Source organism: Gouania willdenowi, chromosome 16, assembly GCF_900634775.1.
Source record: "Gouania willdenowi chromosome 16, fGouWil2.1, whole genome shotgun sequence".
NCBI classification, from domain to species: Eukaryota; Metazoa; Chordata; class Actinopteri; order Blenniiformes; family Gobiesocidae; genus Gouania; species Gouania willdenowi.
In genome coordinates, this window is record NC_041059.1 from 12,600,459 (window position 1) to 12,664,719 (window position 64,261).

At 38.6% G+C, this 64,261-nt stretch overlaps 3 protein-coding genes across 6 annotated transcripts in view; 2 read left to right on the plus strand and 1 right to left on the minus strand.

The window, feature by feature from the left end:
• Positions 1-5,372, plus strand: part of cacng7b (calcium channel, voltage-dependent, gamma subunit 7b) — a 15,016-nt gene extending 9,644 nt beyond the window's left edge. Inside the window, exons 5-6 of the mRNA XM_028470594.1 lie at positions 2,297-2,442; positions 3,449-5,372. Of these exons, the coding sequence (XP_028326395.1) occupies positions 2,297-2,442; positions 3,449-3,904 (602 nt within the window). The 3' untranslated portion in view covers positions 3,905-5,372. The remainder of the gene's footprint in view (positions 1-2,296; positions 2,443-3,448) is intronic.
• A 4,613-nt stretch (positions 5,373-9,985) lies between these two features.
• Positions 9,986-37,251, plus strand: cacng8b (calcium channel, voltage-dependent, gamma subunit 8b). 3 transcript variants are annotated; one of them, XM_028470592.1, is made up of 7 exons: positions 9,986-10,514; positions 11,278-11,348; positions 26,244-26,527; positions 27,128-27,352; positions 33,434-33,517; positions 35,145-35,285; positions 35,505-37,251. In XM_028470592.1, the coding sequence occupies exons 4-7, from the start codon at positions 27,130-27,132 to the stop codon at positions 36,299-36,301; spliced, it is 1,245 nt and encodes a 414-aa protein (XP_028326393.1). In that variant the 5' UTR covers positions 9,986-10,514; positions 11,278-11,348; positions 26,244-26,527; positions 27,128-27,129; the 3' UTR covers positions 36,302-37,251. The 3 variants fall into 3 exon arrangements, with proteins under 3 accessions (XP_028326393.1, XP_028326392.1, XP_028326394.1); XM_028470591.1 differs by lacking the exon at positions 11,278-11,348; XM_028470593.1 differs by lacking the exons at positions 9,986-10,514; positions 11,278-11,348; positions 26,244-26,527; positions 27,128-27,352 and adding an exon at positions 32,708-33,231.
• Positions 37,252-40,051: 2,800 nt separating this feature from the next.
• cacng6b (calcium channel, voltage-dependent, gamma subunit 6b) lies at positions 40,052-54,570 on the minus strand. Of its 2 annotated transcripts, XM_028469653.1 has the most exons (5): positions 54,332-54,554; positions 49,854-50,503; positions 43,760-43,834; positions 41,826-41,963; positions 40,052-41,659 (listed from the first exon to the last, which is right to left on the minus strand). In XM_028469653.1, the coding sequence occupies exons 2-5, from the start codon at positions 50,215-50,217 to the stop codon at positions 41,439-41,441; spliced, it is 798 nt and encodes a 265-aa protein (XP_028325454.1). In that variant the 5' UTR covers positions 50,218-50,503; positions 54,332-54,554; the 3' UTR covers positions 40,052-41,438. The 2 variants fall into 2 exon arrangements, with proteins under 2 accessions (XP_028325454.1, XP_028325455.1); XM_028469654.1 differs by lacking the exon at positions 43,760-43,834 and having other exon boundaries at positions 54,332-54,570.
• Between the last annotated feature and the right edge of the window lie 9,691 nt (positions 54,571-64,261).

Here is a 64,261-nt window from a genome sequence, read left to right on the forward strand (position 1 = left end):
ATGCAATTATGCATGTGCACTTTCAGCATTTACTTCCACTTTTGGTTCTTGTCTTACACGCATTTCTTCTTTTTAGTTTACCTAACATCTGCTCCCACTGAGCACGTGCATGAATTTTTATGCCCTCACTTAGATAAAGATGTAGTTCTCCTGAAGGATTGACAGCAGCACAGTTTATGCATTTTCCACACTTTACAATTTTAAATTTACAACAAACCCCATAAGATAGCCTTTTATGTGAAGGGCGTGACCACTTGACAGCCCTGCAGTGCATTTGAATCTTGCAGAGGAAGCTAAAAATATTCATATTCAGTGCTTACACCATGCAGCGTTCTTTGAATATTGATTCTTCGGTGGTGGCCATATGTTGTCTCTCATGAATTTAACATTTGTAGGGCTTTGTGGAAAGCGTATAAGTGTTCCTAGAAAAAGACAGCTTTAAATGATGAATTCTTAGCATCTGGAGGTTAAAGTTATTCTTCCTGCTGTTAAAGTTCCTTCTGTCTTGCTAAAAATCTTAAGCATCAAATATACATCATAAAACTCTGAACCAGATATATATTAACTGATCATTTTTCTCTCCATGATCCTATCGCTGATCATACAGTAATACATTATTTTTTTCCTGTTTAAAGAGATATACAACATGAATACATGAATGCACGTATAAGTCTAAACCTGAAAAAATCAAACTTTATAAACAATTTGTGTAAGAAATAACAATAAAAAGTCACTAAACCCCAAAACCAGTTTCTTCAACTGAAAACAAATGTATTTGGGTATGAAATAGTGTTGTTTATTGATTCTTGTCCAACTCTTTAGTCGTCTTTAGTCAAAATATTTCAGATTGGCATATTTTGTTGTGAAAATGTAAGAACGGCTGCCCTCTATGGGTGAACCCCAACCGTAACAGTTGAATTTTGCTATTAGCTGAGAATTGTGGTTTTTGACATTTTAGTTGCTTCTTATATCACGAACCACCACTGTTAAGGTGCGTTCACATTGTATGCGACTGAAGCGACTGAAGCAACTAGATCAGACAACAAGACATTCAAAATCAATGTGAATGATGCGATCTCAAGCGACCTCTCTTCCAGCGAACCAATTTGCGCAATTCCAGCAACTACGTCCCGCGAGACCTCGTCGCTCAAAGTTGAAAAATTAGAATTTTTCAAGCGACTTCAAGCGACAACTCCCCCAGCCGTCACTGTCTGTAGGGCCGAGACCGCAGCCCCTCCCTCCCGCTACAGTAAGACGGCTGCTGCTGAGGGCTGTACTCTTCCTTAACTTACCAGGGCAACATTAAAGCGGTTAACTCATTCAATTAGCCTACATTCTGACTTAACTCATCAATTTCCTATCAAACGATAGCCAAAACTTCTGAGTGTAGTTATTCTTTAAAGTGATTTAATACAAATGTTTATGTTTAGACTTCAAACACACAAAATATCCCTTTACATGGGAATTGCCATTTTTGGAAATTTCAGCCAATCAGCATTCATGTATCATTTTGTCATCAGGTCAGGCTAACTCTTCGTATTTTGGACGGATTTTGACATTCCACTTACCAGGAAAGGAAAATTTCAGACTTTGAAAATGCCGAGTGGTGCAACATTTAAATGCCACTTTCAGCCATCTCTCTACAGACCCATGCATGCCTTCCAGCTGAACAAGGAAAACACCTGAAGACGGACATGGGAACCATTGGATACCATGGGAACCATTGGATGCCTTTAACCTCATTAAACCTGTTGGAGTTACGTGAATGGAGCGCTCCCTCGAGTTATCGCAACATCACATTTTGTCAAAGATGTCGACCTCCACAAGTGTGCGTTTAAAGTGCTTTTTATTGCATATACAGCTTCTAAATCACCTCTTGTTCAACATTACATGTCATAGTATTTCAGTTATGCCGTCTATGTAATTTGGGTTAGTATCAACAAGAGGAGAATTAAAGACAGAACAGCCTTTACACAAATGTTCACACATAAAATTATGTCTTATCAATAAAGTTGATGAATGTCAGAAACATTGATTGAATTGTGTATTTATTTTTCTTATGTGCAGGCATTTGGAATTCATAAAAACCTTGAATTAGAACTGGACAAAATAGCATGAATACATTCAACTGTGTAAACGTAAGTGATATTAAAGCTGACATGAATGTGTAATCTCTTCCTTCCTCAGGCGTCTCTCTAAAGACCCGTTTGGTCAGCATGGACTCATGCTCTTTTAAATTTGACAGCTTTTCTTTTTGTCTTTCTCTCTGTGTGTTTTTGAAACACGCTGAGTACAGGCCTCAGTCTGGTGGTGGGACTCGTGCTCTACATCTCAAGTATTAATGATGAGGTAATGAACCGGCCCAGGGAGCCCGAGCAGTTCTTCAATTACCACTACGGCTGGTCGTTTGCCTTTGCCGCCTCTTCATTCTTACTGAAAGAGGTCAGTCTGACACGTACATGAGCTTTTGCAGCCCATCCTTATTTATATAGACTTATTACAGAGTCCACTCATGTATTTAATGAACAGGATGTGGATTTTGGTCTAAGGGTGTGAAAAAGTGAGTGTGCATGTTAGCAGAAGACCTTTCATTGTGTGTTTGTGGCATTGTTTCAGTAATTTCTATCAGTATCCACATGATGATATTTAGTTGTTCTTGGATGTCTTCAAACATATATAATACAATACAAAGAATAAAAATTAAATTTAACAACCAAAAAATGGAATGGGCTGAAGCAGTCACTGCCTATCAGAGCCCATCTTCAAACAGTATTATATAAAAAACACAATAGAAACAACTCAATAACAGCATTATTCATCAGCTAATAAACGTATGTTTCAATAGGTGCAAAACCTTTAGTTTTTAAAAAGTTTAAACACAAGTGACCTCATTAACTTAAAGTGATCCTCAAGATCATTCCAAACGTTAGCACCGTAAACACAAACGCATCTTCTTCTAACATTTGTTCTAAACTTACTGTGTTGAAAAACATAAACCCCTCTTAAATTATTCTTTCCTTCTCTTAGTTTAAAAAGTGATATAATACCCAAAGGATGATGCTGGGTGTACATGTGTTTTCTTCTCATTCTATACGAATGAAGAATATTTGTGTAGATCTTTTCATGTGGAGATTTCTGTTGATTCGTCCTCCCTCTCCATTCATTCTTCATTTCCCTTCCTGTTTTTGTGTGTTAATAATATTGCAGTGAATGATTTAATGTAATATAGCTGTCTTTTTGCAATTTCTTCTCTTTTTAAAACATCTTCACACTCTTCCAACACCCTCTTTTATAGTCTTTTAAGTCTAGTTTTGACTGCATATTCTAACTTTGTCTTTGACTCTTGTACTTGTATTTAAACTCAGTTTATTTATGTAACAAAATCCCTAGACCTTGTCACATATAATCGTCTTCCATATCTCTCCCCTCTGGTTGTGTGTCCTCTCAGGGAGCTGGTGTGATGTCAGTCTATCTTTTCATGAAGCGTTACGCAGAAGAAGAGATGTACCGCCCCCACCCTGCCCTCTACCACCCTCGCCTATCCGAGAGCAGCAACTACAGCGGCCAGTTCCTCCACCCAGAGTCCTCCTGGCCTCCACCAAAGCGAGGACGCAGTACATCAGAGGCTTCCAGTGACATCTCCATCCAGCTCAACCAGACGCCGCCTGCACCGTCGAAAAGCAACCTCCAGACAGTGGGCCAAGGCAGCCCCCCCTCCGGTTCCTCCTCTGCAGGAAGCTACCAAGTACCCCAGCAGTCTGCGGGCTACCCCACTACACACACTCTGCCCAGGTCACACTCCTCACACCCCCAGGGTCAAGCTCTTCCAAGGGCAATGCCTCCATCACCTGGACCCCCCCCCCACTTTCACACACACGTGCACATGAGTGCCTCCTCGTGTTAAGAAGAAGAAGCACCAGGAGGATCAGGAGAGGCAGTGACTCTTTAAAATCACTTTAACTGACTGTATATATGGAGGTGGACACCAGTAAAAGAGCTGGGGAAGAAACTCACACATGAGCCCAAAAACGTGGAGAGCGAGCTGACCAAGTTCTAAAGATGTAGCTCAATGAAATCAATAACAGAAGTGGGTTTTGAAAACTGTAAGAGGATTTTTCTTTATCACATTATTTTTTACTCTGATAAACTGACACATGCAAATAGAAGGGAAGATGGAAGGAAAACATCAGACTTTCTATCCCGTGTGATGAAAATGTGGGAGAAGATGTTTCCCAGAGAGACTTTAGAGGTTGGGGTTGTGTGATGGAGGAGATGCAGCGAGGTGAGAGAAAGCCAGGGTGGGCGAGGAATTGCTGCAGCATAATTTGGAGACACTGCAATGCTGCAGGAGTTCTGATTGCACTCAGAAATGATCCTCAATGCAATACTCGGAACTCATTGGCTGAGAATGCACAGAAGCTTTTTATACATGCATATTTAACGCCAAAACATGAACATGAAGTCTTTTCTTTTGCCAAATACCAAACGTAGTTTAGGTCCAATCTTGTCTAATTAATTACATCATCCATTCAGCTACACAGCACAAAAAGACAAGATTGTATTATCATTAATAATGACTACATTTAGATAGAGTGTATTTCTGAGATGAGGGCACTGTATATGAATGTTGCTCAGCTTTATTAAAAAAAAAAAAAAAAATCCCAAAGTGGATGCTGTGATGAAATATCATGAGAAGAAAAAAATCTTTGTTTTATGTTTCTGTTTAGAATGTAAATGTGTAACTTTCTCTACTTACGTGCACGAAAAACATCTGATATGAATTGTGAATGAATCTTTTTCACACATCAGACTCTGAAATGTCTGAGTCATTGCATTTTCAATAAAGACTTTAACAGTTTGCAGTGCACCATCACATCTTAAGTCCCGCCCAGTAGAAGCTGCACGCTGTTTGCAGAGGAAACTACTCAGGAGTTTGGCGCCCTCTGCTGGCCACTGTCTGTCCTTCACTGACAGTGGCTCAGCCCTGGCTCCATCTTCACTGACCTGCACTGTAGGGTCAGTGCCTGGGGCTGCACAGATGGTTGAAGCCGTTGTTCATGTAGAGCTGGAGTGAGTTCATGGTGAATGCATCAAATGTCATTTGCAGATCTAGTTCAGCATAAATCCTTCACACAGTGATTTGATATATTTTCAAAGCTTTGTAGCAGAGCAACTTAAATACATTAAAATACATTTGCACATGATAAGGGTGTCTACTAATTGTCCATAGATTGCATGTGGTCGGAAACGCTTGCAGTATTTGTGCAACTGGTGGCTTTGGTTGGAGTCGTGCTCTACAGGTTTCATTCTTTTGTGTGTTCTAGATCAGGGGTTCTCAACTGGTTTTACCTTGAGACTTACTTTTTTTTATTTTTCTTCCAAATTAGCTGTTACACAACCGGCCAAATGTTTTAGAAAACCACGCTTTTTCCAGTTTTTAACTGAAAATTATTCAGTTTATTGTCATTGCACTCTGAAATGAAAGCATAGAAAAAATAAGCAATTTCAGTTGAAAAAGAAATGATGGAATCCATGAACAATACTGTTCACCTGATGCTCACGAGGGTCTGGTACCACAGTGTGTTCCAACACTGCTTTTATGCAGACAGAGGTGGTTGTATTAAGTAACCAAGAAAAGTTGGAACATCTGAAGGAATTAGTAGCACCAGCTTTCAAGGCTGATTCAACCTTCATTGCTACAGAACTGCACCCACTTTGTGTTTTTTTTAACCTCTGGCTGTTCAGTACTTACCTTTGTACCATTTCAAGCCATTAATTGGTCTTGCACGACTTGACTTGCAATAAATAACTGGAAAAATTAGGGTGTTCTAAAACTTTTGACCGGTAGTGTATTTATAATATTTTTTTTAAACCTAATAAAGTTTCCTGTGCAACATGCATTTCAAAGCATGCCTATCAAAAGAAAAGTTTCCTTCAAAATAAAAGACAAGTCCAACATGAAAGACATCAAGTATTTATTTTTGACCAGCTGTCCATGACCCACTTTTAGGTCCCGACCCACCAGTTGAGAATCACTATACTAGAGTTTATGGTGCATTCACTTTATTCACAGGAGTGTATGTAGGTGTAAAAGTATATTTCAGATGCTCCCCAATTGTCCAAATATATGTATGGAATATATCAAAATATTCTGTGCAAACATTAAGTGTAAAACTTTTAGTAATGACCCAACCAAACACTATATACAGTAAGTGTGTAACTATTGGTACTGCTAACTGAGCATTGTTTGGTGCCTGTATTAATTCATTCATTATTCATCTTCTGAGGGGGTCTGTTAGATCTTATCGCCAGTTCTCAACTCGTGCTACAGGCACTAGTCAATTACAGGGCAAACACAAACAGACACGCACTCACACTCTGATCAACCTAACCTAACATGTTCTGCCTGGCAAGCACAGGGACAACATGCAAACTCCAGAATATATTTAATCCATTGTTATATATAGGCAGTGGCTGTCTGTATGGTTGCTTTATCAATATATCGGCATTCTATCCGTACGCAGCGCCCCTCATTGGCCAGTTTAGGTCATGTGATAGGTCAGTCATTGGCTAGTTTAGGTCACGTGACAAAGACTAAACCTAACCGTAAACCTTTACCTAACCCTAAAATTGTGTAACCCTAACCCTAAGACACTACGTACGTGTACATCAGTGAACGTACCAATAGCACCGGGAGTTGTCCGTACGGCAACCGTACGAATAGACACTTGGCAGTGGCTGTCCGTACGGTTGCCGTATCAATATACCGACATTCTATCCGTACGCAGCGCCCCTCATTGGCCAGTTTAGGTCGCGTGACTAAGACTAAACCTTACCCTAAACCTAACCCTAACCTTAACCCTAAAAGTTGTTACGATATAGGGTTATAACCTAACCCTAACCCTAAGACGTGTACTTTGGTAACCGTACCAATAGTACCTGGGATTGTCCGTACGGCAACCGTACAAATAGACACTTTCTTAAATATGTGTCCAAATGGGACTCTTCAGAGGGTCCAGTTTGGCTTGTGGGGAGACTCCAAAAAAAGTCAAACATGCTATAAACTGGCTATTAGTTAATGTTATATTCTGCTTTGGATAGTGGTAGTAATCCTTCTGACCCTGTGCAGAACAATGTTGTAAACGATGAATGATTGAATGATGAAATAATTACAAAAGCCACTTGTTTTGTTTGATATGAGATTTAAGATTTCCATAAAAATCAAATCTTTCGCCCTAAACACTGTTCTATATGATACAGTCCTAATGTTTTGTTTTTATTAATCACATGAACGATCTGACCACTGGAACATATCCTGTCTTTCTTTTTTTTTTAAGGCATTATAATAATTGTTTTACAAACTTTATGGCTGTTTATGATTAGTATTTAGATCTATTTGTTACTTTAACACAGTATAAAGAGGAAAATGCTTTGACATTTTGTAGAAATAACCCTCTGGGAGATGGTGTTCAGGCTGTTTTTACTGTTAAATATCACTGTGATCTTAAGGAAAGAGAAGTCTCACTCTTGGAATGAAACACAGAGGTTTACAGAGAAAAGCATGTGCTCAAAAATGTATTTATTATTTATATGCAAGTATATGAACGCTCATATTTTTGTTGGTATTCAGTAGCACAAACTCAGATGAAGCCAATACAACAACAATGGCCTTCCTGCTCCTGATAAAGTTCTACCAGTCTTGGTGGTGGTGGCTGCCATTAAATCTGAACCAATTCATTACCGTCTACATTGTGTGGATGAGCTGATGACATCTTCTTTCAACATGACCATCTTTCATCCTTTGTTATTAATTTCATTTCCTGAAAACAAATAAGAAAGATAGAGAAAAATAACTAGGGATGGACTCAGCAGAAATACGATCACTGTATATCAAGAAATCTTTATCAATAAATTGTTACATTGTTTTCTCCTGTTTTGTTTTTTTTATTAGTAGTAAAACATTTTAAGGTGGAAAATGTACTTCATTTATATATATATATATATATATATATATATATATATATATACACATATCCCTAATTACATTGTCATATCATCAGAAAGATCAATATTTGTTTGGCAGAGCTATAGACTGTTGACCTGTTGCACAATGACTCCATCAAGCTTTCAGTATAATCTAGTGTTTAATATGGATGTAAATGTCTAATCTTTGTACAGTATACTATGTCCTGATGGCTGAAGGATAAAAACATGGTGAATGTTTAGAAACGCTGCCTCCTGAGCTGCTGTCACAGCAATCCACCACAAGTTTTACGAGTGCACAAGGCCACATCTGTAAATGTGTTTGTACTTTACGAAGAGGTTATATTATAGCACATAAAGGGTTGAAATTATTTGTTAAATTGAATATTTCATTTGTCCGGTTGATGGATTTTGAAATATAATGTTGTTCTGAAAATGGCATCTGTTTTAATGTATATGATGGTGTTGGTTAAGAGAGAGTAAAAGGGTTTGAGAGTTAAATGTTTTTAATAAATGAATATACAATGACTAGCATCAATATTTTTGAAAAAAAAAAAACAAATAAACAAAATCATACTTCACACCACTGCAATACAAGAAACCTGAACATTATTTATTGATGTAAATAAAAGAAAACCAACAAACTATAACCAAAATACAGCAACTAGCCTGAGCATATATTGGATACTTGGTTGCTTTCTGGTGACGCGCATATAGCAACAAACGTCTCTGTCAATCACTCAATGAATCAATGAATCAATCAAGCTTCATTTAAACGTTGAACACAAATGGTTTTTCATAAGAAATATTACAATGAATAAAATATGGGCAGTAAAAATAACGTCCTATTCTCATTAGTCTGCTCATCTGCTGTCCTTTTCCACGTGCACAAACACATTCACCATTACAAAAGTAATCTGCAATAATGAAATAAACACATAAATAAGTCAAGAATAAAATTGTCTGCAATGTCATGATTATAAGAGGAATAATACAGTGGAAGGGCATGGAGGCACCAGTGGAAAGAGGTTTAGAAGTGAGAAAAATCTACTTTTTTACGCTTGTGCTGCCATAGCAGATGCTTTTGTGACTAAAACTTGATGACTACGTGTGAACATCATCTAATCAAAGTGTTCACAGTACATATGACACATTATTATGGAAACAAAATACGTCTATGCATAGCTATCACTGAGAGTAGGTGTGTTTGTGTGTGGAGGGGGCACTAGTGTCTGTGCTTATTCTAGGCTACTACTACTTTATATGTGTGCAGGCGAGCGTCTATGTGTGTGTGTGTGTGTGTGTGTGTGTGTAGGTCTCTCTTTTCACCATCACCATTACTGCATGAAAGACCTGTCACTCTGTATTAGCTCTCTCTCTCTCTCTCTACGTGTCTGTGTTCATTGGAGGGGGGGGGGGGGGGGGGGGTGCAGTTGTAAAGCCATTTTAAAGCTATTAAAGGTCACTGTCTACTTAGACTACTTTTATCTGTGATTGTTCCAGTATAGATCTGTGGTTGTCCATATTATAAAACCATTAGATTTTCCTCTTGGGGGACATTAAAATAAATCATCATGAAAATTATTATAGTTAATTACAGCGAATATTACACAATACCTGGTGGACTTTTGACTTTTGTCTGTATTGATATTAATATTGACTGATATTGACCTGTAGATACTCAATTGCGTGACTCTCTCTCTCTCTCTCCTCTTTTATCTCTAGCTCTCTCACTCTCTGCAGATCTTCATCAGCAGCAGAACCATCATCATCCTCATTATCATCACTACAGAGAATAAAGTGTCCCAGTGACGACACAATTATCACACTAAACGCGTGTACATATTGACAGTCGTAACATCCGTGGAACCTGGTCACGGCAAATAGGCTACTTGGAAACACGGCGCGGCACATGCTCCAATAAGCACATCCACACCGATTCACTGCGTGCATACGAAGAGGGGAGGGGAGGGGGGGTAAGGGGGGGGGGGGGTCGCCTTTTGTCGTGATATTGTCTCACAGACGTGATTCTTTCCACATCCCGTCGTGTCTTCGTGGTCCACGTTAAAAGAGCGCGTTCGGCGGGATGCGACAAGTTGCGCGCTCAGTGTGTCAGAAATAGACAGAGGAGCAGTGCAGACACAGGCGAGCACGTTAACCAAGCCAGCGGACGGGAGGGAGGGGGGCGTGATCACCCCCCCGGTACACACACTCACATGAACACGCACACACACGCGCGCGCGCGCCGCATCCCGCACAGCCACCGTGAACAAATGCGCGCTCAGTGACGTGTCTGACATCAGGCTCTTATCTATAAGCTCGTTCCTGCCATCACACACTGACTTTCACGCATTGGAAGCTGAAAGTCCTTTATTTTATTTTCTAATTCTCACAAAATCTAGTCCCTCCCTTCTTTTTAATTATTTGTTTATTTATGTATTCATTTATTTATCCACTGGCTCCATAGAGACAGTCCACCCCTCCTCCATCTCTTCCATCGCGCTGTGGAGCTCTGAATTCAAACCCTGCAGGTAAGACCTCTGCTACATCCTTGACTTATACTGTAGCTTTGTTGGCTGTAGTTCTCTGTCATTTACAAAGCCACGTAGATTTGTTGCCCGTTTTCTGTAACTTAGCCCACTAGTGACTCATTAACTTGACTGCCAGAATGATGGCATTCTGAGGCCAGCTTTTCCCTTAAATGATGAAAGGGTCATTTTTCCCCATCTTTGTAGGACTGCACCGTCTATTATGTAAATGAAAGCCTTGTAACAGCTAATGCCCCCCCCCTGCATCCATCCATACCGTGCTGGGACCCTCATGTCTGTGCTGTTTGCTGAAATGGTTGCTGAGGATGAGGAGGGTGAACACACAGTGCGGGTGGATTTTCAATGTTCATCTCTGAGTTTTTTATTTATTTTTTACTCATTTATTTTACATATACCGGTGGTTTAATGCTCGGCGTCCATTTTCCACCATGTAGCCTATGCAGGGAACTATGTGAGGATGACAATGATGAAGATATGAATGTGTGTGTGTGTGTGTGTGTGTGTGTGTGTGTGTGTGTGTGTGTGTGTGTGTGTGTGTGTGTGTGTGTGTGTGTTGGATGCACCACATTCTGCATCACTATATAACACACAGCTCTCCTCAGCCTGTTTGAGTCTTGTCTGTTCAGCTCCTGCAGCAGCAGGACTTTCCTCAGTGCAGAGCCGACAACATGTCAACTCCGTGTTGAACCTCTGGCACATCATGCTATCTGATGATCTGCTCTGAGATTCAGTGTTTTTCATTCAGCAGTCAGCACACATGCAGTCTCCCTCCCCTCGCTGTCCAACCTGAGCTCTGACAGATCCACTAAGATCCAGGTAAAGGGCACCAAACATCTGGCAAACCCCATCAATCATTCACGTTTCAGCACAACTCACATCACATCTGGGTAAAGGTGACAGGAAATGTTTGGAACTGGAGATGCGATGGGAGTGAACACTGCAGCATTTAGGAATTACTGTTGCACTGTCAGCAAACAATGTCTAATGTTAGCTCTGAACCTTTTTACACTGATACTAATATGATCACCTGCAGACAAAGGCATTGTTTTATTCTTACATGATTTTTGGCAACTATTGCACTTGATTTAATTTTAGAGTGCTACATTTCTGCTGCATAGAAATTATATCTCAATTTAGGATTGTGAAGCTCAGATTAATAACAATCATTTGTTTAAAATTTTAATGTCGATTCACTTTTTCAGGGTTGTTACTTTTGAATCCATCCTCCAGCTTCCATCATTGTGCTACACATCAAATTGCACGTATATTAATTTAATGAATCCAACAACTAGGGCTGGGCGATATATCGAGTTTTCTATTTTGGCGATTGATATATATATATATATATATATATATATATATATATATATATATATATATATTATAGCTTATTTTGTTTAGGAGTCGCTGCTTTCGCTACTTCTCAGAACAGCCTGAGAAGCTCAGTTAGTTGGATTACTGAGTGCATAAACTTCCACACTAAATAACTCACTCACACGTGCTGTCCCTTATGGGAGAAAGAGCCCAAAATGGCACATTTTGTGCAAGTGTTTGTTAATAAATGTGCCTGTGTAGCATTTTGCATCAGCAAAGTACTGTAGATTGCTATTTTGAGAAGAAATGATGATACAAGTTTTGGTTCATATTGCCCAGCAATACCAACCATCTAACTCGGCTATTTTAAGACTGTGAGATGAAACCAGAAAGAAAAAAGCCACATTTTACAAGAGATCAGGTAAACTATCCCTCAAAATAAAGCATATCTAATATCGATGCTGAAATGTATACCTTTTAATGTTATTTATTTATATATTCTTTTGAGTCTCAAGTATACAGATGCTTGATTACTTTCCAATATGAATGAGTATTTTATTTTAAAATATATGGATGTAGAATACACCAAAGGGTCTATTTTAGTTTCAGAATTTATTACCTTTTTCTTTTTTACCACAATAATTAAGGGTTTTTCTTGGGTGGTGCGTCATTCTATTTCACTACAATAGATCAATCATCCATCCCTCTATCCACAATTGCTTTTTAGTTTGTCTAGACTACAATTCCATAATGCATTGCTGCTTCCAGGCAATGCACGTTTTATCCCTGAAACATCACCAGTCCTATACAGGGGCGTGATGTTGGGAAACAGACAGGCAAAAATGTATAGACACTGTTCAAAGAACAGATTCACAATCACCAATTAACCTGACATGTACACTCAGCCATAGCATTATAACCACTGACAGTTAAAGTGATTAACACTAATTACCTCTTTACCACAACACCTCCCAGTGGGTTGGATATAATGGGCTGTAAGCAAACATTTTGTTCTCAAAGTTATAGGATTGATGCAGAGAAAACAACCAACTGCACGGATCCAAGAAGTATGAATTGTGATGGCTTGATGACTTGGTTATTGGGTCTCTGGAGAGTCTAGCCAGGGGTGTTCCTTTCCCAAATTGGTCAGTATCATTCTACAGAAGTACAGTGAATGAGAAGAAAAGCAGTGAACCAGCAACATGGTCAGTTAAACCAATGAGTGCATTTGAAAAGTTAAGAAGCTAAGGCTGATTGATGGCTGTCAGTAAACACAGTGGTTAATTGTTGCATTCAGAGCTGAGAATGGGAGACATAATTTAATATTAGGCTTGAGGTGAGAATGATGCTGATTGATTGGATGTGTGTTATGTCCAGTGTTTGGAATAACAGCGTTTTTTTTGTCAGAAACGGGCTGTTACAACGCCGTTAATGTTACTGAATGTTAAATGCGGTGCGTTACATGCATTGATTGAATAAACTGTTATGCAAAAGCACCCCTGGCTTCATACGCAGCTGTAGTGAGGATTATGATTGGCTAAGGCGGCGCCATGTTTCATGGTAGCCAGTCAGAGCCAGTGTTTTTACACATGTGCCAGCACACGCGCCACACACACTACAGATTTGATGAAGCAGCAGAGATGGCGAGCGTGGAGCAGTCCGATGAAAAGTTGTCATTTTTAGGGTGGCGTTACAAACACTACTTTAAATTGATCGTGGTTCAAAGGCAAGAACGTGCATGTGAAGTGTTCATTACATCCAGGAGTGAAAACTGTCGACATCCGTTGTAAGCAACTCAAATTTAACGAAGCACCTCACAACGACACAAGCATCTAAAAAATCTGAATTCTTTGACATATAGAAACTTTTTCTTTTTTTTAACAGTAACGCAAATAGTTACTTTCCTTGTTAATGAGTTACTTTTATTATGGAGTAATTCAATTACTAACTTTTTTTTTCTTTTTGGATCAAGTAGTGAGTAAATATAACTAATTACTTTTTTAAAGTAATGTTCCTAACACTGGTTTTGTCCATTAGACATTTTAATGCCTTGAAACAATCCATGGAGCTAATTCTTCAGTGTTTTTTTGTAAAGGCCAGACCTTTAATCAGTAATCATCATGAGGACTATATCTGTCCCTCTTTGTCTCACCCCCTTTGCCCCTTTGATACACACTCAGGGCAGCGTGCGTATGCTCTTGGTGATCATCTATGAGGATATTGGATTTCTTTCACACTGCTCAGCTGGCTCTGAGATATAATGTTTAGATTGTAAGTTGACTCATTACAGTCTTTTTTTTTTTTTTACTGCCCTCTAAGGATTTACTTGTATTTCTACGGCTTTCAAATCACAATCATCAAAAGCTCAAATAATCCAGGGCAGTATAAAGTCAGTTCTCTAGCTTTCAAATTTTTTTTTGGCTCATTTTACCTTTCACTGTTTAACCCAAATTTTAACATCTTTTCAATAATCAGATTATTCCCGTAGAGGAGAGGCAATACTGAAAAGACCATCATGGGTCAAAGCAAAGTTCTTGGGATGCGCTTACTGCAGTTTTCTTTATGGTCAGTCTCTGAGCCACTAGCAATTGAACAATTGCTACAGATATTTCAAACTTGAGTGTATAGACACAATCATACTTTGTCGAGTGCAAAATAATACACCTTGAAATAATTACCCAAGTCTTTGGGTTGTTTTGGGGGTTTTTAAGACTTGTACTAGACACGATTTGTGACACACTGTCGACAAATCAGTCTGTGTGTAGGTGTGCAACATAGATCCATAGCATGCAAGCAACTTACGAGTTTGAAAGTCGTTTAAAGCAGATGAGGGGAAAAAAATGACTTAACGTTAGTTTCCCGATCCCGATAAGATCGTATTGGTTTTTGAAATTTAAAGATTAAATTGTGTTTAATTTTATTTCATTTATTTCAAGCGAATAGTGTGGCAAGAACAAAACAAAGTATAGGCTACACAATAATAATCACATACACTGTCGCTTGAAATGGAGTGGGGTGAAGAAAAACTTATTGAACCCCACCCTGATCTATCAAAGAATTAGTATAAACAAAATAGCTGCTTTCTATTCAATTTTCTCAAAAACTCTCTTTCAGAAACAGTATTATGGTTGCCCATGTGCAAAACCACACATACATACTGACACATATTATACAGATAATGGCACGGGTATCAATGATTTTCAAATACCAACAATGGTAATGGGATGAGAATACCACAAGGGTAAGTAACATCTAATCCAACTGTTCACACCACATGAATACAATCAAACCTCATTACCTTTGTATTGTGACTAGACATTTTGTTTGTAAAGACATTTGAAATAGAGAATGCTTTGACATTGCTTTAGTTCGATAATTTGTGTTTGACTATTTTTTAATCTAGGACGTATAAATAAAGCTAATGAAACACTGGGGGCATGGGGGACAGTGGTGTATAAGAGTCCATGGCTAAGCATCCTTGATTGATTTTAATGGATGTCTAGTGGTTTGCATGGCAGCTCTGTGGCTATTTGTTTGTGTGTGTGTGTGTGTGTGTGTGTGTGTGTGTGTGTGTGTGTGTGTGTGTGTGTGTGTGTTAGAGCGCTTGAATAGGTGACAAACTGTGAAACTGCTTGTGTATTCTAGTTTCACTATATATATATATATATATATATGTATAGGGGTAAGTGAAATGTGTAATGTGGGGTCTATTCCCATGTACTGTAATGTTGAAGGAAAATAACTCATTAGTAGACAAACAAAAGCCATTGGTTTGACAGCTTTGATGACTCACCCCTCAAATCAGCCATGACTAATGACAGGTGAGGTGAAAATCCTCGATGGGATATTGTTGGGACCAAATGAACTTTGGTCTAACAGTTGATGCAATGGTAAAACTGCAGGTCGTTGCAGAGAGGGTTTCTGGCATTAAAACCAATCAAGTCTAATAAAAAAATTGCAATGATTTTGTAGTAAGTAACAAAATAATCAAATAAAGCAAACAAATCTCATTATTTGATATTTGTTTCCAAAACCAAAATGAAAAAAAAACGGTCAAGCTCTTTTGCTACGGTACAGAAAACGAAAAACGAACACCTTTATCCTTTTCGCTTTAGCTGGTGTGGGGCACAGAACCTCTTAAGTGTTGCAGAACTAAAGATACCGCAGAATGTATAACGCTTCACTTCCGGGTCAAGTACTTCGGCCAATCAGTAATGGAGAAAACAAATAAAGGTGTCCGTGTTCCATTTTTTGTTTTCTGTACCAAAGCAAAAGATCTTGAATTTGAAAAACAAGGCATTTTCCGTTTTTTCATTTTGATTTAGGCAACAAATATCAAATAATGAGTGTTTTTTTCGTTTTTCAAGTTTTTGTTACATAATGAAATACGAATGAACGAATGATACACGGATTGTAGTGGTCCATGCAGTAATTAATGAATTCAATGCTAAGCCTACAGTTAAGATTCCAAACATTTATTGTGGGAAGGGCAGTGCGACAATGAAACCAGCTTCCATGATCTTCTCGTCTCCTATGTCAAGCTCTGGGTAAACTATCTCAGTGCCAAAGTGCCATGTCAAAATTAAGTTTGTTGGTTTACTTTAATAAATTGTTTTAATATTTTTTAAAAGAGACTAATTTCCACTTTAACGGGTACAAATTCATGCGCCACTCCCAGTGCCACACCCAGTCTCCCTTTACTGCTCCTACATATAACTTAAATACGGGACTGGTTGTGCCCCCTGCAGAATAATGGTTATCATTAACTGTCTGATAATATAGTGAAGTAATTACATATTGTCCCTTTGTGTCAAAGTATATATAATCACCTATAATCAGTTTTGAATAAGGAAACAATCTTAATTAAGGAGATGGATAACAATCATGGCATCCTCACTAATTATAGTAATAATCCAGAAATGGTGAATATAATAAGCTGAGTACACTCATACCATGTTGACCTTGTTTAAGGTAGAAGAACATATAATGTAACATTTCTTTCTTTCTATAAGACTAATATAAATACTTGCACAACCACAGCTATCAGGAACAAAAGCTGCTGAGGGGTTATTTGATTGAAACATGTCATAATACGGTGCCCAATGCACTGCAAAAGGAGACCATGTGTGATGGCCAGAAAACACCATTGATTATAGGATCACTGTCTTGACTTTAGGGTTGCTATCATTTTAACTGCGTTCTCTGCTCTAACCCAGTCATTTATTTCACCTCTGTTGCACTCACAGGACAGGATCAAACATGAACAATGGAGTCCTTTTAGTGGGAAAATATTTATAAATCCAATCGGCCATCTCACATTAGCTCCTCTGTCCAATGCTTGACTCCTAAGAATATGCAGGTCTTTATGTGTGCATGGTTGCACATATATCTAAGCGCTGGTTCATGTCTTCATGAGCATCGAGTCATTCAGAGTCACTTTATCTGGAGAGGCTCTTAGATCAAGGTGTTGCTGCCACAGGCACCTCAGGAAGCTCTGCTCTCACAGGCTTAGACTCAGTCACATGCAGTCTGAGGGACTTAATGGACTCTTCACGTAATGCTTAATGGCCCTTCACTTTTGCTTCTTGCTTTAAAGATGACCTGTTTTTATTTTTACTATCATCATTTTGACAGTTGTGGGCCTTTGAGGCCGCAGATTTATGTACATGCCAAAGGTTTGTTAGCAACTTCTTTTTTTCAGTGCACCTGTATGTCTCCTGCAGGTGTTGATGAATTCATGGGCATGGATGCAAACGTGTGTGTCTTATGTGTAGGCTTAGCAATGATCGCAGGGGTTCCACTTTTTCTCATGATTAAATCAATTCAATTCAGTTTTATCTATTTAGCACCTAATAACAACAAGGTCGTCTCGGGGCATTTATCATATGAAGAATGAAAAGATGTTTTAATTAAAAAAAAACAGTATTTTTACACGAGCAAGACTGGGTGACAATGCAGAGGAAAAATTCCCTTTTAACAGAACCAGACTCAGACAGGAATAGGAGAACAGAACAGGATAAAGAGAGAACCCCAGAGTATTTAAAGCTGAATGAACCCCAAATCAAAGATCAAAAACCATCAGCTCCAAAACCAGGACCTCTTGCATCATATACAGTATATGATCTTTTGATAGAGCTTGCAATTAAAATTCACTACAGGTATGCTTTAAGTCTACTACTGCTGTAAAAAACTCAAAATAGAACACACTTCTTGTATTTTTAGAGCAGCCGTCAGAAATATACCTTTTTTATATTATTTTTCAGCTCATGTCCTTCTCCATTACTACAGTCCTGGTTTTGCTGTTTTTGATCCCAGTTATATTCTACATGCTAAACAGCAAGTCATTGTGATTGCATTTTAATGTGTCGATGCAAAATTAGAAAATATTCTCTCCTTCCTACACAAAACCATCACCTCACGTGTTGAAAAACTTATTCAAGTTGCCATCATTTATTAAACAAGCCATTTAATGGTTGATTTATGCAATGAATAGCTAATGCAGCAGCTGCTACACAACTCAAAATTCCTGTGTGATTTATTGCTGCATTATTTGTACCATGACAATAAAGTGTGTGTTTATTGAGGGAAATGATACAATCATGAAATTAATCACACAGGTACATCTGAATTTATTCCTGAATTTTCTGAAAAATCAGGGCCTACCGCTGAAATGCCCCCTGCTGTTGATTCCTCTTAAAGCAAAGCCTTTGCTGAAGCTGCGCATCCCGCTGCAGATAATTGGCCTCTGGCTGGGCTGCAGTCCACAGAGGGTTGCAAACATACTATACAAGCATCACCGTGCGGGGTGAGTAATCTCTGGGATGCAACACGACAGCAAAAGGAGGAATGTGCTATTACTAGTCCCTAGCAATAATTAAATCTAACTGTTAAAGCATCTTTTCTAGGGTTTGCTTGTTAGGAAGGTGTTCTGTTGTCTGCCACTTATCCGGGTCGCGGAGGCAAAATCCTTAGCAGAGAAGCCCAGACAATCCTCTCCCCAGCCACTTTCATGAGCCCAGGGATCCCATGGTGTTCCCAGGCTAGCCGAGAGATATAGGGTGCGTTTACACCTACAGATGCATTTGCTTGGATAATCCACCTCGTTTGGGCGGTGTGAACATGAAAACAAAGTCTAAAGCGGATCAAACAGGCAAATTCCTGAGCAATTGTTTTTGCCAGTCTAGGAGCGTTTCCAATCGAAGCCTAGAGAGCGATTAGGAGCACCGTGAACACAACCACTCTCTGAGCAGATCAAACACAGGAAGTATCGTGATGATGTAGAGCTTGCAACATTTTGGGTGGTCAGAAGAGCAGGTGACGATGCAAAACAGGGTTTTAAAACCACCAAAAGTATGGCAACTTGTTGCTGTTCCATTGTTGAATGTTGAACAAACAAAGAAGGCGGAAGTTTCTGCGCACTAAGCGCTTGTTTTGACCCATTGTTGAGAGACTCTTCTTCAGGTTTCTGTTTGTCTGCCTAGAGAAGTCTCTACTCCAGTAACGGCCCCCTTAAGCGGTTAGCTCATGTAACTGCAGAAGAGGTGTGTTTTAAGCAGATCAGAAGTTGTGCTCTGAACGCAAACCGAGCTAAACCAAGGTGATAAAATTATTACCTATCCTCTGCCCATTCAGACCAAGTCCAGGACTAAACTGGTGTCAATGCACCCATAATCCCTCTAGCTTGTCCAGCCACCCTGCAGACAAAACTTGTTTCAGTCGCTTGCACACATAATCTCATTCTTTTGGTTATTATCCAAAGCCCATAACCTCATAGGTAAAGGTTGGCACAAAGATCAACCAGTAAACAGAGAGCATCACTTTCTAACTTAACTCTCTCTTCACTACGATGACTAGTTAAGGGTCTGCATCACTGCAGACGCAATGCCAATCCGGTAATCGATTTTCCACTCCATCCTACCCTCACTCATGAGCAAGATTCCAAGATTCTTGAACTCCTCCACCTGGAGCAAGACATCTCCCTTGACCTGGAGTTGGCAATCCACCATTTCCGACTGAGAACCATGGCCTCAGACTTGGAGGTGATGATCCTCTTCCCAGCTGCTTCACACTCAGCTGCAAACCGTTCCAGCAAAGTCTTTGAACGACGGGGCCAATAGGACAACATCACCTGCAAACAACATAGATGAAATCCTCTGACCCTCGAACTCAACTCATTCCAGAACCCAACCGCACCTGCATTCTGTCAATAAAAGGTGTGAACAGAACCTGTGACTGATAGACTCCAACCCTTCTTTTATTTAATTTATTTAATCTTATGCTTTTCTTTAGTGTGTAGATTTCCTATAATATATTTGAATGAAATAGACCACTATTTTTGTTCAATAAAAACTTTTTTCACTTAGCTATTGTGAATTTGGCTCACAAAACTTCTTTTATAGAGGATTTAAGGCTCCAAATCTGACAATTTTGTTCATGACATGGATATAACCAATTAATTGTCAACTGTTTACAAATTAAAAGCACTTCCTTTGCTTCTTATTGTTTTACTTTACATAAACCATATAGTTAAACTCTTCACCATCATCATCTTAGATTTTTTTTTAAATTTTTTTAGCAGACAACTGCTATACATGCATATTTAGAAGAGTTACTGCTGTATTTTGGTGTTTGTGCAGTCATACTAAAAAAAATTTCGAGATGAGATCATCTTAGAGAAAAATCTATAGATGTATCTTTGGAGAAAATGTAAACCCATTTTTCAAATGACTACTCTTCCATTAACGCTCTTTGAATCTGGCTGTAATTTGACATGAATATTCTATGAGCGAATGTCAAGAGCCTCTCAGAGACCTTTTTGAAAGGTGGAAACAAGTCATTTCAATGAATTTTTGGGAACATGGTACGTGCTATTTGGCGTGGAGACGTTCCGTGGGCTCGGCTGTAGTTCATCAGAACTTGTTTGTGCAGATGAGGCCAAGTTAGAGTAACTGTCACACAAACTTAAATGAAGAGAGGTTCATTTCTGGCCTTGCTTCGGCAAAAGTTGTTGTACATTGGTTTTAACAAACAGTAATGTGAACAACAATATTTATAGTTGTTCTGAAATTTACTACATTGATTGTATGTCGAAATAAAAATAAATTATGTAGCAACATGAGTGGCACTAGATCAATGACATACTGCAATGTGTTGCATATTATACTTTGAAAGTAACTTGAGAACATCTAGAGTAGGATAATATACTTTTTGTTTTGAGCAGTAATGTGATGTAGCTGTTAGCGTAGTGGCTCCGCCTCTCACCAAGGCAGGTCTGAATTGGAGTCTCGGGGTGTTCGTGGGATCTTTCTGTCTAAAATTTGCATTTTCTTCTTGTGCTTGCACAGATTTTCTTTATGGTTTCCTCCCACAGTTTAAAAACATGTGGGTTAGATCCAGTGGAGTCTCCAAATTGCTCGTAGGAGTAAATTGTGTATCAATGTGTTTGTCTCTGCGTGCTAACCAGGGTGTACTCAGGCTTTCACTACATATGAGCTGGGAGGCACCTCCGCAAAGCACTGTAAAATATTGTTCATTTAAGTCCCAATTTAAAGCTGCCTATTAAACTACTACATTTTGGTGTTTTTGTTTATGAACTATTGATGCAATTAGATAACCTATCATCTGCCAGTTTTGCAACTGCGCCAAAATCCCAACACGTTTCCCCAAGCAGTGAACAGATTGAACAGACCAAGCACAACTCTTGAGGTATCATTATGTCCCAAAGTTGACGAGTTTTTGTTTGTGTTCAAGGTCGTTTGGAAACCACATGAATGTTTTGTTTTTTTTAAAAGAAAGTCAATGTTTAGAGCAGAAGTAAACCAAAGGTTACAGATATGGCCTTGGGACTGGAAGAGTCAATACCCATAGTGGCAGGGGATTTGCATCACTTACCCACAACCTGATCACCACTGCAGGGCCCAAGCAGGACCTTTAACTCTGCATTTCTAAGGATAGTGAGCTGCTCTTTGGAGATCGGTCAAATGTAGAAAATATAGCCATTGTTTATAAGTAAAAATGTGTGTGACATTTTCAGAAAAATATTAATTTTAACAAATCCAATGCAGAGTATGTTCATGTATGAATTCATCAGTGAACTGCAATGAATGATACTCATAGAGATGAGTCATCTGATAGGAGTGAAGAGATGATGGGATTATACAGTATATGATAGAGACCTTACTCCTTTGTTCAAAAATAGCCTTTCCTTAGGGCCTCTGATTTTCTGTGACTGCGGAAAATGGACGAAAAAAAACGGAATTCACTTTTTGGAACAAAGAAAGCAACCTAACCCCCCGCCGTCCCCCCCCCCCCCCCCCCGCTCTTTATTTAAAATGGGGCATCAACATGACACGGAAATGCCTCACATGTATATTTTGGAAGAATATCACGCATTTACACATATTTTTTTCAGGTGAATGAATGTCTAGAAAATGTGACAAATATGTAATTTTCTGCCTTTATTAAGTTCAAGTTCTTGCACCACGTGTTATGTTTCGAGTAGTGACCATGCAATTCCGTCATTGAAAAAAAATGAATACAGGGCTTCATCGGAAGTGTGTTTTTAATGTGTTGTGATGAGCAAGCGGTTCAGATTATAATGAATGCATTCAAATCTGAAAAGGCACTGTTACAAAGACAGAATTGTTGGTGCATTGGTACAAAAGGTGATGAGTTCCTATGGTGACGTGTCAAAGTAGAAGCGTTGCACCTCCAATTACATGGCTGCGCTGGGTTTTGTGCAAAATGTGAGTGTGATTCACTGACTGGTGGTAATTAAAGGTTTCACGAACAATGTTTTGGGATCATGTCACACACTTCCATGGAATTTTTCCTGTTAAATGGGTGGCTGAGGGTCTAGTTTTGTGGGTAATGTCATTCGTAATGTCACCTGATTTTATCATATGTATCTAATAGCAACAGTAGTTGACTCTATTAACCCTATTTAGCAGGTTTGGTACGATTACAGAAGGTTTAGATAGCCAGTAAAGTTGTCTAAATGGGGAAAAATAATAAAACAGAAAAGTTTAAAGTAACGCAAATGTGACATGGAAATGGATATATCCTTAATAGAGATGAAAAAATCAGAGGCCCTGCTTCCTGTTTTTCAAAGATGGCCTCTTTCAAACTGCTCTCAAAACCATCTCCCATCTCTTGCCAGGAGTTGTACGTTGCCATCCTGTTTGTTTCAATGTCCTGTTTCTTTAGATGCAGATGAACGGCTGAGTCCTGACCTGAGGTGTGGGCTCTCCTGTGTTGGGTCATCCGTTGTAGTGCTTGTTTTGTTTCTAGAATGTACATGTCTGTGTACTCCTCATTGCATTGGACTGCATAGACTACATTGCTCTGTTTGTGATTGGAGTGTCTAGATTGTGTTGTTATCTGTGTCTCTGTATGTCAGGCCCGTCCTTGTCTTGTCAGAAACACTGACGCTGTCCAAAACCTATAAGAACGAGCTATCCCTGAATGTTACAGAGAGCTGTTATATATAAACTTTTAAAAGTGCAAACACTAGGCCCTTTTTTGGTAACTTACTGTATGTATGGTATAAATCCTGACCTTAAAGCAACATTTTATTTTTTGGCTCTGTTTCACATCTGAGCATTAGAATGACACAACTTTGGAAAAGATAAAAATCACCATTTAAAAAAAAAACATTATTATATACCATCCTTACACCACAATCAAAGCTTTGTGCTAAAGTGTTCCTTCCCTTTTCTGTTCTATTATAATTATTTTTATGCACACATTGCAATATAATCAGTAAAGTCTCACTTTTTCATTTACCTTCTCATCTCTTCTAGTCACATCGTACTTCATTCACTTTCCTTTGTTCCTTAATTTTAATTAATGATGGAAAATAGAAAAAATACTGATAATTAGGTGATAATTACGACCTCTTACACAGGGGAGCTTTTGCTAAGAGGAATTACAGAGAAGGGTATTGTTAAGGTCATGCAATAAATACTTTAGCCAAAGGCGACACGTACATGAACAGACACCCACAGCCTCTGTGTTTTAGGCCCTAAAGATTGTGTTCCCTTATGGAGATGAATTTTCCTCAGGGACATTTAAGAGGTTTATAGATTTTGAAGGTCATAGTACACACAGAGACAGAGACACACATATGTGTGTGTGTATGTGTATATGCAATGTACTGTATAATAATTTTTCCCTTGCTTTCTTCTAAGTATGCAGTCGTGTCAGTTGACAGGTCACATCAAAGGTCGACTCAATGCAGAGCTACAAGGCAATGTGTTAAACTGCAGGGAACTGAGGGGAACATTAATGGGAATTCAATAGGATGGACTCGACCCTATCTTAGATTCATTGAAGAGAGAATGTGTGCAGATACCCATAAAACAACACACAAGCTTGCTCGCACAGAACTGCACACCAGAATAGATCTCCTTCTATCTGAGTCAGCTTTTGCTTTTGGTCATACAATGCAAACAGCACGTAACCTATTTTGATCACAAAGCCATATTGCTGCATTAAATATTAACAGACTTGACAGTATTACATGTTATCTGTTAAATAATGGCTGTCCAACAATGAGACCTGTTTCATCTTGTCCTAAAATGTTTTTTCCAATGTTTACGAGACAACTTTGGCTACAATAATGGGTGTTTATTGGAACAATTGTGTATGCCTACTAACAAGCTTGTGTGTTCGTGCACGTCCATGCGTGTGCGTGTGTGTGTGTGTGAGAGAGAGAGCTGGAACATGTTGGTCATTCTGCAGGGTTTTTAGAGAACACTCGTCATTTCTTTCTTTTCTATCTTTCTGCTTTTCTCTTCCTTCCTGTGTCTCTCTCTCTCTCTATCTCCATCGCTCGCTGCCCCCCCCCCCCCCCCCCCCCCCCCCCCCAACCTCCCCCCGCCCTACTCTGTGCTGATCCAGACTTTGGAAGTCAATGTTGCTATGGTAACAATGTCGGGTTGGTCCACCCAACCTCCCCCCTCCTGCTACTCTTATTCAGGAGAGATGCAGCTCACTCGCTCTGAATTCATTCATTCTATACTCTCTAATACGGTCACTGCTTTAATTACACTTAATATTTCTGCTCCCTAACAATGCTTCTGACATGAAACATTTCTAGGTGTAATATGCTACTTTGCAGGCAGAAGTTGTCAAACGAGCAAACACATCGAGTGCTTCATGTAGGCCTTGGATGATGTAGTAAATGGCTGTTGTTAAAGAGTAACTAAACCCAAAAACCACCTTTTTTTCTGCAAAAAACAAATGTACTTGGGTATGAAGTATTGTTGTAATGTTGATTGATTCTTACCTAACACTTGACATTTTAGTCAAAGTATTTCAATTTGGCAAATTTTGTTGTAAGAGTGACTGCCCTCAATGGATTGAAAATCTGAGTGTTGCAATCAAATATTGCTACAGGCTGAGAATGGTGGTTTATGACATTTTAATGTCTTTTTATGTCCGTAATGTTGGCCCCGCCCCTTCTATAAAAACAAGTACCTGTCGGCTCTAAAATCTGTGGCCAGTAGATTAGTTTGACAGAATTGTGAATAGAGAGGTGTGATGAGTATTGAGTAGGTAGTTAGCATAGCATAGATTGTTATTTGGAGACTTTCTAGTATAGACTGGGTGTGTCTTAGCGGCTTCAGGAGCCCCGCCCATATTCAGGACATTTTTTGAATTGCCAGCCTAGATGCACATCAGCCAAAACCTTGGGGTTCAATTACTCTTAAAATTCTTTATGTCAGTTTATAATTGGAGCATGTGGCAAAAAAGTGATTCAACCTTAGAGCAACTGCTTTAGTGGTCTCTTTATGGGAAAGAAATAAAGTTTCTGACTACTTCAATGCAACAATGCACATGCTTTCTTATGCACAACCAATCAACCAAATCAACCTGTAAATCATATAATTTGCTCAGATCCAGAATTTCAAATGAAAGTAGATCATTTCAGATGATTATTTAAGCCATTCTGAGAGGCCACTTGGCATGTCCATCAGAAAGAAGTTCAACCCCATGGACCGTTTTTTCTGAGTGCAGCTGCACAGCAGAAAGCAAAGAGAGCTTGAGCGCGCTCTTTGATGGGAGTTGTCTCTTTTCATTCACCGCAAATAATCGGCTCATTAGTGAATGACACATCACTGTTACTCTGCCAGTGTGCCACTTAATATGCTAACAGTGGTATGCATGCCAGTGATGGCTGACTCAAGAAGGGTTTGGCCGTTTTGGGCTAAGTTTACCAAAAACACAACATTTAAATAATACGATGAATTTATCAGGAACAGGAAGAACATTGAGTCTTGTTTTTGTCATGTATACCCACTGTTGTCAATAATGATCCCTACTAGCTGGAATTTGCCTTTTTTAAATTAAAAAAAGCAATACTAATATGCTCGGTCATCTGTTTCCTGGCGTTAGGTGACCAATCACAATGGGTTTTCCTCTCCAAGTCGTCTGCTAACAGCAGAGAGCAGGACAACCGTCCACCACCTCAACCAGCACCAAGGTTTCAGGGAGATCATAAGTAAGGAAGAGAGAGAACGCAATCACAAGAAAACAGGAAGCACACGCACAAGAAGAAGAGAGGGAGCAGGTGAAGACAGTCGATGGATGCTGTCCGGATTGAGGGGGCAGCAAGTTCTTCACTGACGAGGAAAAGAAAGATTTCAAAATTGAGTCGAAGGATAGAAACACGCCATCAGGTAGGTCTTTGTCAAAACACACATGCCCCTTTATCCTTTTTTTGCTTGTGACTCTCTTTATTTGTATCAAATGGATGGAATGATATCAAAGCTTCCAGGAGTCCCGAGCCAACTGTAAAACTCCCACTGGGCTAGGTCATTGGGACAAGCTCTAAGTGAATTATGTAATTCTATTTGCTTGAAAGCCTACATAAATATGTTTATGTTAAAACTGCACCCACATTACCTAACAAATGTAAAGCTGTGCAAGGTGACCCTATGTTTGATCTACTGTGTGTATGTGTTTGTGGATTCGTTCCCCGTGCTGTTCATTGAACGAGGGAGAACCGTGTCAGCCTCATGAATATGGAGTTTGAGAGGGTGTGATCTGTTGTGCCTTACATCAATTCTGTCTTGTTAAGCAAAGTCAGCAGAGTCATCAAACTTTCCTCCAAGGACATATCATTGAGCCACTTAAGCACCTCCCACCTCTGCCTCCTGCAGGTGCCCCTCACGTCAAAGTGCCCTTTTTTTTTAATCTAACTGCACTCAGTTTTCCTTTGTTCTCTGATCTGCTCTCCTGTTGTTTGTCTTTACACCTGTTCTTGTTCTCTTTTGAAGGCATGGTGTGTGAGAAGGGGATCCAGATCCTTCTCACCACCGTGGGGGCATTTGCCTCCTTCGGCCTGATGACGGTAGCAATAGGGACGGACTACTGGCTGTATTCCCGTGCCCTCATCTGCAACAGCACAGCCAACGTCAGCCAGGATGACCCCCACAACAAAGATAAAAAGGACCCCGGGGCACTCACCCACTCTGGGCTGTGGAGAATATGCTGCCTGGAAGGTAAACATTGAGCTAGGGGAAAAATTTGTGACCCAAAGGTGTGACAGGAAATGTCCTCGTAATTTAGCAAATCACACCTTTAACTAGATGCCTTTAGAACTTTACGGGTTTGACGTTTAACACGCAAAGGAAGAAGCATAAACAAGATAGTGATCACGTTTTTAAGTGTTTTTTTGGCTCTTGTTCAAAAACGGAAGAATGAAGATGTAAAATGAAAGGCTCTGACTGTTGGATCATTTCCATGTAATCTTTTTAATGATATTTCTGTGTTAAGTCTCTGCTGTTATCATACATCGATGAGAAGGAAGACCAGCAAACCACTCTGACCAAAACTCAAGGGCCTAAACATGGAATGGATGATGCTGGCATATCACAGGAAACATTGAACAATGTTTGTTGGAGAAACCATGCTTGTTTTTGAAACTTTAGACGTTTTAAATGTAAGTTAAAGACAGCATGGTTTTTTAGATTATTCTTCTGCCTCCCTGGAGGAAAGCCTTTGGTTTGATTCGCTTGGGAATCTTTCTGTTTGGCTGTTCTATGCCTAGATTGGGAGCCTCGAAATTCCCAGTTGGAGTGAATGAATGTGTTAATGTGATGCTTATTGATATGTGTTGGCCCTGTGACAGGACAGACAGTGCTGATTTGGGTGTGCCCACATTGTGCCTGATGTAAGGTGGAGAGGCAGCAGGAGTGTCTAACTTGGGTACTAAAAGGTCACATTGATGTTTCCGTAATTTATTTAAATGTGATAAAGTTTCCATGCAGCTCTGCCGAGGGCCTTAGTTTGAAGTACCGTGAACTGGGGTTGAACAGGAATTGAACTGTTAAGGAAAGATTCCTTGATCCAGGGTCATAATTGCTCATTAACAAAAGGAATCACCATCATGAACCCAATTCATTAATGTTTGTTAGACCAAGCCATTTTGACAGGAAATCAAACTTTTATTATTTGAACATGAATTTATTACACTGAAGCATAACAATCCCTTTAAAACATATCATTAATCTTTTTTTATTATTCCTGCTTTGGTTCAATTGCGTCAAGTGTTAGGCAAACGCTTGTGATCATCAACTGAGTCTTCGTTTTTAATGGAAAAAGAGGCATAAACTGGCAGAATCCCACTCTCAATCCTCAGCTTGTCACTGCAACACAAGCTGCTAATTCATTATACATTGCTCTGCCTGGCTGACACTCAACAGTAAGGGCTGGGTAGGAGGTAATAGTGAAGCAGCTACTGCCAATGGGGCGATGTGAGGGAGCGATCTGAGCCTTTGCTCACATACAGTCAGAAGGAAGCTTTTCTGTCCCTGAGAAAACCTCTTGGCTCATTTTAAAAAGAATCTCCCTTCCTGGTTCACTCATTGTGCAAAGCTAATTTGCTGGTTTGTCCTCATCTCGTAGCTTCCTGATAGCAAAGCAGCCAATTAGAGATAAGCTTTAGCCCTTGCCGCTTTGCTGCATTGCACCCCCACCCACTTTTTTCTTCTGCCAGACTCTCTTGGTTTCACCTCTTGCCATCCCTTTGCTTCTCTTTACAAACATTAAATTGTGTCTTCTTTAGATTATCTGCATCATTTCCTCCTTTCTCTTCACTCATTTCTCTTAACTTTGAGGCAGAATAAAGCTGTCAGTGTCTTGGCATGGCTCAGAGGTCGAGCTTCCTTGATGTCTTGGGAGTATTGAGCCAATGTGGGTGCTCAGTAGTCATGCAGTGATGCAGTGAGGTGTAGCCAGACTAGAAATGCAGAACATGCTAGCTCTAAAAGATTGATGCCTGTGGAAGATGGGCACATTATGCTGTGGACAGAGACGTGTCTTTTCTGCCTTCTGCAGGTTTATTCTGGGTGGGCTCAGGTGGGAAGTATTGTACTTTTTCTGCTGTATCTTTTAAGAAAGTTACTCATGTGTTTGTTGGATCAGATTTGCCACTAAAAATGTCCTTTTTTCCCTGCTCTGCCCGAGGTATCTGTTTATTATAAAAATGTGATTGTCTGTTATGAGGGCATTCGTGTCAGCCTTTAGAATAATGACCAATCTGAGCATTAATGCAGGAAAGAACAAAATGTTTCCGTTGTTTTTTCCTTTTACCTCCGCAAAGAGGTATTATATTCACTTGCGGCTTCGTTGTTTGTTTCTCTGTTGGCACGATTATGTCAAAAGTACTTAACAGTTTTTTATAAAGTTTTTACCAAAGAAAAACCTTAGCCAATGGAAGATTAATTACATTTTGGAGGGGATCTGGATCAATATCCGGATTCTGGATCAGTTTCAAAGCTCCAAAAATCCCTGTCTCTCATTATTAACAAAACTTTAAAAAATCATATCTCAGTTAATAATCACCCAATCGTTTTGAAATTTGACTCAGCTATGTCGGGTTGGTTCTTCAATTACCCCAATGAGTTTCATCCAAATAACAATTTCACTCATGTTCTTTAGGTGAAGAAAGCTGTTTTTGTAGCTGATTTAATCGGACTGCTGAATGTCAGATCCGAGTAAATCAGAACACCAAGGTTTCACAGTTGTTCTTGTAGCTTTTAGAGACCAAGATTCAAGGTGCTTGCTGACAGCAGTCCTTTTTTCCCTGTTACCAAAGACAATAACCTCCATCTTGTCATGATTTACAGTAGTTGAAGGAAGTTTTCACTCATTCAGCAGTTTACCTTTTCTAAGCAGTCACACAACACCTCAATGGGACCATAGTCATCTGGGTTCAGTGATAGATTTAGTTGTGTGTCATCTGCATAGCTCTGATCATCAAACTTAAAGGGGACATATCATGCTAAATCCACTTTTTTAGCACTTAAATGCATTTTGTTGTATATTTAGAGTGTTTAGAAGTACAGAAAAAATCAAATTAGTCTCTTCAGGTGCTCCGTTGATATCTTTATATTATGTTTTGGTCACATTTTTCAATCTGTTTCGATTTTTCTATTCTCTATTACGTTTTTTGAACTATTACGTCACAGTATTTGCGGCGGAACTTCCAAATTAAGACATCGACTCCAGGCCCAACACTTCGAGCAATCCGCCATTTTTATTTCTCGCTGTGATTTTGTAGTCCAAGCTCAAGGATGTTGAAGTTACGAGAGGAGAAATCAAAAATGTTTGGTTGTTGGATGTAGTAACCCACACGCTTCATTACAATGTCTCCCAGCATCAGAACCTTTTCTAAGTGCCTGGTTGAGTTTTATTTTTCATGGAAATGGACCCACATCTGTGGGTAAGGTCATTTTTGTGTGCGCGAAGCACTTCAAGTATGACCGCTTCTGCAACCTCCGCCAGTATAAAGAAGGATTTGCCGAAAGACTTTGTCTGATTAAGGGGTCAATTCCTTCTATCTTTGGAGACGACGAACAGAGCACTTCGGTAAGCTGTAAATAACGCTAAAAAGTGTGATGATAAAACGTCCCTGTCATTGTTTTGCTAGCATTAACAGTTGCACCGTCTTCATATGTTAGCGCTGTGTGCTCGTTTTAGATCCTTGATGATATGGCCTACGTGATTTAATTTAAGTCTAAAGTTTTCATTAGTCATTTCATTTTGCCGTTTTTGTCTCCGAAAAGACTGTATTAAAATGTATTTTGTGACGTTAGCTTGGCGCTAGCTTTAACTCGGTGCTTGTGTTAGCTCACTTGTTAGGGTTCTGCAGGTTCATAATCTTTTTCATTTTCATCTCTCTCCGCCGGGTCAGACTCTGGCTGTAACATGTAAAGCTGGATGGACAAGTCTTCCATTGTTGACATTTTGTAAATAACCTCTGAATAAAAAGTTTATGCGCCGCTACATAGCCGTATCTCTTCTATCAAACTACAAAAATGTCCGAGCAGGGTGGAGTTGAACCGAGAGGGGGCGGGGTATGAAGTGTCTCATTTGCATTTAAAGAGACCGCACCAAAACAAGTTGCTCTCAGAAGCACATCAGAAAAGGGGTAGAAAAGGGGTCTGTGGAGCTATAATAATGAGGAATTCAGACCCAAGCATTGAAGTTCTGCTTTATATAGACCACAACTGCATGATTTATATCTAAAAAGGAAGGATTTAAAACCATGATATGTCCCCTTTAAAGCTCTGTAAAATGTTACCTAAAGGAAGCATATAATGGCTGAACAGAAGGGGTCCAAGAACAGAGACCTGAGTAACCCCACAGGACATTGTTAATCTGTCTGAAGTGTTCAATGCTCCTCCAGGTGGGACTTAAACCAGCACGGTGCTGAAATTTATCAAATATTCTTTTGAAGGAAAAGAATGGACTCAGTTGGTTGAAGACCCCCTTTCTCAAGGTTGGTGATTGGTCTATAGTTAGCCAGTATAGAGGCACCCAGTGTTCTCTTTTTAGTAGAGGTTTCACAGCAGCTACTTTCAGGGATTTTGCTAAGGTACCTGACTGAAATGAGCAGTTGATTAGCTGAGAAAAAATTGTCACAATTGACTTTACAACAGTTTTAAAGCAGTTAAAGAAGGTTGTAAGTTGAAAGGTAATTTTTAAGTTTCCGGATCCTTTGATGCAAGAAGCAATGCATGGATTTAGTCGTCTCCCTTTGTGAGATAGACCATTCATGTTGCAATAACCCCAAGAGGTTACCTATCAAAGATAAGTCATCACAATAAAGATGTGCTTTTTCAACAATTCATCATCAACATCTGAGGAGTTTAAACTGTCAAGAGGTTAAAACAGTAAGCACAGATGTCTTGTTCTGTTTTTCCTACCCAATTATTGTACAGAGCTAAAAACAGCTGCTGTCGTGAGTAGCGGGTGTTGTAAAAAATAAAACCTTGGACGACCGTCTCGAAAGTTGTATGAAAGCAGATGTGTGAAGGACTTAGAATGATGCTGTTGTGAATGAAAAATACACTTTTTAGGTCAGTCTCATTTGGACAGGAGTGAAGAAATTAGTCTACAAAAGCAGTACAAACAAATATATGTGAGAAGATGAGTGTTACAGGATGGAATTATAAGCTAACCCCCAATTTCAACTGGATGCGTAACTTCTGCGTAACAGCACCATTGACATTCTAGTCAATGTGTCAATTTCCACCGCAGACGTATGTGGTCTGTCATGGCTGCGCAACAACTCCGTCAGTCCAGAGCGCTCCGCAACAAATACACAGCGCTTCTATTTTAGCCAGACGCCGGAGCAATGATGCATAAATTCAGCAAAGATAAGCTTGTGTGGGACAGGAAGTAGTGCACAGACACAGAATACAACTTGCAGTTTATTTTCAAAATAAAATACTCCGTATTGAAGACAGTTTCCATCTAGTTTTCGACCCGCTTGCTCATATTAATATTGTACTTATCCATGGTAAAATCACAATAATCTGCACAAAATCTACACAGTAGGACCGAGTTTTTTTCTGGTTCTCTCGAAGGACACAATGAACTTTCTCTATAGCATTGTGGTTCTCTTTGTATTTTCTACAACTCACTATATCGTGCGGTTACATGTGAATTAGCGAGATCTCCTTATTCCTTGCTGCAACAATCACACATGACAGACGGAGGCGGTGGGGATTGACGGACAGCAAATTATGCAGTTACGCAGCGAGAGACATTACGGAATAGTTACGCATCCAGTGGAAGTCCGGGGCAAGGCTGGTGTGATGGCTCCAATTCTGATCGATGAGGATGGAATAATTCATCGTCCTTTTTTTTTTTTTTACCCCCATCTGTTTCTTTACAGACTAACCTGTGGAAAGATCAGGGCTGTGAGAACAAGGCCAGCCCACTCCACATCTGTCCGTCTCCCCTTCCATCTGTGTCTCTTCATCCCATCACACATTTCTCAAAAAGTTGTGCTGTAACCGTCCTGCATCCGTCTCTCCGTCCGTCTGTCTGTCAAACTGCCAGACCCCAATGGGTAGTTATGTGTTTGCCAGTGAGCCTGCATACTTTCTATAGGTGTAATGGTCTATACACAATGTTAATAACATCATTTTATCATTATGCTTTCATTCAAAGAAATTTTCAAAGAAGACATAACTTTCTCATTAGTCACTGTGTCCTGATTGCTGCTGTTCTGTCTTTTTACCATCAACTCACTGGAGTCTGATCACAGGATTGTTTCTGGTCTGTTGCAGGAGTAAAGAGAGGTGTGTGTTCACAGATTAACCACTTTCCAGAAGATGCAGACTTTGACCATGATGGGGCAGAGTACGTCCTACGTAAGTCATTACCCGCAGTAAACAGGACAAAGATTGTGTGAACAGCATTATTACATAATAGGAAAAATAAATTAAAAGTAAGACAAAAAGCCCACTGTATTATGTATTTGTTTCTGTAATAATCTAATGTTTTTTTGACACATGACAATGTACAAAGTCAAGAAAGATGGTGCGCCCTAGTTTGGACCGATTGCCCTCCAGTAATGTTTTTCTGTTCCATGATGTACTGCATGCATACATAAACAAAAGCTCGTGCTCTATTTACAGTGTTGCAGAGGCATTTTGCTGGCATTTCAGTGGCATTTCCTCTCCTATGGCCTAGTTGTCTTAGATTGGATAGGAGTGTGTGTGCGTGCATGGTTGCGTGTGTGTGCTTGCGTGCGTTTGTGTGTGTTTGTGTTCTGAAAGATTTGAATGCCAGTTTTATTCAGTTTGTGTGACCAGAATGGAGTGATAGATTCCCCTCCACCCTTGAGTATGTTTTTAAGGTGTCTAAGGTTTTCTGATGTTACCATGTTGCCTTTCTTAACCAATCGCACCGTGTTAGTTGGTGTACCTTTGTATTAGCAGCTAGTTTGATGTCTAGGTTGGTAACAGATCTTTATTTAAATGCCATTGTGGCATTTTTTTTTGACAAAGAGAATCGAGAAGAAAACATTTAGTTTAATCTATTTCTGAGGTTGCATGGTTTCATAAGCTGCAGCTGTGTTTCTGCTGTTTCAAAAGACGCCTCTAAAGATGCGCACGTGTTGACAGTTGTTGTCACATTTTGACTGGCTAAGTCACGGTGATAATGATGATCTCTATAAACATATGAAATGCATAGCTTTTAAACTATATATTTGAGAGGTTGAATCCTCTCCAGATTTTGTTGCCTCAGATCATTTTGATTTGAATCAACTGAAAGTAGAATAATTTATTAAGAAAAAAACAGGATAAGTCACTAATATTTTCAAATGTGTAGCAAAAAATAAAAAATAAAAAAAATGGGAAAATACAACAGTGACTGAATTCCTGTGGGTTGAAGAATGGCTTGGCTTGACTGTTTTTCCATTTTAGCTGGAGTAAAATAAATCATGATCAGGGTGTAGAGCCATAAAGAATTCCTTCACATTCCTTCATTAAAGTGTTTTAAATGTTTTCACTTAGTTATAGTCTTTTGACCAAAACGCAACTTAGTTTTAGTCAAAACTAAGAACTCAGAACTATTCCAGTTATAGTCTAGTTTTAGTGAACTAAATGGCATTATCATTTTAGTCAACTAAGTCTGTTACAGAAATTGCGGACTGAAATATAAAGCATAGGAGTTTACTAATTTTTATAGATTTATTTACGATTGATTAACCTGATATGGGATGGTATCAATGTTTGTAAATACACACTTACAGATTGTATGTGATCAATGTGTAAGAAGTTGAACACATGATCACATGAGTTCTGATGGGATTTAGTGTCATGTGACGAAATGATAGATTTGTTTCTATTCGTAGTTTTTGGTAACATGTATTTTCTTTTGTTAGTCATAGTCTAGTTATTGCCACTTAAAAAAAAAAAAAACATTTTTAGTCGACAAAATTAACTCTGCTTGTGTGTCTTCTTGTTTTCTGTTGCTCTCCTGTGTGTTTAGGGGTTGTCAGGGCTTCCAACATATTTCCAATCCTCAGTGCCATCCTGCTGCTGATGGGAGGGGTTTGTATTGCTGCTAGTCGTCTTTATAAGAGCAAAAGGAATATCATCCTTGGGGCTGGAATCCTTTTTGTAGCTGCAGGTAACTGAGGAGCATCAAATCTGAGTTTTTGTATGTGCTACTATAGCAGCTTATGTTAATGATGACAGTGAAAATAACAGCTTTTTTAATGCATGCAGAAGAGTTTGGCATGGTTTATATTATATGCTTATTTGATATCTTCTCACTTTGTTGTCTTTTTTGGCAATGCACACATTTGCCTAGCTGCATTTTCAATCCTACCTTTCTTCTTTTTAACAGGTCTCAGCAACATTATTGGTGTGATCGTCTACATCTCTGCTGCACTGGGCGACATTTCTCCAAAGAAGGATGAGGACAAGAAGTGGCAGTACTCCTATGGTTGGTCCTTCTACTTTGGAGGCCTGTCCTTCATCATGGCTGAGATGGTGGGCGTATTGGCTGTCAACATCTACATTGAGAAGAACAAGGAGCTTCGCTGCCGCTCTCGTACCGACATTTTCAAGAGCACCACCCACGCTATGCTCCGCCTACCCAGCTATCGCTTCCGTCGCCGTTCCCGCTCCTCGTCCCGGTCCACCGATCCATCCCGCTCCCGTGACCCCTCGCCTGTAGGCGGAGGGGGGAAGAACTTTGGCCTTCCTCCTTCTGCACTGCTCTCACAGGGGCCCATTTCTGTGTCCACTTTACCTAACCCTCACTCCCGATCCCACACGGCCCTGGCTGGAGGAGACATCTCTCTCTACACTTTGTCCCGTGACCCCAAACTAGGTGCTTTGCCTCCGATGTATGGAACGGTGGACAGAGCCACCCTCTACCAGCTCCACAACTGCTTCCCAAAGGATGGAGGGGGAGGAGGGGGAGTGATGATGAGTGGTACCCTCCCTTCACTGAAGTCCCACAATCCCTCCAACTCTTCTAACTCCAATGCACCAATGGCCAACTCTGTGGGCTCCGGCCCTCCACCCTTCACCTCATCCACTGTAGACAGGGAGCGAGGGATGGGGACCCTAGACAGGCTAAAGGGAGACAGGGAGAGCAACTCTAACACCCTAAATAGGAAAACAACGCCAGTCTAGAGAAACCTGACTATGACAGAAAGAAGCAAGGAAGAAGAGTGTGGATAAAGGGTAATATTAAGGAAGAGGATGATGTGAAGGGCTGTGTTTGGAAATCCGTAGGAACAATGGCAAACAGGTGAAACACTCCCTCCGTGTTCTCTGTTATTTGGTCTAATCGGTCTCACAGAGAAAAGAAAAGTAATAACAGAACCATAAAAACAACAACAATGAACTTTCACAATAAAACTATTTTGATATTTTGATGTGCTAGAAATGATTTATTTTAATAATGACCAATCGCAATTAACCTCGGGCTACTATGAAAACAGGTTCTTTTTGTGCAATATTACAGGTGATTTAGCCAGATTGTCATTAATGTCAAATTGTTGTTGTGACTATTCTTCAAGCGTTATTACAGCCCGTGTTTGCAAAAGGCTTCGGTCGGAATGAAATGATAGTTATCGTCTATTTTCCACTCTTATTTTAGATCCATGTGACTTTAACTGTGAGTTTCTTCCATGCAGTGCCACTGGGATCTTCAGTGAGCTGCGTGTAACTGTGTCAAAGTGTCAAGCATGAGTGTGCACAATATGTGGGAGAATGGGAGGCTGTGTTATTTTTTTGATAAACCCAAAATGTAATTTTCATTTATGATATAAAGTCAGATGTGAATACTGTAAATCGTCTTCCAATATTGATTCTGAACAAAATGCAACAACAACAAAAATGTGAGAGTCCGAGACGACTGATGGACGTCATTGTTCTTTTGAGTCTTCGACGGGCTTTTTGTTTGTCTTCTTTCCATTCTAATCAGTGTTAACAGTAGTACTTGTACCTCTAGTCGTGTTAACGATGTTTGTTCTTGGGCATTAACAGAAACCTCTGAGCAGAGGATGCAGAATAAAAGAGAGGCAGAATATTACATTTGTACAGATTCAGGAAAAGGTGGCTACCTGAGCAGAAAAAAAAGACGTCTTTTTTTATGAAAAAGCCCCAAAGTTACTCATGCAATTCATCATTTGCAGTGGCAAAAAAAACTCAACCTATAATATTTAAGTGTTTGTTAAAATGTCCCAGGAGACTAAAAGCTTTTGAAGTCAAATACATACATACATTGTAATTTATGCATTTGTACAGTCTATAAAATGTTTTTTCGGGATCACTCTTTACAATGGAGCTGGACTTGGGGCATGTTTGTCCTCAGTGCCTCCAAGGACTTGTGGTTTTGTCCTGCAGCATCATACCTGCCCCCTCCCCTTCTTGCCTATATTTAATCACAGGATTAGCGTTTATCACATCACCAGTGACAGCTTCATGGCCGGTGGTGACCTCGCAACCTCTCCTACGATTCTTTTAACAGTGCTTCCCTTAAGTCTGAACCCTGACCTGTTATGTGGACGAGAATGTAAACACATGCTGCCCCATCCCCCTCCTCCCCCCCTCGACTCCTCACCGCCATTGCCACCATCATCCAATCTGTCTCGAGTGACTGCAGATTCAGGATGAAACCGACGGATGCACCTGCTTCATGAAAACAAAGGATGAAACAAAACAATAACGCTTCCAGATTCTCAACAATTTAATTTCTCTATTTTTTTGTTTTGTTTTTTGTTTCATTTCAGAAAAAAAATGTGACAAAACTGCACACAGATAGCATTTATGTGGGCAATATGACTAGTATGTAGTTGAGAATAGATATATCTAGACAATTTATTATGGTTTATCTAAATGTGTGATAAACTCAAACACTGTATTGCACGAAAGTTTATAAAAAAAAAATGCCAGAAATGTTGACAGTGTTGTGTTTTGTTTTTTCTTAATGAATAATTAACATATACAAGTGGGTTTCTTTATAAAGTGAGCATTAATGTGTTAACTTAGCACCTTTTCTTATGCAGTAAGAAAAAAAAATGTGCTCAGCAAAGACTAAAATGTTTGATGCGTAGTTAGTTTTATAATCTTTTGCAACTGCTCAAAAATAATCAAAGTGTTATTTACAAAATAATGAAATAATTTCAAAGTTCTGCATTTTGGATTCAAACAGATAATATAGATATTCAAACAGTGGCATTGAGTACTTTCATTACTGTAATTTTGTTAACTTTTTCAATTAATCTCAAATTCTTATGACATCAAAAGAAAGCTACATGAGAATCCAACAGTCATACGGTATAGTTATGAATAATCTTGGATTTATCATCTGAACCTTTAAATTTCAATCATAAACATTGGTAGCTTTTGTCAAATAAATAAATGTTTCAGGTCAAAAACTTGATTTAAAAAGTATCCTTTTGGCTTTAACTGTTAAAGAATTTTACTTTGTTTTTAGAAATTGGTCTATTTTCTAGCTTTTTGTAAAAGAATAATTGTAATCAAAATTGTCTGTCCCATTTATTTCTTTAAACTCAAAACAAGATAATATCGGAGACTCTTTTTGTGCAGTTTGTTAACAGATTGATGCAGAAGATCAAGTTTTCGGTTCAGAGGATTACATGTTTGTGTGTGTGTGTGTGTGTTTCTTCAGTGCGCTGTGATCCTGAAATTATTTCGACCTTCTCTGTCAGACATGAAGCGACTAATAGTTGCAAATATATGCACTGCGCCAGATGGTTTGTATACGCCAAATAGGGTAATGATAAAATCGATAGAAAGTTAGTTTAGCATACTTTTTGTGACCATGAAGAGTTAGAGAGACCCATCTGGACCCTTGTGCATGTTTTAAATGAACAATTATGAGTGTAGATCTGGCTTCGGCCACTTTAGCCAAATGACCCACATTTGGTTGATCTCCAGGAGTGGATTAATAGCATGAGATACAGTGACTGGCAGCCTCCATTCACAGACAAGTGTTTTAGATGAATGAGAGAAGATGGAAGCATCTTTGACGAGAGGTCTGAAATGTTTATCTCATCTTCCTGGGACTACGGATTGGTTTTCCAGTGTGCTTTTTACTGCTGTTATCATACTGTCTTGCAGTTTCAAGAAGACTGCGATGAGAGATTGAAGGAGCAGAGCTGCTAAATCAATCCAGCCCTAAGCCCAAACACCATTCCTTTACACAGGAAGTATATACTCATATTATTAACAGGGTTTTCATTAACCAATAAGTATCACGTGACAGTTTTATCCCTTTCAAGCCCTTCTTTCGCAAGCTGGCAACAATTTCTTGGAAGCACTTTTCCTTCAACATACGACCTGTACCCATGCACAGCTTGTCCAAAGACTAGAAATATTAACGGCTATATATACAACCAGGATAATGTTTCATGTTGGTTCAGTTTCTGCTCAGTGTGAGGTAAGAGCATGAGAGTGTGTGTATCTGTGCTCAGATGAACTAATAGGGCTGTCTGGATGCTGTTTATGTCCCAGCGTGCAGGCTGTCAGCGTTATTCTCAGGAATCAACAGCGCTAAACAGTTTCCCGCTTGCATTGAGCAAGAATATTGTAGTCGTGGATGAGAGGTGAAGGTTTGACTTGCCGGCCGCTCTTTAGGGACAGTAGGGAATGTGACGTAAGGTCAGGGTTAAGGGGAACAGAGGTATGAAGGATGGGGGGGCACATGTTTAAAATTCAAGGATAAAGTTTCCCAACCTCTGCAGTGAAACACATTGCGATGAGCTCTGGCCTAATTATAGAGGAGTGGGTCTGGGGGATGGGGAGGGTTGGCAACAAGGTTGAGAGTCACGCCGTGAAAGGGTGAAAATGGGTGAATGTCACATTGGAGGGCAAACAGCGTGTCATGCCTGCAAAGCTGGAGGAGACCATTGATTATGTCAAAAGTCTTTAATAAAGCGCTAAAGAGGTGCCTCACATCATTATTATGAGCATGATCAGTAGGACTGATCAAAGTGATCAAACACCTGATGACAAAAACATAAAACACACACACATTATATACAGGATCAAGCTTATAAAGTCAATCCATACAAATCTCCGGTTTACAAAACAAAAGAATCACTTCTGTCAACTTACATTCGTCTGATACAATAAAAGCAGCACATAGCGGAGCTTATCTGTTCTTAGAGAAAGACGCGTCAATAATGTTGATGTAGTTGGATGAACATTTTCTGTTTTATTCTGACAAAAGATTTGCCAGTTTAAAACTCTATACTACTACTACTACTAACAATAACGAGACTATGATTAATTACATAAGTACATGTGAAGGAAAACTATATCAAAATATATTGATATTTTCGTTAAAAACTAATAAAAACTAAACTATAATGTTCACATGGGAATAATTCAGAACTAAGCTCCTTTTTTGGAAGGTATCCAATCAAAACTACTTTGTAGTCTCATACATTGATCACATCGAATCTGTCTGTGCGTATTTTCAAATACAGGTAATTGATCAGCCGCTGCTTATTGAATCTTTAAAAAACGCGTGAACTCTTATGCTTCATAATTTAGTAGACTATATCTGTAGCAGATTTAAAATGAAATAGTCCTGATGAATAAATATTGACTAAAATTGTATTCAAAATAAATTGGGACAAAATCAAAATTTGCTGTTAAAAATAACACTGGCAGACACTCGTTTGTGGAGTTTGTGTGCGTCTTTCTTTAGTGTTTGAGAGTTCTCCTACAGTTACTTTCCACAATCCAAACACATTGACACCTAATGTGGGTGAATGTGACATTTTATCTACCCTTTAACCACCAATGATCCAGACAAGCCTTTTTGTGGACATCTTCAAATAATATGGTTGGTTGACTTGTTTCTGCTTCTGAACATCTTAGGATCTCTTTGTTAAAAAGAATCCTTAGCTTTAGAGTAACAACAATCTTAAAGCTTTAAAATATGTGTGTAAGAGACTCTAAAAGCTATCCAATTGGTCTATGTTCAGAAAAACATTTGGTTGAATGGTTGTAGTGAATTAAACACATCAAAAAGCAAGACAATAAAGTTAGCATTCCTTTCTGTTTTCAAAAGAAAATAACGACACAGTACATTTTGTTTTATGCGTGTTATGAGTTATATATGCATTATGATGCCTTTCTGCAAAAGTTATTAAGACCATATACAACTTTTCTTGTCAAAACAATGACAGAGAGAGAGTTCAATGTCACAGCTGTTATAAACATATACAAATGTACCCGTTCTCCAATTTTCCTTTAAAAAAAAAAATGTTTATTAATTACTGTTCAGAGGCTAAGTGGCACGGTTTTTGTAAGAAAAGCATTTTTGCCAGGGACTGAAAGGAAGAGAGAGGATGATGAAGAGGAAACCGCTGAAAATGAGAATAGCCCCAGCTGATCCTACACAAGAAAGAGACCAGGACAGCTCGTGATGTAAAGGCACCGAGTGGTCACTAGACAGCAAGGCCAGCACGGACTGGTGGAATATTAGGATGGAGAGAAGAGCCAATATGCCTGCACACATGTACAATTAAACCCATTAGAAACCACTAGGATACTTCATTTAGTTGCATTAATTTGCATAAATCAAAGAATGGAGATTTGTCTGAGATGAAATGATTGATTGAATAATCATAGAAAGTGTTTTATTACAGGACAGGATTTGAATGTCAGGTCTTACCCGATAAGATGAAACAGAAAGAGGCTGGCTTGAGAAAGAATGGAACTCCTTTGTTGAGGGACATGATAATACAGATGGACCCCATCACCATCATAGTCAGGCTGAAAAGGGCTAAAATGGCAGCTGTTAAATTCAAATCTGCAAAAAGAAGAAATATTGCAGTGTAAAGAGCAGATATGCAGGAGGACATTTGGGTTAGAGGTAAAAAAAAAAAAAAGGATAACAATATGACGAAATGGAGAAAACGCAGAAAAGTTCCAGAATGGCTTGATTTGAAAAATATTTTTTTCTGGCATCCCGTGCAGGTACAACCCTTAAACTAGTGCCAAATTTGTAGTTTAGACACAACGTTGTAGAAAACCCATCAGAGAAAACAGTAACAATCCACTCTTGTCAGCAGGGGAAGAATGATGCCAAGACAAAGAAGCGATACGTAGATAACACATGGTTGTTTTATGTCATCAATAAATACTAAAGTAGTCAACATGAGGAGGAATTACACAAATGCTCAGGGAAAACATGCAAACTACAGGGCATTCGTGCTCTGACTGCTACACATGACATTAAGTTCTAAGTTCAAACATCAACTGATGTAAAATGCACATTAGAATGCTTTTTTCATCTTCCAGCACTCATTGCTGAGAATTCCCTAAAATTGCCAGGCCCCGACCATTGCTGCGCTGCAGCTATCATTCATATTTCTATTAATTTTAACAGTTAGTTCCGACAAAGTAATTTGATTGGATAACAGACATACCGAGAGCGCTGATATAGAGCAACAACAGCATCGGGACTTCTTAGGGATCATATCACTCCACTGTACAGCTGATTTATTTACTGTTAATTACTGTTACATCTTGGGCTACACAATTGGCTACACTGTCAACACGTTCACACTGCAAGTTTTAATGCACAATTCGGATTTTTTTCAAAAAAACATTTCATTTGTGTGATTGTTCATATTGCATATTAAATGCATCTTCAATCAGTTTGGAGTACAAATAGAATGCGACCATGAAGTGACCCGCATGTGCAGAAGAGGCACATACTGTTTACTGTAGTAAATATGGAGGCATCCAGTGTAGGAGTGTGTGTCACACTGAGAAATTTTCTTCCCAACAGAAGTCAGCACTACATAACTTTAAAGAGACTGAAAAAGAAGAGAGCCAGGTTTATTGCTGTAGTCGTTTGCAATGTGATGGCTGCTGCATCTTTACATCAGACTGTTTGAATGCGATGACAAAGAAGTCATGCAGTCGCATTGCACTAGGGCCACATGTGAAAGTGACCTGGGTCGGATTTGAAAAAATCAGAATTGTAACTGTTCAGAAATCTGTGACCGCTGTGGCTTCTCGGCAGTAGAGAAGAAGAGTGCTAAACGTCTTTGTAGCTATTCAGGAGCTATTTACTCCCCCTTAAACATGACGCTCCGGTGGGTGAAGTAAATGCAGACTGGAGAAGAATTACAAACGTGTTTAAGGGCGAGTAAATGTCCGCCAAGAAGCCGCAGGGGTTGAAACTGTCGCCACCTGCGGCCACAGATTTTTTCGGGTCACAGATTTTGGGCACAACACCGACACTCGGCTGCCATTCGGCTCGGCTTCGGTTCTTGGTGACGTCATCGACGAGTCGACGTCGACTCGACTAGTATGCACATAGAGTCGACCAACTGTAAGTTGGTGGCCCTGAGTCAAAGACGTCACCATTTGTTGTGATGCACTGAAACTGTGTGGAAAACATCGGTTCCCTAAGAAGAAGAAGAACTACCACATAAATCAGGCTCTAAGCTATTAGTCTGCTTTGGAGAAGGAGCAACAGACACAAACTCTGTTTGGTATATGAGCATAAAGTGTTTTTACTGATTGCATCTGCTGCTGGAGTTATTATGTGTCCTTCTAGATGGTGAAAAGTGGAGATGAGGTGTAACATCTCACTTTTGCTTGTCGTCTTCTTAAATATAACAGCGTTCTCTCCAGAGGTGAAGAACTTGAAATAGGTGCAGTTGGATCCTGTGTAACGACAGAAAAAATTGGATAAGATGACACACACACACATGCACGCACGCACACACACACACACGCACGCACGCACACACACACACACACACACACCACAGGAGTGTGAGAGTGTGAGTGTGTTTCCTATGGCTGTTGATGTTCTCTAATGTGCTTGTGCAGACTATGCATCCATGCACTCTCTCCTTCCAGGCATCATTCCTATTTATGTCCAAGTGTCGAGCATACGCACGGACACACATGCACACCTTTTCGCGCACACATAGCACTGCACATATGGTGCCATCAGAGAAGGTGAGAGACAGCAAAACACTGAAGGTGGATGGATGGCAGAGTGGCGAAGGAAAGGGACACATGGAGAAGAAGTCCAGGAAGTTCATGTGAGGGCTGGGCAACAGAGAAGTACTAGGACAGAGGAAGTGGACATAGAGAGGGGGGGACGAGGAGAAAAGAGGAGTGTGCTGCAGGGCAGATGGAGCGAGGGGTGGTGAGTTGGGGAGGGGGGACACAGATGGAGAAGGAGGTGAAGGGAGCAGTAGATGTGGGGAGGGGGCAGAAGCACAGGGGGCTGGTTAATTCTGCATTAGACTCCACTCTGCCCGGGTCCCTGGCTGTCCCTCATTTCCCCCTCTCTATATTTAGACAGAAACTGTGAAGTAGTCAGATTCCACTTGGCTTCACCAGCACATAGTGATGACTTTCACCCTCTGAAAAAACTGGCTAGATGACCACACACATGTACACAAAAACACACATGCTCCCCCCTCCTCTGTCACGCAGACATGTTGCTGCTGCTTGAGCTCATTTGCATTTGTCATATTTTTCAACCATTTATCACACTAATATTTTTAACACACGATATCACATGTCTTTTTCCTGTCGCTGCCCATGCTGAGACTGTAATTGTTGAGTTATCATGTTACTCTCCGGCAGGCAGTGAAGACAGATAGCTGGTCTCGAGGTGACAGACACGGCATAGGCAGGCTTCACTTTGCTGCCGTCAGAGCAAGCACAGGCATGTTAACAGGAAGTTAAAAACAGAAAGGAAGAGCTGGCAAAAACAAGAACAAAAACATTCAAATTTCATTTTCTATCATTGGGTTAGGAAAAATAGTCTTTGGTCAAAGGCTCGAGGGGGTGAAAATCAAACGCAAATCAATCGTTGGTAGTTGCAAAGAGCAGACTTGAAAGAAATAAAACATTCATGACATGATAACATGAAGAGCCCTCAGCCATCTGCGACAGGTGGTGTGGGCAGACAGTGTAGCAGGATGTGTAAGGAAGACTGTCAGGAGCAGACTGGCATCTCTCACACACAAACGAAACCATATTGAAATATCTGCAGTCAACAAGCAGCCAGAGAGCAGCTTGGCAGGAGGAATAATTGACAACTCGAAAACCAAATAAAAACACAAATTAATGATGAATCGTTCTGGAAGATTAATGAGAAATTAACATAGAGTCTAAGTTTACTAAACAAACCATGAGTTTAAAGGGGCCTTAGTGGGTTTAACTCCATCATAGGGGTAAGAAAATGAGTTGATTTATCCCAAATGTAACCACTTAAGAAAACAGTGTTAATTCATGCATCCCTTCTTTCATTATTTCAATGTACAGATATTTCTATTGCAGAGTATCTGGCATATGATAATGAATAAAGCAAATAATATTGTAATCATAGAAGCTGTTAGTCACTCTATTTTTTTCAGTAACAAGTAATCTAATGTGTTAGTATTCCCAAACCGCTAATCAGATTACAGTTACTCATCCAAATCACTGTGAGTTACTATTTATGTCATTGTCCTCAGATAAGCAACAAGTCACGTTTTCAGTATGAAAACTCACGTGTTAATACAGGTAGACACAGACAAAATATGTAGTGAGTATTGCTAAAAACGGTTGTCATTTTCTGTTGAGGCGGTGGGGGGTGTTGTCGGCAGCTGCTGAATGTAACTAATAAAGAAACTTGTAATCTAAGTTACTTACTTTTAGACTGAAGTTATTTTTTAAACGAGTAATCAGTAATCAGATTACTTTTTCAAAGAAACTGTGGCAAAACTGACTGTAATATACTCGGGCATCATCAATGGTTCCCAGTGATTCAGCATCAGTTGAACGGCAGCCTGTTAACAATGATCAACGATGAGCTGTCATTGATGGATGTCATTCATAGTGATACTGAAAACAAACACGCTAGCTGTGATTAGCAGCTGACCAACAGGAATCAAACCATTAGGAAACACAGTGGGACTGAAACTCCACTTTAACCATTGTTTAAACACTTTGATTCTGATTTCTAATGATGAAAACAAATTAGCTTAGCACAGAAATTATGGAACTCGTGAAAACACATTTCATGCCGACATTTCTGTCAGATTTTTGGAGACGTGCCATTGTGCTACTCACTAAACTCTTGGTTAACTTCAAAACAAGGAGCCCTATTTACAAAAGCGTCAAAAACTAATGGAAGACAAGAAGAGATGCTTTTGTTTTGAAAAGGGGATGTTTGATTTTTAGCTTGAAGCCGGTGTCAAGTACTGAGTTTACCTCCGTACTGAGATTATAAACCTAATCTATTAAACAAAAAAAAACACGTGTCCGTTCACTTTGAAAACAAAAATAAACAAAAATGAATTATAAGTTTTTTTGGCAAAAATTCATTTTCCTGTAGTGCGCATGTGCGCGCATATATGCGCATATACAATCTCAGCACAATGCACACTCAGTACATGACACAGGTCCCAGAATGATTTTACGTTCTGCTGCTCGCAATGCATCATGGAGCAGTTAAGTATGACTATTGTGCCCACCGTGCACACTTAAAATTTCCTGATATAGTATCAGGTATTTCTCTCATACTCACTCTTTCCATACATACATACTCATTTTGGCGTCAGACTTAGTATGAGTAGTACGTTAGTATGCAATTTTGAACACAGCCTATGTATTTACCTAATAATCAGTAAAACCAATAGAGCACTGATTAATTAACCAATACAAAAGTGATTAGTGACAGTGACCAGTTTCTCTGTTCTTTTGTTTGGGCTGTGTTTGGTCACTGTCATGTTGTACAAGCGTTTATTATGAAACAAGAGGGTTTGGAGTCTGTTCTTCACATGTTGTGCCTTTTTTAATATGCTGTTTATTGATGAGTCAGTTTGTGTTATTCTGCTGTCTTATCATGCACACCTCCATGTGTAGATAACACACACGAGATGGCAGAGGTGGAACGAGTACTGACAACGTGTACTCAATTACAAGAACAAGTACTGTTTATTTTGCATATAATGTACTCAATTAAAAGTAAAAAAAAAAAAAAAACTTGCATTAAAATAAGAAAGTACTCTCTTCTAGGAAAAACTACTCAGCGTATTATTATTATTATTATTATTTTTTAACAGGTACAGTAGATGTGTTGTCTTTAGCAGGGATTCAACTTGATTACCTTGGAAAACATACCTGTGTTTAAACGCATCATTTAGGTGAAAAACAAAATATATAAATCTAATGTCACACAAAGAATGAGAATCAGCTACAGTATGTTGTTTCCTGCCTTATTGGCTCCAAAGACGCATATAGCAATTTTAAATATCAATTAAAAATGTTGGTATACTCTGTAGCAATTTTACAATTTTAAAAGAAGCAAAATGAAAGATAAAAACTCATTAAAGTGCAAATACTAACAAAAAAAATCCAGTTAATTATAGCGACATAATTGTAACTCGTTACTTTAACCCACACATGATGGATAAAAGATGCACATGTAAAAAAAGTGCTTCCATTAATCTACTATCACATTTCTGCTCTCACTGTTCAGGCATCCAGTGAGATTTTTCCCCCGAGCTTCACTCCTAAAGCACATCAGCGTATACGGGACATCAAATGTATTGTGTGTTGTAAGTTCATGCTGTTGGCTTCATCACAGCTGAAAAACATTCCTCCTCCTATCTCTGCACTGCATCTGTTCCCAGCATCGTGTTTCTTTAATGATATAATTTGCACATTATCTGTAGGATGACCTAGATACATACATATGCACGCAGCTACATACACTCCAGGAGTCTTTCTTTTTTTTTTTTCCTCCCCTGTTCAAGTTTACAGTAGATTATACAAATGTGGGTCAAACCCACTGCTTGCGGTTTAAAAATCATAAATTTGTTGTTCATGATTGTTTTCTGAAGGTAATTCTTATATAAAAATATGATGACAGATTTTCCTTCTTCCTGTTATTGAGTCAGATTAGATTTACAGATGTAAGTGTATTCCCAAATGGAACAAATCCCATCAGTTATGCCTGCACCCTCAGTTATTACGTCAAAGAAAATTTGGTAAATTTTACTTGAAGTTTTACACAAAAGGCTGACATTACGCTGTAAGTATCTGTCATTAGCATAAATAAGGTGTCATGAAGGCTGTCATTAAGTGTTGTTTGGTAAATTATGACACCTTTGGAGCTATGCTGACATTTTTTGGGGTTAGGTGGAGGGATCTTGTGGGGTTAGGGTTAGGGTTAAGGCTCAAACATACTCGAGCGTTCATCCACAAAGTTGAGTCCGCCAGAAGTCCCCCAGGCCAATTAACTGCAAACCTCAGATTTTACGACCGTGCGGAATTGTCCGTATACTTGGTGTCACACAAAACACTGCTCGACATTGTATCAACCCTTATTAAATCTAACACTGACCTGCATTTCACCAGCCTGGTGAAACAGAGCAGGAGAGATGAACACGAGTTTAAAGGAGAGACTTGTAGACGAGCTACGAAAGTACCGACACCTTTAAAACACGTCCCAGAAGTACAAGGACTACAGAGAAGAGCTAAAAATTGTGGGAAATGTAGGATTTCAATGGAAACTACTACGCAGTGGTGGGCCCGAGTATGTAAGCTCTGAGGAGAGCGGTCAGTCCGTGTGCAGTCTGTTGAGCACAGGGTCTGTCCGAGTATATTTCAGCTTTTAGGGTTAGGGTTAGGATTAAGGTTAGGGTTAGGGTAACAAAGGGTGAGGCCAGGGTAGGGTAACAAATTACTCTTAACTCAGTGCCATTGACAAAAAAATTCATCATTTCCAAACGCTCAGTGCCATTGACGAGAAAACTCGTCAAGGTGGTAGTGCACCTTTAGATGAGAGATTAGCCACTGATGCTACCATTAGCTAAGAAGGGAGAAGCAGGGATGAGGGATATTATGGCGCTATGAAGTGATATTGTGAAATATCCAGCAGCTCACAGCACCGCATACTAACACAGAACATGTGTGGACCTGAGTGGATTATCAATAATTTTGCGATCATGAGATAAAACCATCAACTAACCGGTCCAACGGGTTAGATAGCAAATATAATAATAATTTAATAATAATTTTGCCATCAAAAGCCCAGTCTCAGTATTGTTATTTTTTTTGTAGAAGGAAACCAATGTTCAGATGTTATAGTTTTCAATAAAGCAGAAAAAAATTAAAAATTGCTTCAAAGTCACTGACAGATTTTTTTTTTTAGAAAAAGTCTGTTTTCTCAGCTTTTTGCTCTGAAACTGGCAATTTGTGTAAAATTTGCTCTATTCAACTGCTGATTACAGAAGAACTAAACAAGCTGCAAACGTTTTTTTTATCTTTCAGAATCTGGTGTCAGATCTCAGAATGTCATAGTACAAAATATTCTGTGGGTCTTTAAATATCAGACAAAATGCTCTAAAACGGCAGGTATTGAGGGGGGGTAGAAATTCTGAAAATGGCTGGCACTGAATGAGTTAATGACAGCCTTGATGACACCTTATCCATGCTAATGACAGACGTCATGTCATAATAATGACACTGTAATGTCAGCCTTTATGTATAAAACTTTAGGTAAAGTGTTACCAAAAATGTACTGTGAACAGGTTATGATGTACCTCAACGGCTCACAAACTATCAGAGACACTATTTTCTATCAGACATATAAATGAGAGACATCTTGCAGTAGACTTTGGGTTTATAGAAATATGTACACACACACACACAGCCAGAACAGAAGTCTCACCTCCAGGGAGTTCAGCAGGTCCACAGCTTGTCCTCTCTGGGTCTATGTCTGCCACCCATAGGGTGCGGATGCAGCCTTTCCACAGTCCATAATGAGCCATCTGGCAGGTCTCATTGCCACTGAAATTCTTTGATTGGGCAAGCTCCACCCAAAACTCTGTCCCCATGCCTAACACCGTAAGAATCACTCCAACGATTGAAACAAAAAATGCCAGTTTGATCTTTCCCTCTTGGCTGTCGCTCATCTTGGGGGTTCGTCTCTGTGATCTGCAAACTTTGATTCCGGCCAGTGCAGCATTTTGTCCAGTACCGGCGATGCCGATGCGGCCGTCCTCATCTTGTTGCACCAAAAAATTGGACCACATACCTATTCCAAATTATCCAGTGTGGGAAAGCCCAGAGGAGGAAACGGGATGCTTTTGAGTTTGACTTTGTTAGAAGAACAATTTTTTCATTGGATTGTAAGGTGTAAAAAAAAAAAAAATTAAATCTACCCAAATTTACGTTGGTAGGAAACTGTATGTGGATGAAAAGAGATTAAAAAAAAAATTTTTGAGGACCATCAAAAAAAAAAAAATCTTTTTTTTTTCAACGACAAAGTGATGAGTACATAGAAGAGGAAAAGCCAATGTCAGTTTCTCCTCCAGTCCTCTGAAAGAGATGAAACAGAGAGATGAAGGGCAGTCGGCATATGATTTCCAGAGCTAAAAACCTGTCATCGCCAGCAAAATGTTTGATTTCCAACAGCTTTATCAGCATCTCTCTAAAAGTCATGTGACCATGTAGCTTTCAGCCAACAATAGATAAGCCATGAGGCTTTTCCCTGAAAGGCAGATCTGGCCTCAGATGAAGAAACATTTTGGTTAGGATGAGCTATAGAGGAGTCACTCAGTGAGAGATACCCGGACCACCCAGCCTATGTTTTCCCATGAGTTGAAAAGAACTCCTACTAACTCTAGCAGACAAACAGAATCCCTTTAATCTCTGGGAATAATAGGAGCAGAGGTGTAAACAGTACTGATATATCCTACTCATGTACAAGTACATGTTTATTTTTGGTAATACATTTTGCCACGGTTTTCTTGCATACAGTAAACGTCTCATGTATAAACTTGTAAAAAAAAAAGAGACCAAACTTGCACAAATGGACCATCTGTATAAAATAAAAGGTTTGTCAAAATGTGCAACTCTTTTTTTTTTAAATAAAAATAACAGCAATGAATTCAATTCAAAATCTAAAAAAAAATTCTCAAGCTCTAAGTATAGCTACATTTATAAACAGTATTGGGTGAAACTAGTTATTTTTGCAATATATTACAGTAATATATTCCTTTTTGAAGTAACTCAGTAGTGTAACCAGTGTTACTTGTAACGCGTTACCGCCCCAATGTTACTTTTGACAGTAACTAGTACTGTAACGCAATATTTTTTTAAAGAAATAACGCCGTTACCGTTACAATATGGTGCGTTTTGTCCGTTACTTTGTTAGCAGCAGTGTACTTCCTGTTTACAGTAGCTCTACATATTTTTGCGGGATGCCGTGCCAAACATGGTAAAACAGTAGAAGAAGAAGCATTGTCAGCGTGTTTCTGTTTACATCACGTGCGCCAATCGTGGCGAGTCAATGCGAGAGCAGGACGAGCTTCTCAGAGTAGAAATACGCGCATTATTTTTGTCTCCAAATGATGCATCAGTGAAGCTAAGCTAACGCTGCGACTGTGACTGTTATCCACGGACAGGTCAGTCAAACTATTGCACGGTATGTAGTCGCTGCTGCTGAGTCACTGCTAACAGCAGCTCATTAGCCTGATACGTTTAGCATTGTGTAGCTGAGAAAAATGCGGTGAATTTGTTTTTCCACATTTATTTTCACAAGCATTTTCAACAGCAGAATGTGCACCTGGAATATGCACAACTTACTTTACATTACTGTGCTAAGGCTGAAAAGTTACTGTTTTAATTTTGGGGCAGCTGTTTTGTGCTTTATATGCACATCATTTGTGGTTGTTTTATAGCAGTTGATCAACAGTGAATTATTATATTATTACAGCACTGATATGAAGCTGTATGAACACAAATGACCCAAAAATAAATAATACATTCTTTAATTCTAAGTAACTCAAGTTACTTTTTCCAGTAACGCATTACTTTTTGATGTAAGTAATCAAAATAGTAACTGAGTTACTTTGATAATGAAGTAACTAGTAATGGTAACTAGTTACTTTTTTTCAGTAACGAGCACAACACTGAGTGGTAATATATTACTGGTTACAATTAAAGTAACTCAAGTTACATGCATTTTTAATTTAAGTGCATATTTGCTTTGTTTTCTCACTGTTAGTAATTATTTGAGAAAAAAAAGATGATCATTATAGTTAAATATAACTTATGGGGAACAAAAAAACAGCTTTCTAGTCCTGAAACAGCAGAATTAAGTATTTGAAATAAAACTTAGACCGATGTTATTTGAACACTATCAGTGTGATATAATTAGTGTTGTGGACCAAAAGTAACTCAAAGTAGTGAAATTCAGTTACATTTACAAAAAAAAAAAAAAAACCCAGTAATATTGTAATACAAATATATCACATTTGCATCCCAGTAAGTAGTAATATAAATACATTACATTACCCAACACTGTTTATAAACTCTAAAACTGAGAAAATAACTGTCATTCAATGCCGTTTTGTAGTATCACAATGTTTGTTGATCACTTTAAAACAAAACACATTAATTTACTCAGTAATGGTTGGGTGTAGAGATGTAATGAATGACTTTACTTCTTTTAAAACATACAACTAAAATGTCTGATTTAGTAATATACTCAGAAATGAACAAATACCCATAAAAGCAACTCTATTATTACAGTCGTGTTTTAGACAGAATTTAAACTAATGGCGGGGCTCAGTGGTGTCGCACACTCGGCATGGGGTACACGAGAGGTGATAATTCAAGCATGAACCCTCTGACAGAGAGAGACCTGCAGTGATTAACTCTGCTGTGGGGCCCAACAGGTCGAACTGAGAGGAAAGAGGCCTGGCCAGTCAGGAAGGCAGCAAGAACCAGAACACACACACACACACACACACACAGCTGGCAGATCACTTAATTTAAAGCTTTGCAATGGCAGCACTAGAAGTTTTATGTAACACACGTGAATTCCTCTTGAGTTGTGTTTTGTGTATAAATCTTGCAGTATAGCAGTAAAAATAATAAGGAGGGGTTTTCTTTTTTGTTTATGACTTGAAACAGGTACATTAGGAAGATTGTAGAGTGGTGGCTAATAACAAACAAATACAAGTAAATTAAGTTAAAGAAAAAGAGACCAGACTGATTCAATGGTGGAGACACACAATGAACCAGATTATATTTAACTTATATTTAACAATAATTAACAAAAATTAACATAATATTTGTTAAAATGTTGTATTCTTCAGATTTTTATGATGTTAAAAAAAAATATATATATATATATATATATATATATATATATATATATATATATATATATATATATATATATATATATTAACAAAAGAAAGAAATCAGGGATGAACAATAGCTAATGATTCACACTACACATCAAATGTGTCCAAAAATTTAAAATGTGCATTTTATTTTTTCTATTCTGCATCATGTGCACAGCACTAATGAACAATATACTGTATAACTGTATGCAGAATGCAAACATAATTCTGTGATTTTAAAGCTCACATTTGGGTTGTTTACCACTTGTTTACAAGAACAAAAAGTGTGTTTTATTGTACCAAAGCAGATGCTAAATCACTGTTTTTCCCCCTCCACCAACGACTGTTTACCAAAGCTATCAAATTGCATCACTTCACTGAACATTCTACATTAGATAATAAAAGTATTAGACTGCCACTGCTGACAGCCATGTTGGACACAGTGTTACTACAAAAGGTAACATTGCGTCAGGTGTGTCAAAAAGACTTGTGTCTGAAATCAAGCTAAGAGAATAAGATTTGTCCTTGCAGGAATAATTTTGCTAAGAGTAAAAATTGCAGGTAAAATATTCACCTTCAGGTGGAAAACCATAGAATTCACTGGTAAATATCTATCAGAGAATGTGAATTACATCATAGGGAATCATGTGTGTTTATTATACAGTAATGTTGAAATTGTGCTTTTTTTTCCTTCATACTTTTCTGGTGTTGCCCGCTGAACTAGAGTTTGACACTTTCTCATTAACCACAGGCAGTGAACAAACAAATGCTGAAAGTATCTCCAGCTGTGTGCAGATGCATGCCTGGATATGTAGTTCATCAACTGTAGGAAGCTAAGGTACACGAGCCAAAACTACAGCAGCAGAGAAGAACTTTGACTAGCATATTTTGTGAAAACAAAAAAAATCCTCACAGCCTCTCAATCCTCCCCAACAGCCCCAGTGTGACATGCAGACGTTAGAAAGCAACAACTGGGAAGCCTAGAGAAGTGGAAAAAAGGAGTTAATCTGACCTGTTTAGTGTATGTTGTTCAGTTCGGAAGGAAGGAAGAGACGCATGAAACTTAATAGAAGTGGAAGAGTGCTGATGGGACAGTGAGTGAGGAGGAGGGACGTGGGGAGCTATGGAAAGTGAGTGTAAGGGGAGGATCTGTGGTTGGGGCACTGCTGCAGTCTGGTTGGGTAAGACTAGAGTGATGATGATTTGTGTGTGTGTGTGTGTGTGTGTAACCAACGTTTAGCTGCATGCCATGTTTGAATGAGAAAATCACAGGGAGCGTGTGCATGTGCAGAGGTGTAAACAGTACTGATATATCCTACTCAAGTAGAAATACAAGTAAGTCATACATAAAATACTCAAGTACAAGTAAAAAAATGCATACAGTAGTACTCAAAATAAAAGTTACCAGTTACTTTAACCCACCCCCTTATTTGTTATTGGTAATAAATCTTGCCAGGGTTTCCTAGCATACAGTAAACATCTAATTTATAAACTTAAAAGGGAAGAGACGAAATCTTGCACAAGTGGAACTTCATCATCTGTTTGAAATAAAAGGTTTGTGGAAAAAATACATTTCTTTTTCAAATAAAATAACACCAATTAATTCAATTCAATATAAAAAACAAGTATGTCTATACTGTAGATACATTTGTGAATTCTAAAATTAAGAAAATAACCGTCATTTTCAATGCTATTTTGGTGCCATACATTACGTTTAATCTGATTGGTCGGCTTTGATTTTTTTTTGTAGTTTCACATTGTTCGTTGATCATTTTAAAACAAAACATAATAGTTTACTCAGTAACGGGTGGGTGTAGAAATGTAAAAATGCAGAAAAACGTACTTAAAGTACAAGTAAAATGACTGATTTAGTCACATACTCAGAAAACAGCAACTCAATTACAGTAACGTGAGTACTTGTAATTAGCTATTTTCACCTCTGTGTGTGTGTGTGTGTGTGTGTGTGTGTGTGTGTGTGTGTGTGTGTGTGTGTGTGTGTGTGTGTGTGTGTGTGTGTGTGTGTGAGAGAGAGAGTCTAGTTTAGTCTATTTTGGACCCCCACCTGTTAATGACATTAAGTAAGAGTGAAGGAGGAGCCAGTGTTTCTATGGTGGTGGGGGGGGCAGTAACACAATATACTATAAGTTAGGGGACAATCTCTAACAGAGCCCAGAGGTACGCAGGGCTTTGGAAAGACAAACAGAAACATTCCCTCAATAGGAATGATTGGATTAAACTCTCAGTGGATGTTAATGCCTATGAGGAAGATGAGAACGAGCATGAGGCTCGTTGTTGTAACCGTAATTGAATTGTAATTGATTTCAGATCATTTGAATTTGAATTTATTTCAGCAGTCTACAGAAAAACAAAACAGAAAAACAAGGTTCTCCAGATAACATCTCACACACACAAAACTTATATTACTATTTTTACAATATGCATTCAATATATATTCTGCACAAGTTTTATATATACAGTTAATACATGCACATCAAACATGTACTGTATATGTACACACACATACATGCATACACATGAATGTACATGACTTGTAGATAATATTAATATCATACTATTTCACATTTACAACACTCGTTTTTTTCAGGCATGCTAATCAGATATGAGATATGTATATATGTATGTGTGGGTCTAATTAAACATAGTTTATATATTTTTTTGTATAAACTATATTTTCATAATTTTATTTATTAACATTAAAAGGTGTATATATTTTTGGATGTGTGTAGGTAAAGGAATATTCGATATGTTTACGATTGCACAAAGTGTATTAAATGTCACATGCCTGAAAAAAAATAAATAATAATAATATATGTGTGGCAATATATAGATTAACAAAAAGTGTTTTTTTGAATGTTTATTAAGTATTCATGTATTGTATACCATTTTATGCATATTTTATATTGTTGCTGTCCCTGGTAAAATTGTTGCTCTTCTTTCTTATACTTACTAATGATGTATGATTTAAAAAGCTTTTTAAACTGGTTTATGTTGCTGCTTTGTTTTATTTCATCCTTTAGGCAGTCCCATAATTTAACCTCTGCTATTTTTATACTCATTCTTTTCAGTGTTTTTCTAGCATATTGTAGTTTTCCTCTCAAATTATATTTCCCTTCTCTCTCTAAAAATATTTTCTGCAACCCTTGCAATTGTAATGGAAATTAAATTTTTTTGTTTTAAATTAACTAAACACAAACCTATGGAACCATGTTACAGTTCTATGACTTACACGCTTCAAGTTTTTCACACTACCTGTCAGTTCTCTTGAGGATCATTTTACCATTAAAAAAAAAAAAAAGGCTCAGATTTCCACAGCAAAAATATTAAAACCTACATTTTCATGGATAAGGAAATTAGATCGACATTATGATAGAAATGGATTTATTTGACGCTAACAGAAAGCTAACACAAGAGGAAAGTTACGCTTCATGGGGTTATTTATTAAAGGCTCAGAAGTTTTAATTATTTGAAATTGACTTTCAGGGGGAAAATAATAATTGTAATTTTAATTGTAATTGGAAAAAAATGCAGGTCACCATAATTGTAATTGAACATGGATAATTGAAGATGGAATTGTAATTGAAAAATGTAATTGACCCCAACCCTGCCAGGGACCACCAAGTATCCACACTGAGGGGAGATTCATCTTCAGGCCCTTGACGGGTGTGATGAATGGATCCTCGGGAGGAACAGCTATCAGTTAAAAGCACATACTGTATGTGTGGGAGTTTTAAATGACCTCACCCTCTAATTGCACAAACTGCAGTTCCTCCATCATATTTGATTGATGGAAAGTGTCCAGGGACAGTAGCGGACCATCACTAATCTACAGTGTGCCGATGTGAACAATCTTGTCTGTGCATCTCTTAAGTGGCGCTGTCAGCAGTGTTGATTTATGCCTGAAGACCCTGAGCTGTGCACATGTGTGCTCATGTATGCCCCTGTGCACACAGCGGCCATATTTCTGCACAGGACAGCTGCATCCATTCTGAGTGCTGTAGACTTAAGGCTGACGTTGACAGCTTTGATGAGAGCTGCGTACAGTAAGAGGGTTTGGATTTAAACACACAGCTGAGTTCATCCCACACATCCCTCACATTACCACATCAAGATGAACTTTAAGCACAAAAATAAGGTTTAATCACTGATTTTCATTGTTAATTATAAAAAATGAATAAAAGAAAACATTATCTACAATAGTTTAGAGTTGATCTATAGTATTTATTGTATTGTTGCTTTCATGTTTGGTGGATGATCACATTTTAACATCACGATCCTATAACACATTGCTTCTCAATTGGGGGTACGTGATGGCGTAACGGGGTACATGAGAGAGACAGAATGAAAAATGAAATTTTGACTTTTTGACAAAACACAAAACTAGACAAACTGACAATAAGATTACAAAACATGAAGAAAACAGCACAAAACGACTACAAAAATACACAAAATGACTCCGAACACATAGAAATTCAGAAAAAGGCGACCAAACAAAAACAAATTTAAACATATAATCACAAAACAAATACAAAAACTCTTAAAACTGCAACAAAAATGTACAAAACTAAAGCTAAAGCAGGAGGCCCAGAAGGACAACAACACGCTTGGTCCACTCACACAATAATGTCATTGTGAATATAAATGGATTCAGGCTTTGAAATAAGACTTAAAATCACCTCCAGGGCCAGAACTTTATTAGCTCAATTTTTTTAAAACAAATGAAAGCATTAAAAACATGGGGTTTTATAATGTTTTAAAAATGATAATAATAATAATAATAATAATGGTGATGGAAATGATCTTGATTAGAGCATGAACCGAAAATACAAGAGTCAGTCTTGGTCCAACAGACCCATACCAGGCAGGAGATGACCGGAAATGGTAAAAGACAATTTAAAAAAAAAAAAAAAAAAATCTATTTCAGACACTTATTCCACTCATTTACAAAGTTAGAGTCTTGGATTCAGAAATAAGAGAAAGAAGGTATTTGAGCCAGTTTGAGAATCACTGCTATAACACAAGAATTAGTCCTGACATGCTATTAGTGTTGCCATTTAATTTAGCTTTGATTATTGTGGTTTAGGAGTCAGAGGTACTAAACCTTATAGGTATTCATTGATAAGTTCTTAACATGGATGTGTCATTTAAAATTGTGTGTGTAATGTAAGAACTCCTCACACAACACAAGCAGGAGTGCAGATTAAATGGAAAAGAAGACGATGATGAAACGTCTGTTAATGAACTATACAGTGTGATGACAAATAAAAAAGAAGAGTTGAACCGTGAGTTAAGAGCTGAAAGGTCACAAACACAAAGTATTAGTCTGCGTGCGACAAATGTCATGACTTTTTAAAATGGTTCATTTACTTATTGATTAATTGATTTTGAAAGCACTCGTCTCTTGCTTTCCTTTATTAGTCCTCTCACGTTACTCTGGGTGTCAATATTTAAGTCGACAGCTCCAGTTAGGCTGGTAAAAGCTATAGTTAGTGCTATGGTGCACCAATGTTGATACATCTGCTATGGAAAAGTCACAGTAATGTAATGTTTGGCTAGTAATAATACACTGCTAAAAAAAATAAAGGGAATATTTAAACAACATAATTGTAACTCCACATTGGTCTCACTTATGGGATATCAACCTGTCCAATTAGGAAGCAGGAAGGATTACTGTGTCCATCAGACATGGAGGGAGCCATAGGAGGACAACAACCCAGCTATGACATCAAATAGGCTGTCCTATGATGTCACAGAGGATGCCTGCATGTGCTGAAATGCACCAGTTTGGCTGCTGATACCTTTACTTGGCTCCTGATTTGCTGGTGACACATCAAAGAACCCAGCAGGACCATCACCAAAGTAACCAATGCCATGGCAACCCCCTCCCTGAAGCACCTCTCAGCCAGTATAACCCCTGGGAGTCAATGCAACCGTAAGTGTAACCCATTGCCAATAGGTTAAATGTATTTTTACAAATGAATTAATAATCGACAACATTGAACCTACATTAGCTAACAAAATTGTAGAACCCAAAGTCACACAGATTAAATTGTAACAGTTCTAAACAAAATCCAAACTCACTTTTCATAAGAGAGGTTGAGGAAAATGAAATTTTAGAAATTGTTAAAAAATTCAAGAATGAATGGTCAACAGATTGTTTTAACATTGATATGACGATAGTAAAAGAAATGATTCATTATGTAGCATAACCATGTACATACATTTGCAATCAGTCCTTTCTCACGGGCACCTTACCAAGAGAAATGAAAACTGCAAAAGTAGTTCCAATTCATACATTTTCAATCAATTATAGACCTATCTCGCTTCTGCTGCAATTCTCCAAAATTTTGGAAAAGTTATTTGTAATCAGGCTTGATAATTTTGTTAACAAATACAATTTGTTAAGTGAACATCTATACGGTTTTTGATCAAATCGATCAACTACAACTGAAATCATGGCTCTTGTGGAAGACATGGCTACAGCAATAGACAATAATGAACATGCAGTGGGTGCTTTTATCAATCTGAGCAAGGCCTTTGACAGCATAGACCATGAGGCTTTTAAAAAAGATTGAAGGGTTTAGTGTCAGGGGACCTGCATATGCCTGGCTGAATAGCTACTGTATCTTAGCAACAGATACCAATACAGTATGTACATATACACAATGTCAACTCTGAAAAAAAAACTAATCACACATGGGGTTCCACAAGGCTCTATACTGGGTCCCAAACTGTTTATCGTGTATATTAACAGTGTTTGTGATGTTTTGGAAAACGTAAAATGTTTATTATATGCGGATGACAGCAGCCTCAGGAAAGATCCTGAAACAGCTCCTTCTTGCTACAGTAGAAGACAAACTCACAGTCTTAAAAAAATGGTTTGATCTAAACAAACTTTTAATGAATCTGAGTAAAACAAAATACCTTATTTTTGGAAACAGATAAATCAGTGATCATACATCTTTAAAAACGAATGATACAGAAATTGAACGAGTTTCTGCAAATACATTTTTAGGAGTTAACATTGATGGAAAAGTTGAATAGAAATCACATACAAGTATATTAAAAACAAAATTAGCAAAAACCATTGCTGTAATTGGCAAAATAAAAACTGTACTTGACAAAAAAATATTTTCAAATACTATATAACTCCTTCATTCCTCCTTACCTAAATTATGGCTTGGAAATATGGGGAAACAACTACAAATCCATTACTCATCCTATTTTCCTACTCCAAAAAAAGGCAATAAGAAATATCACTAAAGCAGATTTCTATACATCAACAAACCCTATTTTTGTAGAGCTAAATCTATTGAAAATCCACACAATAGTCATGGTGTACAAGGCACATAATAATCTCCTCCCTCCACATATCCAGGAGCTTTTTTGAACACAGGAAAAGTCAGTATAACCTCCAAAGTTCAAAAAAGTGAATGCTAGAACAAATTTTATAAAAGTCGATGTATTTCTGTAAAAGGTGTTGATCTGTTGAACGACTTGAAAGATCAATTAAAACTGTCCAGAACAGTCAAAGCTTTCAAAAAAATGTATAAATCCACTATAATTCAAAAATATATATGAAAATATATATGCTCAGGATGAATAAAGTATGCTATGAACTATAATAGATCCATAACTGATTAAATGAATTAATGACATGGTTTAGTTTAAAAATAATATAACATAAAACAAAATAAAATGTATGTTAAAAAAACAATTCTAAATACATGTGTATTTCCCTTCTGTTGAACACTTGAAATTGTTTATTATAAATCTGTGTTTTTGTCTCATGGAGGTCTGTAAACAGGGTTAGGCATAATAAGTATAAACTTCAGCCTAAACCCTTTTGGTCGTGCTGTACACGAAATAATAGAAATGTTTTGTTCAATGGAATTAAATGACTAAAATGAATAAACTACTACTACTACAACTCCTACTACTACTACTAAAGTCACCTGTTATTAAAACGTTGTATTCAATGCATACAACTGACAGCAGTTCAATAAACTCATCCATGAATGCTCCAGAATATTTTGGGGGTCTATAAACGACTAGAAACAGAACTCTTGAATCACCCTTCAGTAAGAAGGACATATATTCAAAGGAGATAAAATCACCAAATGTTATTTCTTTGCACTGAAATATTGATTTAAAGATGGCAGCAACTCCACCACCTTTACTGCAAGTACAATACGACACTTCTTGAAATAAATAGTCTTGTGTTGCACTTTCATTGAGACTAGTATTACTGATACCATCATTTAACCATGTTTCATTAAGAAGGAAAAAGTCCAAGTGATGTGTCAAAATAAAAGAATTAACAGTGATTTGTTAACAAGAGATCTAACATTAAGAAGAGCTCATTTTAAAAACTTTACTGGAGACACTGGTGGCCTCTTTGGATGACATGTTATAGTAGTCAAATATTATCTCTATTAAGCTTTTTGTTTCTCTTTCATTTATACATTTTACTTGTGTTACCTGTCAGCACAGGAATTCAAGATGCTGCATTAACTCCATAAGGCCCTGACTTTTTCTGGTTTGTTCCTACAAATATATATGGTATTGCAGTCCAGATCCTGCACACATCAGGCAGATGTTGCTCTAAGTTGAACACAGCTGGCTGTTTGGATCATGCTCTTATCAGCCTGAGGAGAAGAGAGATCCTCGACCTGGTATCATCAAGGAGGGATGGGTGGTGCCGATTGGTTCTTCATGGCAGAGAAGATGGGACCATGGTGGGGTGAAGGGTCGGTCTTGTATCATCAAGAACCAGCTCGTTCATCTAGGCAGTTAAATCCAAGAAGGCAGGGGTAGGAGAGAAGCTGGATGAGGTGGAAGTATGTGAATTTTGGGGTTGAAGCAGGTGGGTCCTGAGATGTGGGGGGAGAGTTGACCTCTTCATTTTGGCAATTTTGATTTTCATTTCTTGATGGAAGCTCATCGACGCCTTGTTCTTTCCTTGTTGTTTTGTTCTCCGATGGTACATGCTGTCCTTTGTCTTTATCAGGACTGATAGCAGTGTGACTGGTGAAGAAAAATTAGTTGGATCTAAAAAGTTTCACTCCATCCTTGTTTAGACAGTCCATCTGCTCTAAAAAGATAATGTTCCCAAAAAATCTGAAAATGTTCTATATTTAGAGAAAGGGCAGCACAAGCTGAAGATACAAATTTATTCAGAGAGTAAACCCTTGAGAATTTCAGATCTCCTTTGCATACTAGAGGTATCAGGCCACTGATTAACACTTTAGGCTGCAAACTAGAGATGTCATGATACAACTTTTTCATTTCCGATATACCGATATCGCAGCGTGGCGTATCGAATCGATAGCGGCCAATGTAATATCAGCACAGATCATTCACACTTTTATTACTTATTTTGTAGCGCGGAATGTTAGAAAAGGCTTGATCAAGTGATGTTACTCAAACAGAGAACAATAGTCAACAGTAGGTTACTTTGTTAGCATGAGAACCACAGTCACCTATGGATAAAAGTGCTGGAGCGGAGAATTTTATCGGAGAGCTTATATCGGTGATTTTAGATGCAGACGACTCTACAGCAAACAGCTCAGTTTTTAGCAGATGGGTGAACTCCTGCTTTAACACCTCAGATGTTTTGATACCTTACTTGTTAAAATCAGACTACATTTTTGGGACGAGTAAGTGGACAGAGTTTGATTAGATTTTATTAGCGATACATTTTCTGGCGCCAGATCTGAATTTGTTTTCACCAATTAATCAATAACTGCTAAACTTACAAAAACTTCAGATCATAGAACAGATGTCATGAGGACTCTGAACATTTTGATACCTTAACTGTTAAAATCGGCCTTGATTTGCGGGACAAGTTAACGCGCAATATTTTATAAAGACGAAAAACGATAGAGGTTGTGAAATATCCTCATTGAGACGTGTCGTTGAAGCCCTTTAATTTTTTTTTTGAGCAGTATATATTGAGATGTTTGCTTCCTTTCCTGTCACACAACCGTGTTTTGCATCCAACCCTGCTGCTGCTCTTTCTCCCTCTGCTGCAGTGTTCCATCTTTCTGAATGAAGATCAATGGGGAGGCCCTTCCCTGAATGACAATGACCATCATCGGGAGCAAGACTTGCCACTAGAGGGAGATAATACCAGTATGATCTCCACTGCAGCATTAGGAACAGGGAGGGCTGCCAAACAACCGTTACCAGCTATCCTGTGCTCCTTGATCTATAAGAAAGGCAGGCTCAGCTTTATGGCTTTCCTCTGGTGGATATGGCTTCAGCTGCACTACACAACTGCTGTTTTATCTGTGCCCTCAGGGGACAGGAAAGCAGTGTCCTGCATCAGAGGCCCTGCTGCTGAGCTCTGTGCAGCCATGCAGATGGCCAATAGAGAGCTGACACAGGACATTATTACATGTCAGTGTTGTTGCTTTCTTTTTTATAGGCTGTCCCTGTTGACTGGCACTGAGGCTTTTGGACTGTTTGGAGCTGCCCACCACACAAGTGTCTCTAAAACCAGTGGGTAACAGCAGCTGAATTAACAAGTTTCATAGAAATGAAAATGAGCAAGACCTACTCTATTACAAGGAACAAATCCTTATCTGCTAGTAGAAATGCTAGACATACCCAATATAGAAAAAACTAATTTAATCACCTCTACACAATTGTGTTCTATTGCCGTTGATGATCACAGATTGATAAAGACGAGAACAAAACCTCTCACTAAATTTGACTGACCAAATTTTTGATCATTGGAAAAAACTGAAAAGCTTGGTGCAATATGAAGTGATGACATGTATTTGAGGCGTTCTGTGACAGAGGCTACTGCAAAGATGTCATCTGACAGCAAAATAGCCCTATCGTCTGGCCATTACAGTTCACTACACTTCCCTTCATTCCAACATCCTGGTTTCCTAGGGACAAAAAGTCAGTCCATAAC

What these genes read in the sequence shown, in the direction of transcription:
- cacng8b (XM_028470592.1), top strand. Translation starts at nt 27,130, where the DNA reads ATGGTGTGTGAGAAGGGGATCCAGATCCTTCTCACCACCGTGGGGGCA. An exon ending in TGGGGCAGAGTACGTCCTAC is followed by an intron (nt 33,518 to 35,144) that starts GTAAGTCATTAC and finishes CTGTGTGTTTAG; the next exon opens with GGGTTGTCAGGGCTTCCAAC. An exon ending in AATCCTTTTTGTAGCTGCAG is followed by an intron (nt 35,286 to 35,504) that starts GTAACTGAGGAG and finishes TCTTTTTAACAG; the next exon opens with GTCTCAGCAACATTATTGGT.
- cacng6b (XM_028469653.1), bottom strand. Translation starts at nt 50,217, where the DNA reads ATGTGGTCCAATTTTTTGGTGCAACAAGATGAGGACGGCCGCATCGGC. An exon ending in ACCTGCTGAACTCCCTGGAG is followed by an intron (nt 43,835 to 49,853) that starts GTGAGACTTCTG and finishes GTCGTTACACAG; the next exon opens with GATCCAACTGCACCTATTTC. An exon ending in TTTCTGTTTCATCTTATCGG is followed by an intron (nt 41,660 to 41,825) that starts GTAAGACCTGAC and finishes ACATGTGTGCAG; the next exon opens with GCATATTGGCTCTTCTCTCC.